This window comes from Triticum aestivum, chromosome 7B, assembly GCF_018294505.1.
Source record: "Triticum aestivum cultivar Chinese Spring chromosome 7B, IWGSC CS RefSeq v2.1, whole genome shotgun sequence".
Taxonomy (NCBI): Eukaryota; Viridiplantae; Streptophyta; class Magnoliopsida; order Poales; family Poaceae; genus Triticum; species Triticum aestivum.
This window is the reverse complement of record NC_057813.1, coordinates 708,790,565-708,859,396: the sequence shown is the minus strand read 5'-3', so window position 1 is coordinate 708,859,396 and position 68,832 is coordinate 708,790,565. Positions and strand designations below refer to the sequence as shown.

At 46.9% G+C, this 68,832-nt stretch overlaps 6 protein-coding genes and 1 long non-coding RNA gene across 12 annotated transcripts in view; 3 read left to right on the top strand and 4 right to left on the bottom strand.

Annotated features, from left to right (window-relative positions):
- LOC123161445 (uncharacterized) overlaps positions 1–454 on the bottom strand; it is a 1,245-nt gene extending 791 nt beyond the window's left edge. Inside the window, exons 1-2 of the mRNA XM_044579275.1 lie at positions 232–454; positions 1–147 (exon numbers count right to left, since the gene is read on the bottom strand). The exon at positions 1–147 is cut by the window's left edge and continues 125 nt beyond it. Coding sequence (XP_044435210.1) covers positions 1–147; positions 232–421 — 337 coding nt within the window. The 5' untranslated portion in view covers positions 422–454. The remainder of the gene's footprint in view (positions 148–231) is intronic.
- A 7-nt stretch (positions 455–461) lies between these two features.
- Positions 462–2,618, bottom strand: LOC123161443 (uncharacterized). Its single transcript, XR_006480700.1, has 4 exons — positions 2,367–2,618; positions 1,158–1,269; positions 697–793; positions 462–593 (listed from the first exon to the last, which is right to left on the bottom strand). It is a non-coding gene; the product is annotated as an uncharacterized lncRNA (long non-coding RNA).
- A 17,755-nt stretch (positions 2,619–20,373) lies between these two features.
- On the bottom strand, positions 20,374–20,955 carry LOC123158562 (hydroquinone glucosyltransferase-like). The gene has a single exon (XM_044576488.1). The coding sequence runs from the start codon at positions 20,953–20,955 to the stop codon at positions 20,374–20,376; it is 582 nt and encodes a 193-aa protein (XP_044432423.1).
- A 1,459-nt stretch (positions 20,956–22,414) lies between these two features.
- LOC123162568 (putative clathrin assembly protein At2g01600) lies at positions 22,415–30,584 on the top strand. Of its 3 annotated transcripts, XR_006481346.1 has the most exons (5): positions 22,417–22,704; positions 22,854–22,923; positions 22,999–23,163; positions 29,647–29,815; positions 30,237–30,584. XR_006481346.1 is itself a non-coding variant. In XM_044580345.1 (4 exons), the coding sequence occupies exons 1-4, from the start codon at positions 22,618–22,620 to the stop codon at positions 29,691–29,693; spliced, it is 369 nt and encodes a 122-aa protein (XP_044436280.1). In that variant the 5' UTR covers positions 22,415–22,617; the 3' UTR covers positions 29,694–30,584. The 3 variants fall into 3 exon arrangements, 2 of the variants coding, with proteins under 2 accessions (XP_044436280.1, XP_044436279.1); XM_044580345.1 differs by having other exon boundaries at positions 22,415–22,704; positions 29,647–30,584; XM_044580344.1 differs by lacking the exons at positions 29,647–29,815; positions 30,237–30,584 and adding an exon at positions 23,229–24,195 and having other exon boundaries at positions 22,415–22,704.
- Positions 30,585–32,183: 1,599 nt separating this feature from the next.
- Positions 32,184–35,205, top strand: LOC123157386 (uncharacterized methyltransferase At2g41040, chloroplastic). Its single transcript, XM_044575662.1, has 7 exons — positions 32,184–32,511; positions 33,074–33,180; positions 33,274–33,496; positions 33,719–33,912; positions 34,214–34,325; positions 34,681–34,797; positions 34,892–35,205. The coding sequence occupies exons 1-7, from the start codon at positions 32,356–32,358 to the stop codon at positions 35,027–35,029; spliced, it is 1,047 nt and encodes a 348-aa protein (XP_044431597.1). The 5' UTR covers positions 32,184–32,355; the 3' UTR covers positions 35,030–35,205.
- A 167-nt stretch (positions 35,206–35,372) lies between these two features.
- Positions 35,373–38,901, top strand: LOC123157385 (uncharacterized methyltransferase At2g41040, chloroplastic). Of its 3 annotated transcripts, none has more exons than XM_044575661.1 (7): positions 35,373–35,809; positions 36,792–36,880; positions 36,975–37,197; positions 37,418–37,611; positions 37,915–38,026; positions 38,360–38,476; positions 38,567–38,901. In XM_044575661.1, exons 1-7 carry the CDS (start codon positions 35,654–35,656, stop codon positions 38,702–38,704), a joined length of 1,029 nt encoding a protein of 342 aa, XP_044431596.1. In that variant the 5' UTR covers positions 35,373–35,653; the 3' UTR covers positions 38,705–38,901. The 3 variants fall into 3 exon arrangements, with proteins under 3 accessions (XP_044431596.1, XP_044431595.1, XP_044431594.1); XM_044575660.1 differs by having other exon boundaries at positions 36,786–36,880; XM_044575659.1 differs by having other exon boundaries at positions 35,373–35,854; positions 36,786–36,880.
- Positions 38,902–39,479: 578 nt separating this feature from the next.
- Positions 39,480–43,604, bottom strand: LOC123157387 (uncharacterized). 2 transcript variants are annotated; one of them, XM_044575663.1, is made up of 7 exons: positions 43,020–43,604; positions 41,448–41,550; positions 40,989–41,085; positions 40,524–40,885; positions 40,171–40,439; positions 39,978–40,010; positions 39,480–39,877 (listed from the first exon to the last, which is right to left on the bottom strand). In XM_044575663.1, the coding sequence occupies exons 4-7, from the start codon at positions 40,711–40,713 to the stop codon at positions 39,788–39,790; spliced, it is 582 nt and encodes a 193-aa protein (XP_044431598.1). In that variant the 5' UTR covers positions 40,714–40,885; positions 40,989–41,085; positions 41,448–41,550; positions 43,020–43,604; the 3' UTR covers positions 39,480–39,787. The 2 variants fall into 2 exon arrangements, with proteins under 2 accessions (XP_044431598.1, XP_044431599.1); XM_044575664.1 differs by having other exon boundaries at positions 41,448–41,527.
- Between the last annotated feature and the right edge of the window lie 25,228 nt (positions 43,605–68,832).

Here is a 68,832-nt window from a genome sequence, read left to right as displayed (position 1 = left end):
CATTGTTTCTTCTGCTCCCATGTTTTTGGCCTTCACTTGCAGAACACAAGTCCCGGGAGCATGGTTCAATGTTTATCGACCATGTTCCTCTCTCGCGTGCACTTCTCACACGACTTCCATGCCTCCAACCACTTTTTGGTATGTAATCTGAAGCACATAGCATATGTGTTTAACTACTTGAGACGATAACAAATGGTACATTGCAACAAATGTAGCCTTCATAATTCATACCTAGTAGATCGCAGGTCCCCTCCTCCGATGGTGTGGCGGTGGCCGCAAGCCTTCTGCTTCTCCGGTGACAAGGCGATGGGTACATGGCCCCTCCTCCCTCTCTCATCTCCTCGTCTTCTCCTCCTCCGCCATTGAGAGTCGTGGTGGCAGGGGCCTCCTCTTTCTCAGCCATAGGTGTTTGTATTGTCATGCCATGATCACTAGTTGGTGAATAAAATTTGCATTCATTCTGCAATGATGAAACAGTTTTTCAATGCCATTTGCCACGTTCATTTGTTTTGCAAGTTTGTACATTTGGATGTGCGAAAATCTTGCCTCATGAGTTAAATTCGCCTCCTTTATATAAGTAGGAATGAATGCACCTGCAAGGAATCATACAATATTTGGTTTCAAAGTTGATCCATGGATAAATTGCTTGCTTGTGTAACAAAGTTTGGAATATACCACAACAATTAAACATCATACCTTTCAGCCATCTGTCCAAATCATGGGGTCCTTCCAAGAGTGCTTGAAAGTCCATGGTGCCGTAATCCACATATGTTGAGTGAACTTTAATCTCCGCCTGTCATCAAGAACAATGAAATATATGTTGTTATTGTGTCGGGATTTCGACGATCCTGCTGCGAACTCTATATCCAAGTCAGGTTTGATAAGATCTAAAGAGTGGGGACTGTATATGAACTATGCTTGTCGACATATATTACATCCAGTTAAAATGAAGCTTGAATAAACCATGGAGTATGCTTCAATACTTTTTAGTGACCATTTTGGTTGTGCTTATACTCTTCTTTCAGATAACTTACAATTTTATAGTTTAAACATATAGGCTGGCTCCACTTTTATATTGAAATATTGAAATGAAACCAAGCATCCAACTAGTCATCGTCTCTAACATAGATATGTGAACTGATCAACAAAGTGAATACCTGTTGGCTTGGAAGAGGATCGGCCAAGATGGGCGCCCAAATGTCAACTTGTTCCATTGCGTGTCAGTGGGCAGCTAGCTAGTACCACACTTTACTTGTCCAATATAGGAAACTGAAATAATGGCTGGAGTTAATGTGTTTATTTAATACTACATACTGTAAATGGATTGATTAAAAAAGATACTTGTTCCATCAAATAATATATATTGTACATGCATGCATGATAAATCCAGATATATATACTTCATGTGTATATTTAATTTTCTATACTTACTTTTTTTGTATCGCTGACCAAAGTAATAATAGATGCATGTGCATGAACTGCACAGTCAATCATCTCACCTAGCAGGATGGTACACTGCAATGCAAACTATTCTACTTTTTTTTTGACAGCATGCAAACTATTCTAATGAATTCTCCACCACCAACATGACATGATGCATGCATGCATGCACTGGCTGAGCTTCTTGGAGGCCAAAGGGGGTTGCGACCTCTCCTTCCAAAAATGCAAATAATATTTTTACTAGAAATACTAGCGGCCACCATAGGTACCTCGACACCTTCACCAGCTATGTCTTTCTGGCCGACGCGTGGTTACAGGGAGGGTGGCCGGTCCACTAAATATGACTAAGACAAACGTAGAGCATTCCATGCATGAATGGACCTTGCAGGTTCTACCTCTGCAAAATTCGTTCTCCACAGAGCATCAGTCTTCAAATTCGTCTATTGCTAGCCCTCCTAGAATCAACATGAACTCATTTTGTCATTCACTAGCTCTGTTACCATCCATGGCTGCTAGAAGTGATGAAGAGAGAGAGCGAGGTTGTGCTACGGATCCTACGGTATGTTCGATTGTCGTGTAACTTTAGTTTTTTTCCTCTCATTCGGGTGTATTATATTTCCTTGGAGCATTAGATATTAGTCGCACATATTTTCATGCATATTTTGTTTTTAGATTTAAAAAAATTGCCCCTCATAGTTGCTCGTCACACTCCGCCACTGCACAGATTAATGTATGCGTGCAACAAATTAACTGCCCAAGCTAATTAAGCGACACTACGTAAAAGTCAGTCCAGCTAGCTAGCAATCAGATCAACTACTAGTACAACAAGGTAAATGAAGAAGTTCCTCTCATAGTAGGAGTACTAGGTAGCTAGTACTACGTACAGCACTAATTAACACTTGACAGAGGCCGGATGAATAACGTACCTGTGTGATGTGTGCAACCGCGCGCGCGCGCAGGGCCCCCGGCCCCGGTGCACCGCCGTGCCGGCGGCTGTCTCCCCGTTACGGATCAATGTCGGACTATTATGTCACCGTCCAAGATCGTAGTTGCAGATGACCGGAGCAGAGCCGGCCGGCGGCGTCTGCTTGGAGACACACTCGCGGCGACGGACCTCGATCGTTCCTCGACTTCTGCTCTCCGTGTGGTAGCTACGGGGTGAGAGAGTGGCCGGGCGGTGTCCTTTAAATTTATATGCATTGCCAAGCTAGCCCACGAAGCTCGATCGAGCTACTACGTTCCACAGAAAATAAACCTTCTTTTTATTACCTCCATGGATGAATGCCATGATGCGATGTGAGCTTGGGGTCGCAACTTCCACGAAGCTTCCTCCTCCCCAAACATGAACCGGCATGGCACAATCCCCTCTTCATTTCTAGCACTACTCTACTCTAGCTACGCGCCATTGATGCGGGTACAGGTCACAGGCTCACAGCCATGGCGCAGTCCCCTGTTCAATTCTAGTCAGGCGTGTAGTCATGATGGACCGTCCTTTTTCACTTGTTTGTGCAAACGTGTAGTGCAGGCTCATCGCTGTGCCTTTGGCTTAGAATGGTTACTGGGAAGCTTCAAAGTAATGCATCCTAGTCGATGCGTGGATCGCTTTCACCCGAACAAGGGCACAGACGTGTAGCTGGGCCTTTAGCTAGAATGGAGTATGTCCATCTATTTATGCTTCTATTTGCCATCTCAAGGAACCTAACCCATGTGATGTGAAGCAGCGCAAGACTAGCTTAGTCATGCCCACTGATTTGCAGCCAAAAATGGGCGGCAGTCCTACAGAATACGTTTCAACTTTCGGCCTGGGTCAAATGACATGATCACATATATATTCCATTTTCCAAATTTGAAAGAATAGGGTTTGAGGTTACAAAGTGCATTATTACACGTTGTAGTCGGATCAACAAATCATCTAAACCTAAATGTTTCTCATAGAAGGATTGTTATACCCATAGTGCTATTAGAGCAAGTCCAACGCACCGACCCAAACGGACGGCACTTTTATCCGCTTTTTGTCCATTTGAGTCGTCCGTCCTGTTTGAGATTTGGGTCGGCAGTGCGCCCAACGCACCGACCCATATGTACCAGCGTGGCCGACTGGCCGCCCTTTTTCATCAAATGGCACGAAATTTGCATTATTTCACACACAACTTTTGAATTATTTCACAAGCAAACATATAGTCCACAACCAAATAAATAACATAGTTTCAACCAAATAAATAGCATAGTTTTACAAGCCCAATAAAAGTGAAAATGTTTCACATAGTTTTGCAAGCCGAATAAAAAAGATACATCTATTGGTTGCCAACATGAGCCCATATATGATCAACCAAATCATTTTGCAGTTGCATGTGAGTTTCCCAATCGCGCATGTCATAATGAAATTGGGTGAACTGTTCAAACATTGCCGCTCCTCCATGCTCAGGCACAACAATCTCATCTTGAAACTGAAACCCTTGATCGTACAGACGTTCTGGACGCTCATCTTCTACAATCATATTGTGCATGATCACACAAGCAGTCATCACCTCCCACAGTTTCTGCGTGCTTCAAGTATTAGCAGGATACCGATACCGAACGATGTCCCATCGAGATTGCAAAACACCAAAGTCATGCTCGACGTTCTTCCTAGCACTCTCTTGTTCTTGGGAAAATCTTTTCCTCTTCTCTCCACAGGGTTGGGGATTGTCTTCACAATAGTGGTCCACTGAGGATAGATACCGTCACCCAGATAGTATCCTTTGTCGTAGTTGTGGCCGTTGATAGTAAAGTTCACCGGTGGGCTGTTGCCTTCGGCAAGCCTAGCAAACACCGACGAGCGTTGAAGCACGATTGATATCATTGTGTGATCCGGCCATGCCAAAGAAAATCCAGAGATCTTGAGACGCCACAACCTCAAGTATGACAGTGCAAGCCCTGACATTGAAGGAAATATGCCCTAGAGGCAATAATAAAGTTATTATTTATTTCCTTATTTCATGATAAATGTTTATTATTCATGCTAGAATTGTATTAACCGGAAACATAATACATGTGTGAATACATAGACAAACATAGTGTCACTAGTATGCCTCTACTTGACTAGCTTGTTTATCAAAGATGGTTATGTTTCCTAACCATGGACAAAAGAGTTGTCATTTGATTAACGGGATCACATCATTAGGAGAATGATGTGATTGACTTGACCCATTCCATTAGCTTAGCACTTGATCGTTTAGTATGTTGTTATTGCTTTCTTCATGACTTATACATGTTCCTGTAACTATGGATTATGCAACTCCCGTTTACCGGAGGAACACTTTGGGTGCTACCAAACGTCACAACGTAACTGGGTGATTATAAAGGAGTACTACAGGTGTCTCCAAAGGTACATGTTGGGTTGGCGTATTTCGAGATTAGGTTTTGTCACTCCGATTGTCGGAGAGGTATCTCTGGGCCCTCTCGGTAATGCACATCACTATAAGCCTTGCAAGCAATGTGACTAATGAGTTAGTTGCGGGATGATGCATTATGTAACGAGAAAAGAGACTTGCCGGTAACGAGATTGAACTAGGTATTGGATACCGACGATCGAATCTCGGGCAAGTAACATACCGATGACAAAGGGAACAACGTATGTTGTTATGCGGTTTGACCGATAAAGATCTTCGTAGAATATGTAGGAGCCAATATGGGCATCCAGGTTCCGCTATTGGTTATTGACCAAGAATAGTTCTAGGTCATGTCTACATAGTTCTCGAACCCGTAGGGTCCGCACGCTTAAGGTTTCGATGACAGTTATATTATGAGTTTATGAGTTTTGATGTACCGAAGGAGTTCGGAGTCCCGGATGAGATCGGGGACATGACGAGGAGTCTCGAAATGGTCGAGACGTAAAGATCGATATATTGGACGACTATATTCGGAGTTCGGAAAGATTCCGAGTGATTCGGGTATTTTTCGGAGTACCGGAGAGTTACGGGAATTCGCCGGGGAGTATATGGGCCTTATTGGGCCATACGGGAATAGAGGAGAGAGGCCGAAAGGAAGGAGGCGCGCAGCCCCCCTCTGGTCCGAATTGGACAAGGGGTGCGGCCCGCCTTTCCTTCCTCCTCTCCCCCTCTTTCCCCCTCTCCTACTCCAACAAGGGAGGTGGAATCCTACTAGGACTAGGGAGTCCTAGTAGGACTCCACACTTGGCGCGCCCCCTCCTAGGGCCGGCCTCCTCCCCCCTTGCTCCTTTATATACGGAGGCAAGGGGGCACCCCATGACACACAAGTTGATCTACGGATCGTTCCTTAGCCGTGTGCGGTGCCCCCCTCCACCATATTCCACCTCCATCATATCGTCGCGGAGTTTACGCGAAGCCCTGCGCTGGTAGAGCATCATCATCGTCACCACGCCGTCGTGCTGACGGAACTCATCCCCGAAGCTTTGCTGGATCGGAGCCCGGGGATCGTCATCGAGCTGAACGTGTGCTGAACTCGGAGGTGCCGTACGTTCGGTACTTGGATCGGTTGGATCGTGAAGACGTACGACTACATCAACCGCGTTGTCATAACGCTTCCGCTTACGGTCTACGAGGGTACATGGACAACACTCTCCCCTCTCGTTGCTATGCCATCACCATGATCTTGCGTGTACGTAGGAATTTTTTTGAAATTACTACGTTCCCCAACAGACATGGCCCTTATACTGCCCTTGCCAAGCAGAAGGGCAGTTCTTCCACTCCCACTGCATGTAGTCTATGCTGCCAAGCATCCCTGGGAAGCCTCTGCTGGCATTCATCGCCAACAAACGGGTTGTATCTTCAGGAGTCAGTTCTCTCAAGTACTCAGGGCCAAACACAACAATAACAGCCTTGCAGAACTTATACAAGGAGTCTAGGCATGTAGACTCACTCATACGGACGTACTCGTCAATGAGATCACTAGGCACTCCGTACGCAATCATTCGTATGGCGGCAGTGCATTTTTGATAAGAGGGGAAACCAATCTTTTCAACGGCATCCTCTTTGTACTCGAAATAGTCATCATAGCCGACCACCTCCTCTCTAATACGGTTGAAAAAATTCCTACTCATACGGAACGGCGGCGGAATTTTTGATGTTTGAACAACGGGTTTGTTGTGTCAAAGTAGTCCTTCCAAAGAAGCAAATGCCTGCTCTCTCGGTTGCGATTCAACGCCGGAAGGTGGCCCGGAATGGAGCCACGGAACACCGGGCGTTGGCTCTTGAGGTGGTGATGGACCAACACGGCAGCCAAGATCTCCTCCTCATCATCGGATGAGGAATCGTCGGAGTCGCAAAGGAAATTGTGAAAAAGAACTCGTCGGCGGAGTCCATTTTGTACCTTGGCAAACTGTCGGACAACTTGCGGGCGTCGACGAAGGGGACGGCCGGCGAAGGGAATCGCACCGCCCTCGGACCAGCTAGCTGCCCTGGTGGCGTCCGATGAGTGTGCCAGTGAGGATCTGGCCGAGGCGGCGAGGCGGCTTCTTGGTCGCGGTCACGGCTATGTCGGGGGAGCGGGGGTGGGAAGCTTTCGGTTCCCTGGTGGCGGGCGATGTGGGATGTGGCGGCATTGTAGAGGGGGTGTTGCAGTGCCAGCAACTGGCAGAGTCATCGGAAAAATGGGCGGCGGTGTCGTCGACGGAGGCGGGCGAGGGTTTGCTGTTGAAATGGAAGAGGATGGCCAATGTGCCACCGACCAGCGGGCCAGGGTGAGGAGTAGGCGGGCGCGCGCACGTCCATCTCGTGTCCGCGCCGACGCAAATCCGGCTCAAAAATGGGTCGGGAATGGGTCGGCAGGCGGACGAAAAGCGGACGCGCGTCCGTTTGGATCAGCGCATTGGGCCGATTTTTCTGTCCGACCCAAATGGAGGCCCGCGGACGAAATGGGTCGCCGCGTTGGAGTTGCTTTTATAGACCCTTCCCCGAGGTTTGGTGGGTGGGTGGGGTGTAGTTCTAGGTGAAGGTTGAGTTTATCCAAGGGGGTGAGAGTTGGGGAAGAGGTTGATGCTGGCAAAGATGCCTTATTACCTGCATGGATAAATGACATGATACGATGTGATCTTCAACCCGCAACTTCCACGAAGTTTTCTCCTCCCCACATATGAACCGGCATGGCGCAGACCCCTGTTCAATTCTAGCACTATGCAGGGCGGGCACTCTGTAGCTACGCGCCATTGATGCGGGTATAGGCCTGTCACAGCCATGGACGATCGAGTGGTATGACTGGCCTCCACTCTCCACCGCCAGCTGCGCTGGTCAGGCGTGTAGTGATGATGGACCGGCCTTTTCACTAGTTTGTGCAAACGAGTAGCACAGGCTCATGGTTGTGCCTTTGGCTAAAAATGGTTACTGGGAAGCTTCACAGTGATGCATTGTAGTCGACTTTTGCCCGAACAAGGCCACAGACTCGTAGCTGGGCCTTTAGCTTAAAATGAATATGCCCATCTGTTTATGGTTCTACTGTATTTGCTATCCCAAGGACTTTGAGCTAGCCTAACCCATGTGCCTTGAAGCAGACGCGAGACTAGCTAGTCATGTCCACTGATTTGCAGCCAAAAAATGGGCGGCAGTCGTCCAGAATTCGTTTCAACTTTCGGCCGGGGGTGTTGAGCTAGAGCATTTACTACAAGCTAGTGTAGAATAGAAAGGCTTGAGCCTCTCTCTCTTGACCGCAAGAGCGCAGAAATGTTGTTACAGAACATAACATTTCCAAGCTTGGGGCACCAAGTAGAAAGACGGGTGTGGATATGGGTCACATGACATGATCACAAAGAAATTCTTAGTACTTGCGATCATGTTTCAAACGGCCAATATACATTTCATTTTTAAAATTTGAAAGGATACAGTTCGAGGTTACAGAGTGCATTATTACACGTGGTAGTCGGATCACCAAAGTCATCTACACCTAAATCGATGGAGTATTTCCAATGGAAAGATTCGGGCACCCATAGCGCCATCACGGACCCTTGCACGAGATTTGGTGTCTCTGTGTGTGTACTTCTAGTTCTTTGACGAGGGTGGGAGTTGGGGGGAGGAGGTTGATGCTGGTGGCGATGGCGGCCAAGGGGATCATTTCCCTCCTTGGAGTCTTACCGGGAATTTCCAAATTAGTCGCTTACTTCTCATTCAAGAGGGTGGCATGTTTAATGGTGGAGGACAGTTTTTGGCTCGAAGTCAGTGTCAAAAGAGTGCTGGTACTTCTTAGCAAGCTATATCGTTGGGTTGCAGGTGTTGCACTTTTGTTCGATACACTCCTAGCACAGTTTAGCTAGATAATTCATCCCGTATAGACATATATGTTTTTTGTCCTAACTTCTGTTAAAAATGAAGCATGCCATCTAGCTTTGGTACCGGTTTGTGTTACCAACCGGGACTAAAGGTGGAGCTCCAGACAGCGGCCACGTGGAGGGCCTTTAGTCCCGGTTCGTATAAGAACCGAGACTAAAGGAGGGGCCTTTAGTGGCGACCCTTTAGTCCCGTTCCACAACCGGGACTAAATGCCCTCTAGAACCGGTTCGAATGACCCTTTTTCTACTAGTGAAATAGTGTGTACGCACTTCTTTCATGGAGAAAAGCCAGCCTCATGTTCACTCATTTCACCCTTCCAAACATGTGTATTTTCACTTTCGTCGCTCTTGATTCCTCCGCTAACTCCGCCACTGGTTTGAATAAATATTTCCTTGCAATATCATGACTACAACTAGTGTACATTGGAGACGGTGAAATTAATTTTGTACATTGCTCTTGTATGCTATTATTTGTCTTTTGCCTTTCTTAGAAACTCTTTGAATTGCTACCTCAAACTAGAGCCTTGAAATACATTATTTGCATGGATGAGTCAACTCGCGAGAACCACATTGATTGGATAATTTTGTCATTGGTTATATCCTGCCAAATGCTAGTCAGATTAAAACATGCACAATTCGAAATAACCGTGAGAGTAAACACATATGATCAAAGCTTTAGATGATGCAGGTATTGGCAGGGAGGAACGTGCGTGTGTAGATCAAGCGTGATGATGGACCGGTCAAATGTGTCCATTTCATTAGGCCTCTTCGATTCACGAGATTTCAAAAACACAAGAATAAAGAAACATAGGAATAAGATAGGATTGCACGTGCAAAACAAAGGATGGTGAAAACATATGAATTTGCAAAATTGTGTGTTTGATTTGCAAGAATAGGAGAGCACGGGGATCCTAAAAGCACGATCAAATTAAGGTTAAAACATATGCAAATTTAAGATTAAGTTTACTATGTTAGTTATGGCATTTGCCTTGGTTTGTGCATATTAGGAATGTAAAAGAGAGGTTAGAGTGGATCGTAAAATTCCTTTGTTTTTCTGAAAACCAAAGGAAAATTTCTGAGTTTCCCCTATGGTCCGTTCTTTCGAATCAAATGTATAAATAGTGTAACAATTGTAAAATTTTCTATTCGTGCATTGTTCCTCCACTTTCCCATGTGTTAAAGAGGCCCCTAATTTGTGCAAATGGGTGCAAACTCATTGGTTGTACATTTAGCTTAAAATGGTTACTATGAAACTTCAACGTAACACATTAATCAGTCGACCATCACTTTCACCCGCTTTTGTGCAAACAAGGGCAAAGACTCATGGCTAGGCCTTTAGCTTAAAATGTCCATCCAGTTATGGTTGTATTTTTTATGCCAAGAACTTGAGCTAGCGCAACCCATGTGACGTGAAGCAGCGCAAGACTAGCTAGTCCACTTGTTTTGTAGCCAAAGATAGACGCCGGTGTTCTAGAATTTGTTGCAGTTTTTTAGGAAATTTTACTGCAAGTGTGACATGATCACAGAATAATATTATTTAGGGGAACATAATAATGGTAAGGCACTGCCCACCGTCTGTGGCTGAGCAACCTCGCTTGTTTTGACTCCCCGGGCACAAGTCCACTTATCTTCACACCATGAAATACCTCCCCCAACCTTCTCATGCCAGACTTCATCCCTGCATATTCAAGATTCAAAAGACAAAAAAAACACAACTCCATTAACACAAATTACAACAAAAAGTTTAGCATTGCAAAATATTATCTACGGTAAGCCTGTCAAAGTTGTGCTACAAAACAATGGGTATATTCGATGCCTTAGAACACGGCTCAATTCCGTAAAGGTTACCATGTATTCATTTTTTCCGTGAAATCCAAGCCAATTACTAGTAGTACTTATAATCGGGTGTTGCTAGCTAGAGAACATGCAAAACAACCCCCACATCATCTCCCTTGGTGGCTCGGGAGAGCAACCCTAAGGCACGGCCACCACCTTCCCTCGACCCTTCCTTATCTTGCCGTTGCTGGAGGGTTCCCATGGGCGAAGCTTAGGCCCGAGAGAAGTGGCGGCGGGGCACTTATTCCCCGTCGACGAGGCGCTTCTCTCCACACCTACCCCCATCATGGTCCGCCGCGACTGCTGCCCTCCGGTTGTCCAACGCTACCTACCAACCACCATGTTGGGCCACAAGCGGCTCTCTCGGTGGCGACTGTTTGCGAGGGTTGGGGCTGGTCGCCCCTTTCTCCCTGGTGGTCGCATCCAATCAGATTAGTGAATTTCTCTATCAGTGTTCGATTGGGAAGGATTTCTCCTTGAGATGTAACAGTGGCGACACCAGTGGGTCACTTGGGCTGCAGATTGCAGTGGACGTCAAAGTTTTCGTGAGGGTTCTTCTCTCCAGATCCAGTGGCTGTTGTCGGTGGCTCATCTGGTGAGGTGGTGGGATGGAGTCGAAGCTTCCACTGTGACTTTTGGCGGCTCTCGTTCTGGTCAGTTTGCCTTCTCCTATGAGATGCAATCTATGGATGATGGCCTGACGCATAGGGCATGCTTATGTAGCAGCGGCGGTGGGATTTCTACCCGCGCATGTAGCTATTGGGATAATGGAGAAGTGGTGGGGACAACACATGATTGACTTCAATTAATTTTGTGGTGCTTCTCGAGTACCCGGTCTCGAGCTCCGAGGTGAAAACCTAGGTCTGACCCGAGTTGGTTACACATGGCAGTGATGATGTTCTTGTGTCGTTACCTTGCTGAAGGCATTGCTTGGATATGCTCGGACTTGCTCTTCAGGGCGAAAACCCTAGAATCTGGTATTTGGTGGTTGGATCCGGTGATGACGGTGCTTGAGCGTTGTTCCATTCCTAAAGGCATTGTCATTAAAGAAGCTTTCTCGTTTTCCTTGTGGTGCCAAGAGATAGTTGGTGAAAATTTGACTGTTGTTGTAGTTTGTCGATAGCTTTGATATTTTTTTTCTTTTTCCTCTCCAAGGCACAGCTTTGTTCTTGTATGGATTTGCCTTTTTCCAGCATGTGTTATGTGTGTGTGCGCGTTGGTGTTGGTTGTGTGCGTTCTATCTATGCAGAAGCCGGGTAAAAAATAAATAAAAGATAAAATGACAGAAACACCATTAGAGAAGATGATAACGAAAGATATTTGATAAGTTTTCTTTGCGGGGTATATGCTTTCTCAACTCATCGATCAATTTTTCATATTCATCAAGATTCGAAATAACTAACAATGGTTTTCACTTCCAATGGATGAGCATGATAGTGAGCTCGGTGGAGTGAGTGGGCAGTGGAATGTGATAATTCTACTCATGCCTGTATGTGGCAATCTCTGTTGGAAAAGGCAGTGCCTAGGAGGCGCTTAGACACGCCTAGGTGCTAGGCATTGGCTCAATGCCTCGCCTAGGGCATAAATGGAGGCTAGGCAGGGCAAGCAAGGAATTGCCTACCCAAGCAGGAAATCATGCCACATACTGCACCGGTATGCCAAATGGGTTATATTTTAATGTTTGTAGATGGTAGTTAACTTATTTATATGCCCTTAACTAATATCAACACCCATATAATAATCACAAACGCACTACGAGTAAAAACTATATTACCGCCTAGGCTGCGCCTAGGGCGCTTAGGCACCGCCTCGCTTACGCCTACCGCCTTTTCCAACCTTGGTGGCAATGCATCGATCGTCAGCCTCAGTGTCAAGATTGGTGCGGTAAGTCCAGGTAGTGAAACGTTTTGCTGAAGGTATGCATAAACAAAAGGCTTGTATTTTTGTTTGGTGGTAAAACTTTGGATTGCTGATAACTACTGAACCAAAATTTTATTTTGAAACCTTTTACAAATTTGAGTTCATAGCGATAAGACATTTAAAACAAGACTGATGTTGGATACATTTGGACAAGTTTGAACTTATTATTTCAATCATATTTTAATTCAACTTATTTAACAAACAGGTTTCACTTATTCCAAAAAGTTAATTTCCCTCATTTTAAATAACTAATTTTAGAAAGTATATTCGTTTGACCCGATTTCACTCATTTCATAAACATTACACTGTTCCACTATTTCATAATTTTTTTTACGTTGTTCTCTATTTCAGAAAAAGTGATTTTGACTGTTTCAAAAGAATCATTTCCATTATTTCACTTATATAAAAACAAATTTCACTCAATTCAAAAAAAATTGATTCACTCGTTTCAAAAAATGAATTAACTCATTGTAAAAACATATGTCACTATTTTTCCCGGAAAAACAAATTTCACTCTTTTCAAAAAGTGGATTTCACCCATTTCAAATAAACATATCAAAAAAAAAATGTAACTCTGTTGACTTCCACCCTTTCATTCTTTTATGAAATATGAAAAATTGAAATAGATGTCATAAGCCTAGCATCAAAATGTAAAATGTTATTCTTTCACTTAAGAAAGTGATGTTGCTTATTTCAAAAAGTGATTTCATGCATTTCAGAAAACCTTATTTCACTCAATTCGGGAAAACTGATTTCACTTGGTTCAGAAAATTATATTCTCTACTTTGATCCAACTTCACGGATTTTGATTGATTAAAAAAGTCTATTTGAGTTATACTCCCTCCTTTTCTAAATATAACCCTTTTTTTATAAATTTCAATATGGACTACATACAGATGTATATAGACATATTTTAGAGTGTAGATTCACTCATTTTACTCTGTATGCAGTCTGCATTGGAATCTCTAAAAGGGCTTATATTTTAGGAATGGATGAAGTATTTCAAAAATATCAATATTCACACACTGAAGTAACCAGCTTTGCAAATAAACAATTTTAAAAAGGGTGAGTGAAATAAGTAGATTGAAACGTCAAAATTTAAATATGTTTGACATGTATCCAAGATTAGTCTTGTTCTAAACGTCTTGCGCCAGGAGTTCAAATATATATAAAAAATTGAAATGATATTACAGCTTAAAAGATATGAATGACTGAAACAGTCAAAGAGAAACTAAGGCTGTGTTCGGTAGCCCTCCACTCCTCCATTCAGGAGCGGAGCGGGTGGAGTACCATATTAGCAGCTCCTCAAATTAACACTGCATGTTGCTCCGCTCCGGAGCGGAGTTGGAGAGCGGGAGGGACTCCGAACAGGCCCTAAAAATATGGATTTGTTGGGTGAACAAGCAGAGAGAGTGAATGTGTCATATTCTGTACTTGAGTTAGAAAAAAAAAAGATGGGGACCATGCATGCATCCTTTCATAAGAAAAATACCAACGTGCAAAATTAGGAAATGAATGAGTGATTAGGATACTTCATGAGGTGTCGTCCATTCATTGGCTCCTGCTGCCTCCTGGGGTGGCGCTAGAAATGTTTACAGTGAGCCGTGACCTGAATTGCTACGTGAGTGGGCCGAAATGGGGGAGTGAGACGGACGTAGTACGCACGAACCAGGCCCAGTTACTCTGGGAGAAGAAAAAAGATGTGCCGCGTTGGTTCGTTGGCTACGTGGGTAAGTTGTTGTTCCGTGCCTACTCGAACATGACAATGAAATTAACAGTTCCAATCAGTCGACAACTGTGGCTTTATATCTGCAATTCGTTTTTTTTTCTTCTCAACTATATCAGACATGACGATGGACCCAGGTAAGTTAAGTTGGCCACATGGCGAAACTGCTGTAACGGGACTGATGGTAAACCCAACCCTGCTGCAGCATGTAATTGGACTCGGTTGTTTTGCCGCGGCATGACGACTTTCACCAGTTACCTGATGGATGGATATCTTACAGATGGAAAGGCTGAAGAATCGGCAACGCTAAGCTAAGAGAGTGTGTGTGTGAGACATCTTCAGAGGGTCCTCCTGATCCTGATATTGATGCAGCTTCTTCTCTCATGAGTGACTGATGCCTCAAGCACACAAACACAATAGATGAACGTCACATATTAAATCTTCAATTTCAGAGCGGCCACGCCACACAGTACTCTATGTCTCTCACTAACAGTTGCTCCCATTGCCACACCGAGCGCGCACACTTAGGGCCAGTTCGGCTCTCCACCGGCTCTGCGGAATTACGGGATCTTCGGAGCACCTACCTTCCAACTCCGCTATTTTTGCCTGTAACTCCGTCAGCTCCGCGGAGCTGACTCCGGAGCGGAGGGACTCCCAACACCCCCTTAATTTGCCAGTACAAATGCTGCTCCCGTTATTTCCAACATATTTTGAGATAAGATGGTAGACTATGCCCGGGCTTGAAAACTGGCCCTGTTATTACTAGCTAAGGCCCAAGGTCCATCTCAGCAGCCCATATTAGGGTGCAAAATTTGAGGCTAAACATGAAAAATTAAAGCCCCACTCACTGTTCGAAATCAAATTTAAACGGCTCTCCCCATAGAATCAGTTGAGAAGTCAAGGGGAACATGATGTGAGGATGGGGACTGGAGTAGGACAATAGTATAACAACCCTAATATCTGGAACGTTCCCCTGGGGAAGGGGTGCAACGAACGATTTGATCGTTAAGTATGGTAGGAACCGGCAAATGAAAAGGTCTTTTTTTTTCAAGTGAAAAGGTTCACTGCAGGATCCTCCCCAGCACGACCCCCCTAGATGCACACCCAACGTAATCTGTCGCTAATGAACCGTCACGTGCAGGAGGAAAACAAAGGCGAAAATGGCCCAGGTTATATAGCCCTTATAAAAAGTAGCAGGCCTATCGTCCCAGAATAGAACAAAAAAAAAATCAAAGAAACTGCCATGATACAAATATAAAAAAATGCCATCCTCTGTTTTTTATTTGTCTAAAAAACGAATAAAAAAGATATGTGTTTTCCCTGATATATATAAAAAACTTCTAGTTTGCAAAAGTGAAGACAAAACAGTATTTTAGCTAAAAATGCCATTGTGTGGGAATTATGCATGGAAATTTAAAAAATTAAAAAAATTATGAAATTGCCATGATCGATATAAGGAAAATTCTATGACATTAAAAATAAAAATGCCATGATGCAAAAAATATTTTTAAAAGCCATGTTTGTATTTTCAAAAATAAAAATGTCATGCCAATAAATAATTATCATGCTATAGATGAAAATTTTCACATGCTCTTAATAAAAAATTCCATGCTCTTAAACAATATAAAAATGTCACGATCTTAATAATAAACATGCCATGGCATAAACATGAATGGAAAATTACATGACATCATAAAACAATTGCTATGTTTGAGGGAACAATGCCATGTTTGTAAGTACACAAAGATTTATGAAAAATGCCATCTTATTTTTACAGAAATGCCATGGTTTAAAAATGTACTCTTACATGGTATATGCATATTAAACTTGCTGTGGAAAATCAAATGAACAATGAAAATACAAAATCTGGCAAAAAAAGGCCATGTTGGATGCATATTAAAAATGTCGTGGTTTGTGAAATGAAAATGTCGATGTATACAAACATTTTTCACGACTGATACAAAATTGCCATGGAAAAATAGTATTAAAATTACCATGGTATGTTATAATAAACTGCCATGGTCTATATAAAATAATTTGCCATGAATGGAAAAAAATGCCATAGTAAGCTCAACAAAGAGAAGTGCTATGCAATGTAAAATGCCAAATTACCATGGAAAAGTTATAGAAAAGTGCCATGATGCTTCTGCAGGAGCTAGCACATCCTTGAGGGGCCGAGCTCCTGCTTGTGAAGTAGCGTGTCGGGATTAGCGGAGAGCCACAGACGCAGATGCGGCCGCGATGGCGTGGCTCGTTGATCCATGCGTCCGCAAGGAGGTCGAGCGCTGGGGAAGGGGATGCAGATATGGTCACCACGGTGTGGCATGTGTCGATAAGCACACTGCGCACAGAAGACTCCTCAGGCCGCATAAAACAGGGCAAAGTGGATCGCCGGGCGCAAAAGACTAGAAGTCGCTAGAAATGAGGTCAATGGGGGCGCAGGGCCGGCGGCCCTGTCAACCCGGGGCACAATAGAAAGGTGCACTCACCAGGTGAAGTCGCCGGCGGGACAGCGACCAGATCGCTGGGGTCCTCTCTCTCTCCTATCTGCCATCTTTGACTCTCTTGGTGTGAATGAAAAACAAAATGGGGGAAGAGGAGAGCGAGTAGGAGAGTAGCGTCGCGTCGTTCACTGGTTTTTGTCTAGAGCGAATGACTGTTGGACGCTTAGGTGGCAGGCACTGTGCGTTAAGATGTGTGCCTCCGAATCCAACGGTTCTCAGGTAGTTCGCTGGGAAAACATTCGTAGTGAATGTCAGCCAGATAGCATTTCCTAATTTTTTAGCTCGCAATAAAACCCAGACAAGATAGAACCAACTAAAGAAAAATGGTAAGAAAGCAAGATGATAACTCATACTTTTTGTCAAATAATGTATATGATTATTCTATAATAATTGAATATAATGTGTTACGCCTGATGTTATTCAGAAAGAATGATTTAAAGTGCACTTTTAGTAAGTTTGTGTCGGTTGCATGTTTCTGGTAAGTTAGAGAGAAAAAAGTATAGACCCCAACAATAAAATGCAGTTGAGAGACAAAACAATAAAGTGCATTCATGGGAGATGCATAGACCCCAACTTGTATTTGAAGATGTATTTCTTATATACATAGATACACACGCGCGCGCGCAAAGAGATATATTGGTCCTAATAAGTTTTGTTGGGTAGCCTTTAACCATTGATAGAATTATTAGCATATGGGATGTATGATATAAATAATATATCATTAGAGGCTCCTTTCACATACAAATTTGATGATATGCTTTATATAACATGCACGTCATACATTATTGTTCTAGAGCATAGTCAGAGGTTACCTCGAAAAATGTCTTATGCTCTATATATTTGAACAGAGGGAGTACGTCAAATGCCAATTGCTACTGGGCATGTGACTTGGCAATTGACAAGGGCTCCACCAACATGCATGTCAATAACTTCATGTATGTGAGTAATAATTGAAAATTCCAAAAATTCGATTAAACTTGTGTACATGCATATCAATAGACAAGGATCTCATTATCATGAATTGATGCATATCAATAATACCCATTTTGCCGATGAGATCATGGGATATATGGTACATTGTGTTAGTACAAATGAAAAATCCAGGAATTTGAGTGTGTATTTCTTTCATTTTTAACGAGTACTATTTTCCTTGGAATTAGTACAATGAATTTCTTTGGAATTGCTACTTATCCAACAAAATTTTGAATTTCAGAATCACTAATTTTTCTTTAAATATTCTTTGGAATTGAGATATGAAAACCTAAGTTTTCTTAAGATAAATGATACTAGGGACTTGCACAATTAAAAATACATGAATTTTTATATGGAATTCTCAAATATCCATGCCAAGTGTTAAGTTCAAAAATTTATGAATTGTCATGGAAATCAATTATCTCAAAAGGTAGCATTGTAACAATTACCCTGAGAGTTTCTCTCATACAAAATTACACTAAGAGAGAACATTCTCATTATAATAGTATAACGATTGTATTTGCATCGTAGTTGAGTCAACAAATGGCACTCCTATAACCCAAAAACAAAGTTCACAAATTCAAAAGGACTGTAGAAAATAACATTGTGTAATGTAACTAGTGCGTGTAAAAGCGCATTAACTAGCTGCATGTATCATTCATTCCAGGCGCATTAACTAGCTGCATGTGCATGTATTGTGCAATAATGCAATGTATTATCGCCGAAGTAGTTACATGTCCGCACTACAGAAATGGACTTGATTGTTGCCATCTCATAGTAATCAATAGCGGTACCAATTTCGATTGATGGCTCACCCAGAGCGAAACATCCTCATCCGTTCATGGGGCTATTAAATTGATACTGTCGATTGCCACGTGCCTTCAATGCATAATATTTTGATTACTATATTTGTGGCTATTCTAGGTTGAAATTGTGGCGTACTATCTTCATTTCTATCAAGGTAAGGATAAAATTTGAAATTCGGATAACAAGGTTTTATTCACATTTTCATGGTTAAATAATTGGCAATAAGCAAATAATTTGCAATTAAAATGAGAGCATGTTGGATGTCCGTATGATAATTAGAGAAGTTGGTGATACTATGACAAAAATTTACTATGTTTTTTTCCTATATATTCAATAAAGTGAGTGTAGATTTTGACCATACATGGATAGTTGAAGTACCATCACCTCCACTTTATACTTTGACTACATTGTTGATCTATGCAGACGTAGTTGGAAAGGGTTGCGGTCAATAACCCTTGGTTTCTCTCCTTTTGTGCCACACTAGTTGGGGGTGAGTTTCTACTTTCTTTTTTTCCAATAATTGTGAAGAGTTCAAATCCCCTATTTATATTATTTTTCTAGAATAAATGGTTTTTTCAATTCATCTGCCATTGTGTTAGCCTATTTCACCTATGGTCTCGCATGTAGTCTGAACATCTAGAGCGTAATCAGATTTGTTATTTCTGCATTTTGTTTTTGCTGATTTATTAAGGGCACATGAAAAATATTAAAATATGTAGGTCGATAATATAAAAAGGTCTATCTAAAAAACCCTGTCATTTGTGATCTCAAATCCTCTCCCTTTGCCATTCTTGGCTTAGATTTGATTACTCACCTGATCATTGCCCTTAATCATTTCAATTATGAGTTTATGACACAAGTAATTTTGGATCCTCCTACTTCTTTTACCTTAGAATAATTGTAAAATTGCTTCCATCTTTTTTTTTTGAAATTCAGCCTCGTGGCGCTTTATTACAATGTCAACCGAGTTACATCATGAATTACATAAGGCTAGAGGAAATCGGGTGGGTCCCATCCCAACTAAATTCAGTATGAGACTCGTAAGAATATTTTGCTAAATGATGCGCCACTTGATTTGCTTCTCTCAAGCAGTGATGAAACGAAATACCATTAATCATAGATGCGCCATTATCCATAGGGGGCTAGCACCTCGAACTCGCCTCTGCATGCACTAATAACTTCCAAAGAGTCTGATTCTATAGCCAAATTCATGCATTCCAAGTGCTCAATGAGATCAATACTTTTATGAACCGACAGGGCCTCAGCAGACGCCGCATTGAGGACATCAGATAAAGGAGCGCTGCAGCACATGCAATCATTTCACTAATACTATTACGGAGGGCAACCCCTACAGCTCCAGTCCCATCATCATGGAAAGCAGCATCAACGTTGAGTTTATAACATCCCTATTTTGTTTTATCCCATAATATTTGGCATGTGACCGGGTAGAAGAAGACACAGAACCGTAGTTTGCAGTTAGGGCTTGGATTGCAAAAGCAGTCCGAGGGGGTGCCGCAATAGTTCCCCCCTTTATGAATTCACATCTTTGGCACCAAATATACCAACAAGAGACAGCAATTGACTCTTGCAAACCAAACATCCTAAGAACTGGAGACTTCCGACTAGAGCTGCATAAGGTACCTTCCAACAACTGATCCCAATCTATCCGCACACAAAGCATGTTGAATCGCCTCAGATAGACCCAAAGTTTTCCACACATGTAAAATTGCTTTCATATCTACAATATGCAATGATAATAATATCTTCTGTGGAAAATGTATTATTCTATATTTAAATGTAAAATACACATAGTAATCGATACAAACATAAATCAAGAAAAAACTTCAGCCACCATGCCTCTTATTCAGTTCTTTTAGGGAGGCTCCTCTTTACTCACCGTGGCTCTTCCGATGCAAGGAAATCATGCGAGCCACTACCGTGAGAGCTCGATCCTGCGGCCCGCCCGGCGCCGAAGCAATCTTGGCCTCAGCCCGGAGGTGGCCGGCCTTTTTCCGCGCCGCGGCGCCCTTCTCCACTTCCATAAGCGCCCTGACCAGCGCCGCCACGTCGTCCCGTGGGACAACCGCACCGTCCTTACCGAGCGGAGGCCTTACATACAACGCCAGGCCCACCCGCTCCGACGACAACATCACTGCGTTCAACCTCTGCTCGGCGTACAACGGCCACGCCACCATCGGCACGCCCGCCGACACGCTCTCCAGCGTGGAGTTCCATCCGCAATGAGACATGAACCCTCCCACGGCGGCGTGGTTAAGGATCTCCACCTGCGGTGCCCATAGTGGCACAAGGAGCCCTGTGCCGCTCATCCTCTCGACGAACCCTTCGGGCAGGTAGCTCAGCGGGTCGGCATCGGTAGCGGCAGTGCCGAGGTAGGCCGCGCTGCTGTCCTTTTCGTTGGGGTGGTGCACCACCCAGAGAAACCTCTGCCCGCTTCTTGACAGAACACTCATTTGCACTGGATGGCACCCGCCGGGTTTGGGTACGTGTGGAGCCACCCCATACCCTTACCCATCACTCCAAACTTTACCCATCACCCGTACCCATACCTGCCGACGGGTACAACTTTTTTCCATACCCATCACCCGACAGGGTAAATGGGTACCCGTGGCCGTGGGTAAAATTACCCAAATTTGCAACACATCAATTGGAGCACTACGTAATCATAAACAACAACTTGCAGTAACAACACGGTCTTCATCTTCATACATTGGGGCAGATGTATCATCGACCAATTCAAAATGAACATCTACTTGATGTTGGTTCTTGTATCACTGCAAAAATCAATGTTCACGTACATGAATAGATCACATCATCTATATACGAAAAACATATTTCTGTGAAAATAAAATTTTTGTACTCAATCATCACACACAAAATTTCATATTTACATGTATATCATGCATCTCTATGCAGAAATCAAGGGTAATGTGTACTGACGTACATGAATATATCACAGAACATACATACAAAAATAATTGCTGTTGGAAAAAAATATTTCATACTTAATCGGTCGCTTGCGCGCCGAGCTAGGCGTGCCTGCAGTTTCAACAAATATATTCAAATTGTAAAATCCGTGCTCGTTATCGTAAAATCATAAACAAAATCGAAACTCACCTAGCCAAAATAGCCTTGCTCGTGTTCTTGTGCTTGGCGGCATCGGCAGATCAACCATTGCTAAGCAGGCTAAGACGTCGCTGCTTCACGGATGTCTCAGACATAGTGCTGTGACCGTGCTACTCCTTGGACCCCGGAGCACGAGGTGGCGGACCCTGACGTCGTCCGGGGAGTTGATTCTTTCCTAGCGCGCGGAGGTGGAAGGCACCATCTGACAATAGGGTTGGGCTTGCGTTCGAGGTAGGCGTGCCATGCTCTTGGTCGTGGTGGTCGCCGAGTTGCAGCTCCACCTCGCGGTTCCCGTCCACGCGCGAGCTCTGGAGGACATGAACGGGGTGGTGGTGCGAGGCAACAAGCGGCCGGAGCCCGGAGGCGCTAGCGGTGGTAGGCGGCGGCGAGAAGATGTGATCTGGCTGATGCGAGCCTACGAGGTAATTCTGGATGTCAATCTGGCAGATATAGCCATATAAGAAAGGAGGCAATTCTGGACATCAATCAATCACCTAGATACGTCTTTTTAGAATCAATCACCTGGATACGTATCACCTATGGGATTCTGATTGTGGGCTTGTGGCTTCGTTGTGGCCTGTGGGCTACCTGAGGTATTTATGTAAAAATCGTTTAATATGTTGATAAATCTCTACTATCTCTACTATTAAATCTTTACTATTAAAGGAGGATCGAACGTCGTGATAGTTCGACCTCGCTGGATCTCCCTCCCATCGCACGCACGCAGATCTTTTTCCTTCCAAAAATATGAGGAAAGCTGCGACGCCTCGCCGCTCGATAAAAAAAAAGGGAAACAGCCCACGACCGCACACCTCATCTCCCACTAACCCCACAATCCCTCGTCTCCAATCCTCTCGCGAGAGAAATCGCCGCCGGCGGCTAAGTACCATCGTCCGTCGTGCGCGCGAGCGCGGCTGCCGAAGCTGGACCGCGGGCGCGGCGGGGCGGGGTCCGGAGCCGGGGCGAGGGCGAGGGCAACGACGGCGGTCATGGGGTCCGGCACCTGGCGCAAGGCCTACGGCGCCCTCAAGGACTCCACCAAGGTTGGCCTCGCCAACTTCAACATCGAGTACAAGGTCAGCCCCGCCCATCCTGCCATCAACACCTCGCCTTGTATCTCCTGCCGCATATGACCTGCATCCCGCTCCTCTCTGTATCTGTCTGATTATCCTGCATTGTGCCACATCAATTGCTAATGCGCCCCAAGAATTTCTGATCTCTGCAGGATTTGGATATCGCCATCGTGAAGACGACGAACCACGTGGAGTGCCCGCCCAAGGAGCGGCACTTCAGGAGTGAGTGATTCCCCCTTCCTGACCATGCAATGCGGCATCTATGCGGCCCTGGTGAAATCTTTTTGCTGGATGCAGGGATAGTGTTTGCGAACTCGGCAAATCGCCCGCGAGCCAGGATGTCCAAGACCAAGAGTTGGATAGTGGGTTCCTTGTTTGTGTATCTTGGTAGTAGTTCCTTGTCTGTTTATCTATGCCGATTGATAATCCTTGATTCAATCATCTCCACAAGGTACAACACAGGTAATTTCACCCCATCTCGCTTATTGAATCCTGAAGCAATTAACTTATAGCTTAATTACCTGCAGACTACAGTTCTTTATTGGGAACGAAGGATTCGTCTATATTTCTTCCACTCTGTTTGGATTTCTAGGAAGTCTTTTGCCTATTGTGCAGCACATGAGTTCAAATATTTCTTATTTGATGTAGAATCAAATAAAAAGGTTGATGTTTCATGGCTCAACCAAACTGAAACCAACCTTAGGAATACAACAATTCTTGCTCCGTTGTATGTGCTCCCAACCATTCACATTGAAGGAATATGTACAGAGGCTGGGCTCGTTAAACAACACCGTAAGCCAGAACATAGCTTCAACCATGAACTGCGGTTAATTAGAAGAAAAAAAACCCAATTTGTTATTCTGTGTTTGTGAGCAGTCTATCATGGATTCGGTTCAGTTGGAGGGTCTTCTATGGCTGCAGCATACGAAATAGTACACATCTAGCCATCCAAGATCCAACATTCAAGAAAAGTCTAAGATTTGCTTAACTACTTTTTTGATTTACTTGGGCAGTTAATTAACTGTTTTTCGTAGCTGGAGCTATACTATGTCATGATATACGAATTGAGGAAGAAATTGTAATAGATAGTCATGATATACGACACTTTTCATAAGGTGACTAAAAGATAACCGTGTGTTTCTTGCCGATTTTTTTTGAACCGTCCATGATATTAGAGTTAGAGCATCTCCAACAGCCGCGCTATAGCGCCGCACGCAAAAAACCTTTTAGTGCGCGCGCTGCGGCTGGTTTTGCGCGCCCGCCTGCGCTGGCTCCAGCCGCCGCGCCATAATGCAGCGCGCGCGCGCCGTTCCAGCAGAGCGCAAAAATACAGCGCGCGCGACTCGCCGGGCATTTTGCATATATGGATATTTTGGACAAAAATAAACATGTAAAATTTGACACAAACAAGTTGATGAATAAAAGTTCATGCCCACAAGTTCATCAAAATCATGCCCACACGTTCATCCAACCAAGTTCAAATGCAAACTAAAAGTTCAAGACATGAAAGACACATCAAGCTTCAACTTCATCTTCCTCTTCTTCGTCTTCATCCTCATCTTCCGAAGACGACTCTTCCGCCTCCGAAGATGAACCTTCCTCCCTATCCTCATCACGCACCGCATCACGCACCGCATCATGTGAAGCTCCGACGGTGTTGGCAAGATCTTCAACGGCATCTTCATGGGAATGTGTGTGAGAAGCCATGGCGGCGGAGGTGCACCCATGGCGGCCGGAGGTGCACCCATGCCTCCCATGAGAGAAGCAAAACTCATGCCTCCCATGGCGGCCATAGCGTCGGAGGGTGCTCCAAAGCCACCCATGCCTCCCATGGCGGCCGGAGGTGCACCCATGCCTCCCATGGCGGCCATAGCGTCGGAGGGTGCTCCAAAGCCACCCATGCCTCCCATGGCGGCCGGAGGTGCACCATGCCTCCCATGCCTCCAAAGCCACCAATGCCTCCCATGGCGCCGAGGCCACCGCCTCCCATGGCGCCGAGGCCACCCATGCCTCCCATGGCGCCGAGGCCACCGCCTCCCATGGCGCCGAAGCCACCCATGCCTCCCATGGCGCCGAGGCCATCGCCACCCATTGCACGAACCAAGGCTCTTTTTCGGATCAAGACTTCTTGTTGGGCAAGATTGACATACTCCTTTTGCGCCGCATTGAGGTTAGATGTGTCCATGAAGAACAAGTGCTTCTCCCATTCCAACAACTTAGCTCGCTCCTCGTTGCTCACTTTCCTCTCCTCCAAAGTCACCTTTCTCTCCTCGGCCGCCACCCTTCTCTCCTCGGCCGCCAACCTCCTCTCCTCGGCCACGGCATCTTGGTTCCTTGCCATTTTCCTCACCTCATTCGCTTCGACCCTTGCCTTCACAATAGTTTCCATAGCATTTTTGAGCTCATCATCTCCTTTCTTCTTCTTCTTTTCGGTTTTGTCTTTCTTGCACCCATCCGGTCATTTTGGCTTCGAGTATGAAACCGAGTTGGGTGTGGGGCTTCTCTTGCCGTCATCACTTGATGCATCCTCCTCCTCCTCCTCATCATTCATCTCAATTGCTCGCTTCCGTTTGTTGCTCAAATGCAAATCCTCCAAACCATCACGCTTCTTCCATTTCTCATCATCCTTTAACACTTCATAGCAATGAGGCAAGGTAAAGATCCTGCCTTTCTTGATCTTCCCCTTCTTGGTTGTCCTTGTCTCTTGTTTGAACAAGTTTTGTGCAATGTTGTACTACAAGAAAAACAAAACAAGTTAGCACTTCGGTCACCAAAAACAAGTATGATGAACATATATGAGATGCCACTTACTCGATCATCCTCATTTGTGCCACTTGGGTTAATCTTGTCCACCGACTTTTGCGCGGCCGCCCACTTTTGACAATCCGAGTTGATTGTCGACCATCGGGACCAAAGTGATCTCTCGGAGCGGTAAATTCCACTCTTGTTGTGAGCATTAAAGTGTTCTGTCATTCGCCCCCAATACGCGTCTCTACTTTGATCACCTCCAATGGATGGATCCTTCGACACATGCAAATAAGTGTAGCATAGTAACTTGTCATCGGTGGTGGAGTAATTGCCCGCTCTTCCTCTCGGCGCCTCGACAATTCCCTCACCCTCCTCGTCCACCTCAAACTCATGGTCTTCGAAATGGATGTCATTGGTTTGAGACCAATGCGAATTGTTGGACCCAACACCCATAGTGGACATGTATGCATCATGGTTGAGACTACAATTTTTTTGAACAATGCAAATAAGCTATCTATATGTAAAATGATGATGCATTGAACAAATAAGAAGAAAAAAATACTTGGAAATTTTTTCACCTTGGGGGCATTTCGTCGAACACGTGGTGCGCGTCGGCGGCCGGCTCAACGAGTGAGCTCGCCGACGCTTCGGTAGCAGCCACGGCCGTCGAACGCCCTGCAAGCTTTTTCCCCCTCGCCATGCCGGAGCCGTCCGCCGCCTTGTTCTTCTTCGCGGATGTTTTGCCCTTCTTCGCCCGCGCCGCATTGGGTACCTTCTTCGACGGTGCGGCGGCGGCACGGGATGGCGCCGGCGCGACGCCACCCGGCGCCGGCGGCGTAGTCATCCGCGGCGGCAAGAAGAGGCTATGCGCGAGGCCGACGCTCGGCGGAGCTCCGGCGGTGGCGACGCCAGCGCTCGCCGCGCTAGGGTTTCCGGCGGCGGCGGCGGCGGGGGGGGGGGGGGGTCGCGGATGTACAGCGGGGTGAGCGGGGCGCCGGTGTGCGCGTCCATGGCGGGGGGCAGGGCGCCGGCGCCGGCGCGCGCGGGGCGTAGGACGAGGAGAGGGAGAGAGTGCGGGCGCGAGCGCTCGAGTGTGCCGCGCGCTGTAGCTGGCGCTCCAAATACACCACGCGGATAAGTGTTTTTGACCGCGCGCCCAACCCGTTATCGCGCGCGCGTCGTTTTTGCGCGCCCGCTGGAGCGAGCCGCCGCGTTGCGCGCGCGCTAAAAAGGCCTATTTTGCGGCGCGGCGCTAGTTTAGCGCGGCTGTTGGAGATGCTCTCTTAGAGCATCTCCAACAGGCGCGGCAAAACGCGCGCCCGCGCGGTAAAATCAGTTTTTCGCGCGCGCCGGTTGGTTCCGCGCGCTCCAGTGGTGGCAGGAAGTTAGCGTGTGCGGGAAGCGTTTGCGCGCGCGCGGTAGAAAGCGGCACGCGGCGCGCTAGATTTGGCGTGCCGCTTCGAGCGCGCCTATAAAGTCCCGCGCTTCGCCACGCGCACAGAACAGCCACACGCCCTTCTCCTCGCAATCTCGCCGCTTCGCACTCCACCGCTTCGCCGCGTCGCCGCTTTCTGCGCCACCACCGCGCCACCATGCCGCCGCGCCACCGGGGTGCTTCGGGCTTTCGCGGCGTCCGCGAGCGCCCCGACGGCTGGTACTCCGCCGAGATACGGGCCGACGACGTCCGGCTCGGCCTCGGGACGTTTCAAAGCACGCGCGAGGCGGCCCGCGTGTACGATGCTGCGGCGTGGCGCTTGGACAGGCCCCGATCCCAGATGAATTCCCGGGACGTCTTCACGCGCGAGGAGGCGCAGCGCCTCGCCCCTCCGCCGCGGCTGATCACGGACATGGACCGTGCCGACCACGCTCGGCGGCAGCGCTGTCTCCTCGTCGCCGAGGAGGACGAGCGAGCCATGGCGGAGTGGCGCCGTCGCCACCCAGAGGACGTCGACGCCGAGCATGCCTACTGGGCGGAGAGGACGGCAAGGCGCCGCTCGGAGCGGGCGGACCGGCATCAGCGGAAGGCAGTGGCGAACGAGCAGTGCGACATCGTCTCCGCAGGTGGGAGGTCGTTCTTCACCTCGGACGATGAACATTGGGACGACGTCTGGCTCTCAACCTCGGACGACACCGACGAGGATGACGATGGTGATGGCAGCGACTTAGAGTAGTTTTCTATCTATGTATGCCGTAGTAATTTCTATCTATCTATCTATGTATGTTGAACTATCTATCATCTATGCCGTAGTAGTTGCACCGATGTAAAATATCTATGTATCGCTTTTTTTATCTATGCAATTTTAATTAAAAAAATATTATAGAATGAGCGCAGGCGCTGCATTTTACTGCGCCTGCTGGAGCTGCGCGCGCGCGGCTTTTCAGCGCGGCTGCTGGAGCAAACGCTGCGCGCCGCGCCAAACCAGGCGATGGGCGCGCGCCAAATCTGTTTTTACAGCGCGGCACGTTGGGCGCCTGTTGGAGATGCTCTTAGACACAAGATGTTGGCTGGAAATATCACATGTCATTATTAGGCATCTTTAGGGATGGAGGTTAGGCATTGTCAGCCAATGGCGAGGGGGGGGGGGGGTTGTGAAGTAGATCTTTTCTGAAATTACCAGCAGTTGCACACAAGTTTCATTGTTATCTCTACTATTAAAGGGGGGTCGAACGTTGTGATGGTTCGACCACCTCGTTCGATCCCCCGCCTCGTACGATAGCCATCCCGCAGTGTCCCACACGCCCGCACAAAATCCAGCCTGCAAGCCGGCAACTCATCCGATATTCGGCCCATGGACCTCCTCCCGTCCCCGCTCGAAACAGAAAAAAAACCGCCACGCCCTCCCGTCCCCGCTCGGAACAGAAAAAAACATCGCCACAGATGCACACACGTTCCACGTCCCACTCTCCCCACCCCTCGCCCCAGATCACATCTCTCTCCCTGACTCCCGAGTACATTACGTTGCTCTCCCCGAACCCTCACCCCCGATCCCATCTCTCTCCCGCCGCCGGTTGTGCTCGACGTCCCGTACCCACGCACGACACCTTGCGATCTGCCCACAGAGAGAGAGGAGAGAGGAGAGAGAGAGAGAGAGAGAGAGAGAGAGGAGAGCAGCGGCGGTGATGGGTCCCTTTCGCCCGCAGAAGAGAGAGGGCGGAGGGAGGAAGGAGGAGCAGGAGCGCAGTGGCGGTGTTGGAGGCCTTTTGCCTGCAGAGAGAGAGAGAGGGGGAGGGAGGGAGGGAGGAGGAGCGCAGCGGCGGTGCTGGTCGATCCCGTTCCACTGGATCCGGATCGTCAGGAAAAGCGGACGCGGCCACTGTCGATGTATGCAGTTCAGCGCCCCTGTCAAACGGAGATTGGTAGGGATGACATAGAGAGGGACTTCGCTGGCAGGCCCCGACTCGCACCATCTTCATGGGCAGAGCCTCCTCCGAGGGACACCAAGTGGGGATGAGGTGAGGCCAAGGAAGAACACATCGGGATGGCCAAAGAGGTAAATGGTTTAGTACTGCCTGTGATTTTTGTGTGGAAATCAGTGTCTGCAGTTTCTTTAGTCCATGGGATTGGTGAGTGTGTTGTGCTCAGTTTGTTATCTTAGGAATTAGTTACTTTGGGCAAATAGGGAAAGCATCAGACTTAAATCTTTTACTGCTACGACGATGAAAATCAGAGAAATATAGCAGGTCGTGTTTGTGCTCCATGCGATTTGTGACTGAGTTGTGTTTAGAATCCTGACTTGATGAAACCGTGGCTACTTTACTTGCATTGGGGCCATAAGGACAGCATCTGCCGTGACAGAACTCCTTTGGCTGTCGGAGGAAATTTCAATAAATATGGTCATAGGTAGATTGACTGTAATAGATGATTCCAGTGATTAGTGGCTTGTGCTGGATTAGAAGGTATTATCTTAATATCCAACATCTCCAGTTTACTATTATGGTTCAGTACATGATTACTTACAATAGCTTTACAGGGGACTATCAGTCCCTAGAACTTTGTTCCTTAAAAGTTATGTGCAATTCTTTTCTACCAATATTTTGTCCAGATAATTTCCTATAAATCAGTAAATTGTTTCATTTTGATTCAAATTGTTTCATATTGACCTGTTACCATATTAAGTAGTCATCCATACTGGCCGTGCATTTTCTACATGAGTAGCTCGTGATTATTTGTGCTCCATGGTCATGCTAATTGTGTAGATGAAGGATTGCTTGGCTGTTCGTGGCGGCCGTCACCGGCTGGTTGATCGTCCTCACAGCTGGTGTCCATCGAGGTCGTTGACTCCTCTGTCCGCCTTTGTTGCTCCCGCTGGTCTGATCGGCCTCACAACATGTATCATATTGCAGTTTAGAAACGTAACTACATAAGGTACTCCATGAACATTGGTACACCTTTATTTTTCTGCTAAATTGTTCCGGATCACATAATGCACACCATGAGCACTCAGGCGAAGTTATTGTGTGCCAGGTTCACCTATTTGTTATTGTTTCCATACTGACATGCATCCAGAGTCTCCATCCACAAAGTTATAGTTTTATTGTGCAATTAAATGTGTTTGATCGTGGATGGCATTTCTATGTACTTCATAATGTTTAGTATGTTTGAACGAACCCGATCACATTTAATTTGTCTTAGCATATTGCTTTACTCATAAGATTATCTCTCCTTCCTAATGAGCTAATGGTGAAAGGGAGAATCTTTTTCTGAAATGAAGCATTATTCAGGGTAGAGAATGTACGGAGGTGCATCCTTTTGAATTTGAGAATATTTACAATTCACCCACTTGCAGCTATGGCCTTGACCTAGCAGTGAAAAGGGTTTGATGCCCTCGCCAGCAGAGGTGGTCGCGACGGTGTGCCTGAGTGTACACATCACCATCCTGGTGGATGAGAAGCAGGCGTACAACAGCAGGAGGATAATTCACTCAGGACAAGATCGGTTACTTAAATTGTTCATCAACATGGTCTTGCAAGTCGTTGAATCATGTTCCGTCACCTCTGCTTACTGTCACTCTTAAGGCAAGAGGACCTTTTCTAAATGTATTCCAGTATTGTTGAGCCTCTTCTATTTTTTACTTTTGGCATGAACAGGGATTCGTTTTGAATACTATTACGTAAGTACATGTTTGTAGTTAGCATGGAGCCATAGACTCATTTGCCATCTGCGCTTGCTGTTTCATATGGTTTTATCAATAGTAAAGCTTTTGGAATTACAATCATAGTGGTTTACTTGGTGGCCAGTGTTCCTCAAGCTATACGAGATTTGGTTAAGACATGGGATCCTTTTTTTTCACTCATGACGATAAGTATTTATATCTGGAATTCAAGTTTGAGCCACATGTATATGGTTTGGTAGTACTTTGTAAGAAAGAGGTCATACTATTTTGTGGGATGAGCGCTTTAAGGAGGGTTTACTAGGACCACAAGAAGGCTTATCGTGGGTTCGTCGATAACAATGAAACAACTAGCAAGGCTGGGTCAACATTGGCGGCGAATAACGATGGTGAGAGACGTGTAAAGTTATATTCCGTGGCAACGCACGGGCACTCAGCTAGTAATAGTAATTGCCTATTAATCAAATTATATGCGGGTCCATGGGTACACGGGTATGGGTTATACTAAATCATACCCGTACCCGCTATACCCAATGGGTTTTAAATTTTTCCTATTTGTGTACCCATGGGTATTTTTCTAACCTATACCCTTGCCCTAATAGGGTTTTTACCCACCGGGTATGCGGGTAATGGGTACCCATTGCCATCCCTATTTGCACATCGATCCATCGGCAAGGTCACTAAACCGATCAATTCCTTCACCATCCTCCACACTTGCAATGTTAAACGACATTTGTAGAAAAGGTGGGGTGTTGTCTTGTTGGCTCTCTTCATAGTGTGCATTAGACCACCCCAATCTTTGCAACCGGTCCACCGTTCAATGCCTATTTTGCAACGCCAGCCAAACGAGTCAAGGATGTTGAACCGACCACAATAGATGTATGAGTGGTGACGCCATGAGCTACAGTATCGACCGAGCATGCTGAAACCGACGACTACGATACTGGGACCGTCGAGCGGAGTTGCGGCCGTCGGGCCGAGATGCTGGAACTGACAAGTCATGGTGATGGGACTAGCGGCGCCGGATGCTGCGACCAACGACATTTGGGCACTGTCAGAATTCCTAGAGCAGATATCGACGTGTGCCACAACCGTGGTCGGCGGTTGTTGCGACCGGCTACAGCACCATCCCGGTGGCAAATAGATGACACCCTCATCGTATCGGCGGTCATCTAGGGGTGCCGATGATGTTGGGCCCAGCCACATCGGATGCTACGACTACCAGGGCGGATATGCTGTGGTCGGTTGCAATGGTGATGACCTATCGCTTGATCGCTGCAAGTACGAGTGGGCTCCGCGACGAGCATCTGGTGGTGATGCAAGTGGTGGGCGGGTTTTGTGTGCTGTGTCCCGACCTCCCGGGGCAGACGACCTTACCAATGATCTGTTGCGATGCGGGCCGGCGATCCCATTTTTTTCCTAGTGTAGAAGTAGAACGCGAGTGTGGCAGAGAGGACGAGTCGTGCATGAGAAGGGGTTGACTTGATCCAACGACTGTAATTATACCTGAACCCAAGGGCTCGGGAGGTGACCGATCTGCAATATAGCCGGTCGACCGACGTCGAGTGCTGCCCATCTAAAAAGAGAAAATCTGGACCCAACGGGCAAGGCGCGAACGGACGGGGCTGGCGCCACGCCTGCTGAGCCCACCACCACCACCACACCCCTGCTCCTCCACTTCCGGAGCTTGCCAAACACCATTTCTTTCCTTCACTTCTCTTCCACGGCGCGTCTCCACACTCCAGGCTGCACCGTACCACTGCAATTGCTTTGCAGCTCCGCGTAGGCGTCGCCCATGGAGCTCGCGGTGAGAGCCGCGGCGGCTTCCTGCTCCTCCTCCCCGTCGCTCCATCCCCCGCGCGTCCCCTGCCGCCTTGGCCGCGGCCCAGGCCTGCCGCTGCCGGCTCGCCGGGTGGCCGTCGCCGCAGCGGCGGCCATCGTCCTCGACCCGGTATGTGTTGATTCACCTACCTACGCCACTAGCTGATTCACATCTCAGGAGAAGCAAGATAACGCGTTGTGTGTGCTAGAAAAAGCGGGGACGATTGTCGCACCACAAGTGTTCGGTGTTATGTCTAGGCGGGGCTTTGGCAGGAACCAGGCTCTGTAGTTGGTCGAAAAGTAATCAATCGAGTCGAGATAGATGTAAGTTTAGCAGAGCTTTTCAGTTTGGGGAGATGATGTGTGAGTCATGGCCTGCACTGCACCAGATGCAAAGATTGAACCTCGCATGGTAGATTAGTGACTCAGCTAAATGGTTATATGGCTGCTGCTGATATCCGTATTTCTGTTGCCTTACATGCATAGGATGATTGGCCTCTGCAATCTAGCTTCCACTATTTAACTCTGAAGAGCTAATCTTGCTAGCAAGCGGTCGCGTATGCTTCAGAAAGAAGCAGCCTGTTTAATACTCCTAGCATAGTTTACAGTCGCGTTAAGTGTAAGCATTTGATGTTATGCCAAGGTTGGACTTTATTTCTACCATGTGAAACTGATGATCACTATGCAAACAGTTACAGGAGATGAAAACCGAGCAGAATGATGTTTCGAAAACTGAGGTCTTTGCGTGCCCTGTTTGCTATGAACCGCTGATAAGGAAAGGGCCGCCAGGCATGAACTTGTACGTCTAAAGTCCATGAATTATCTTCATCTCTCATGCATATCTGTTGGCTGGATTAGGATTTATGTTGTTTGGCTTCTACACATGTCCCAGGCCGGCGATATATAGGTCCGGATTCAAGTGTTCAAAATGCAACAAGTCATTCACCAGCAAAGATGTCTTCTTGGATCTCACTGTCACCTCAGGAATGAAAGAATACAGTGAACTCAAGCCTGCTAGAACCGAACTGTTCAGGAGCCCGCTCGTCTCCTTTCTTTACGAGAGGGGGTGGCGTCAGAACTTCAATCGGAGTGGCTTCCCTGGCCGCGATGAAGAGGTACATTTCTAGGACGCCTCACTTCTTCTATTGCATAGACTTAAGTTGTTGCTGCTCGCTAAGTTCTTACATACCTGGCTTGTAAATGCATACATCCGTCGCAGGTAAGATTTGGTGCTTCATGTTTTGTTGTTGCAACAAAAAATGATCACCACTCTTTCATGTCTACATAATATTCATGTTTTTATGCATATAATTCTGATGTACCGTTGGTTTTATCAGTTCCAAATGGCTCAAGACTATTTCCAATCAGTCGCTGGTGGTATACTCGTTGATGTCAGCTGTGGCAGTGGCTTGTTTTCAAGGAAGTTTGCAAGCTCTGGGGCATACTCATCTGTGATTGCTTTGGACTTTTCTGAGAATATGCTCCGCCAATGTTATGACTACATCAAACAAGAAGAAACCCCTATGAACACGTGAGCTTTCCTTCATGCTTATTTTGAGCGTTTCCTGTGAGGCTTGAAAATATGTCTTGCAACATCCAACTCTAACAAACCGTCAAGTAGACAACTTGGGCCATCACAAATTTTTGTGTGGGAACTAGTGCTTTATTTTAGTTTAACAACATAAAAGATTACGATCTATGTGTTCAGCATGTAATTGAACGATATGTGATAATCTGCTCCCTCACTTCAATCTGTTACTACCTCAGAATGTTCTTTTTGTTCTAAGTACAGTACAGCAAATACTTACTGTTTTCTTCTTTTGGTTCTGCAGGAACCTCGCACTTGTAAGGGCTGATATTTCGAGGCTCCCTTTTGCTTCATGTTCAATTGATGCCATTCATGCTGGAGCCGCTATCCACTGTTGGCCATCCCCTTCAAATGCGGTACAGTACCTGTCTCGTTTTCACTTTTGATTCAATGTTGTTCGTGGTTCATAACTTAACATATTAAAGCTAGTGTCTTCTGAATTGCTATTTTATCCGCCAGAGTCCACTGAACAATTAGCCAATCCAGAAATCTTAAACCACTTTCGGCATTACATGAGAAATAATGTTCTGTATTTCTGTTAATTATTGACCACTGAATGCATCTATAAAGTCAACCACGATAGTTTAGTGCTTAGTTAGTTTGCTTTGAACAGCTTTGCGCAGGAACAGGGCATCTGACCTGCTTACCTATCTTTTTGTCATATAAACTTATTCATCACCATGACATCCCCCACTGCTGTTTGAAAACCAGATAGCTGAAATCAGCCGTGTGCTGAAGCCCGGTGGTGTATTTGTAGCGACAACCTTCTTATCCACCCCCACGAACAGCGGCCCGTTCTCTATTGACGCACTAAGGCCACTGAGACAGGTAAAAGAAGTCGTCGATCGTCTAGCACTAGTACTTATGTTCTGCGTGGCAGAGGTTACCTAGCCTGATGCACCTTCTCTGCTATGTGCTGCAGATTGTTGGGCCAGTGAACAGCAGCTACAACTTCTTCACCGAAGGAGAGCTGGAAGACCTGTGCACATCCTGTGGCCTGATCAACTACAGCAGCAAGGTGCAGAGGTCATTCATCATGTTCTCCGGGCAAAAGCCATAGCTGAGTACCATATCCAGAATTTCTCTGTATAGCCAGCCACGGTATATATATATATAGCTGTGCTTTTTTTTTTACGGGTATATGTATAGCTGTTATGGTTAAATCAGGTGGTGAGAATGTAACTTAAACCGCATTAGGCAATTGAACCAAAATGCATGGTCTCTGACTCTGATGAACAATAGTAGCATTTCTTCAGGTTCAGGCATCGAGCAAAAGTTTTACACCTGAACAATTGTGTTGTTTCTGCACCATAAATAAACTTTAAGATAACTGCTGAACTATAAACCTTTTATGGTATCCATTTCTAATTAAGCTTGATAACGACCTGAACATCTATTAAAATCTTCAAGGGTAAAGACTGAATTCCTTTCTAGAGAAGATCAAGAGGGACGTATCCTGAATGGATGAAACCCAAGAGAGTATCGGTGCAAACAATCACACCGGCTGAGTGTTTGACAGGATCTCGTCATCAACCAATATGATTCCCAGGATGCACAACAAACCTCACCATACAGCAGCAAGAAAGACTTCAGTTTCCAAACACCATTTCTTTCCTTCCCTTCCCTTCGCTTCCCCGGCGCGTCTCCACACCACACTCCAGGCTGCAATTGCTTTGCAGCTCCCATGGAGCTCGCGGTCAGAGCAGCGGCGGCTTCCTGCTCCTCCTCCTCGTCGCTCCATCCCCCACGCCTCCCCTGCCGCCTTGGCCGCAGCCCGGGCCTGCCGCTGCCGGCTCGCCGGGTGGCTGTCGCCGCCGCGGGGGCCATCGCCCTCGACCCGGTACGTACCTACCTACCCCACGAGCTGATTCTCATCCCAGGGAAGGCAAGGGAACGCGTTATGTTTGCTAGTCTGCTAGAAAAAAGGGGGAACGGTTGTCGCCCGCCAAATGTTTGGTGTTATGCCTAGGCGGGGCTTTGGCAGCAGGAACCAAGCTTTGTACTGTATTTAGTAGAGTAACCGATCGAGACCTAGGCGTAAGTTTAGCAGACCTTTTCAGTTTGGGGAGGTGGTATGTGTTGTCATGGCGTGCACTGCTGGTATTTGGCAACGAGAGGAAAGACTGAGCCTCTCGCTCAATGGTCATATACCGGCTGACATCTGGATTTGGAGGCAGCTATCGCCCTCGACTTGGTACGGATGCGCCCAAGACTAGCTGGTTCTATCTTAGGAAAGAAGGGAGCTGGCTGTGCTTACTGTTTACTAGGAAATGGAGAATGGGTTGTCGCACACCACATGTTTGGTGTTATGCCGAGGCGGGGCTTTGGCACTAACCTCAGTACAGTAATCAGTGGGCTCAAGCTGGTCCAAGTTTAGCAGAGGTTTTCAGTTTGGGGAGATGATGTCCTGAGTCATGCATGACCTTCGCTGCTGATACTTGGCCATGATGTCCCAAGATTGGACCTCACATGGTAGATTAGTTACCGAGCTTAATGGTTATGCAGCTGCTGATATCTGCATTTCTGTTTCCTTACATGTACAGGATGCCTGGTCTCTGCAATCTAGCTTGTACTCCCTCTGTCCCTTATATTAAGGGACAGAAGTAGTACTACTATTTAACACTCTAGATCTGATCTTGCTAACAAATTGCTCATGTGTGCTTCCGGAAAGAAGCCTCTTGTTTAATACTGTATTGTATTTACTGAACAGGTTGTGTTAAGCATAAATGAATGTTTTGCACACCAGGTGTTTGATGTTATGCTGAGCTGCGACATTATTCATACTGTGTAAAACTGATGCTCGTTTATGTCAAAAGCTTCAGGACATAAAAAATGAGCAGAAAGCTGAGGTGTTTGCATGCCCTGTTTGTTATGAACCGCTGATAAGGAAAGGGCCACCAGGCATGAACCTGTATGTCCAAAGTCCATGAGTTTCCTTCATCTCTCATGCATATCAATTGGTTGGATTAGGATTTATGCTTTTTCGGCTTCTACGCATGTCCCAGGCCAGCGATTTATAGGTCCGGATTCAAGTGTTCAAAATGCAACAAGTCATTCACCAGCAAAGATGTCTTCTTGGATCTCACTGTCACCTCAGGAATGAAAGAATACAGTGAACTCAAGCCTGCTAGAACCGAGCTGTTCAGGAGCCCGCTCGTCTCCTTTCTTTATGAGAGGGGGTGGCGTCAGAACTTCAATCGCAGTGGCTTCCCTGGCCGCGATGAAGAGGTACATTTCTAGGCTGCCTCACTCTTCTGTTCCATAGCCTTAAGCTGCTACTTCTCATTAAGTTCCACTTCTTACATATATGGTCTGTAAATTCATACACCCATCGCAGGTAAGATTTCGTGCTTCATGTTTTGGTGTTGCAACAAAAAATGATCATCACTCTTTCATGTCAATTCATGTTTTTATTCATATAATTCTGATGTACCGTTGGCTTTATCAGTTCCAAATGGCTCAAGACTATTTCCAATCAGTCGCTGGTGGTATACTCGTTGATGTCAGCTGCGGCAGTGGCTTGTTTTCAAGGAAGTTTGCAAGCTCTGGGGCATACTCATCTGTGATTGCTTTGGACTTTTCGGAGAATATGCTCCGACAATGCTATGACTACATCAAACAAGAAGAAACCCCTATGAACACGTGAGCTTTCCTTCGTGCTTATTTTGAGCGTTTCCTGTGAGGCTTGAAAATATGCCTTGGAACATCCAACTCTAACAAACCGTCAAGTAGACAACTTGGGCCATCACAAATTTTTGTGTGGAAACTAGTGCTTTATTTTAGTTTAATAACACAAAAGAGTACGATCTACGTGTTCAGCACGTAATTGAACGATATGTGACAATCTGCTCCCTTACTTCAATCTGTTACTACCTCAGAATGTTCCTTTTGTTCTGAGTACAATACAGCAATTACTTACTGTTTTTTTTTCTTTTGGTCCTGCAGGAACCTTGCACTTGTAAGGGCTGATATTTCGAGGCTCCCTTTTGCTTCAAGTTCAATTGATGCCATTCATGCTGGAGCCGCTATCCACTGTTGGCCATCCCCTTCAAATGCGGTATAGTCCCTGTCTTCTTTGCACTTTTTTGATTCAATATTCTACTATTAAAACTGGTGTCTTCGGAATTACTATTTTATTCGCCAGAGTCCACTGAACAATTAGCCAAAAGCTTAAACCACTTTGGGCATTACATGAGAAATAATGTTCTCTATTTCTGTTAATTATTGATTGCTGAGTGCGTCTATAAAGTCAACCACGACAGTTTAGTGCTTAGTTAGTTTGCTTTCAACAGCTTTGTGCAGGAACAGGGCATCTGACCTGTGTACCTATCTTTTTGTCATATGAACTTATTCATCACCATGATATTTCCCACTGCTGTTTGAAAACCAGATAGCTGAAATCAGCCGTGTGCTGAAGCCCGGCGGTGTCTTTGTGGCGACAACCTTCTTATCCACCCCCACGAACAGCGGCCCGCTCTCTATTGACGCACTAAGGCCACTGAGGCAGGTAAAGTCGTTGATCGTCTAGTGCTACTGCTTATTTTCTGCATGGCAGAGGCTACCTAGCGTGATGCACCGTCTCTGCTATGTGCTGCAGATTGTTGGGCCAGTGAACAGCAGCTACAACTTCTTCACGGAAGGAGAGCTGGAAGACCTGTGCAGATCCTGTGGCCTGATCAACTACAGCAGCAAGGTGCAGAGGTCATTCATCATGTTCTCCGGGCAAAAGCCATAGCTGAGTACCATATCCAGACTTTCTCTGTATAGCCAGCCACAGTGTATATATAGCTGTGCTTTTCTTTTTACGGGTATATGTATAGCTGTTATGGTTAAATCAGGTGGTGAGAATGTAACTTAAACCACATTAGGCAATTGAACCAAAATGCATGGTCTCTGACTCTGATGAACAATAGTAGCATTTCTTCAGGTTCAGGCATCGAGCAAAAGTTTTACACCTGAACAATTGTGTTGTTTCTGCACCATAAATAAACTTTAAGGTAACTGCTGAACTATACATCTTTTATGGTATCCATTTCTAATTAAGCTCGGTAATGACCTGAACGCCTATTGAAATCTTCAAGGGTACAGACTGAATTCCTTTCTAGAGAAGATCAAGAGGGACGTATCCTGGCTCCAATTTTTACAGAATGGATGAAACCCAAGAGAGTATCGGTGCAAACAATCAGACCAGCTGAGTGAGTGACAGGATATCGTCATCAACCAAAATTATTCCCAGGATCCACAACAAACCACAGCATACAGCAGCAAGAAAGAAACTATCCTATCTAGTACTCAGCCTGCTGGCTGGTCTCAAGGTACAAGCAGCCATTCCGGCACCTCACGACCGCTCAAGGTACAAGCAGAGTGGTGAAGAAACCTGCTGCTTGGAGGCAGCGGCACCAAGCTTTAGGTCGAGGCGTGTCACAGGTGCTCGATTCGAGCCATCAACTGCATTATTCCTCGAGCGGATTGAGTGATACTACTTAATAAAGCAGTGTGTGTAAATGTGCATATCCATTCACCATTCATATCATAAGACCATAAGCTTCCAGCAAAATGTGCCATGGTGTTAAATGAAAGGTCAAGCTAATTACAGCACTGTAGCAAAACCGGCAAGCCAACAGGTCGGAGGAGCGAGCGCTATTCCCATTCACGGGGCAGTTAGGCAGAAGATAGAAGCTGCTCCATCCAAATGGTTCAATCTACTCTACTCTCGACGCACTTAATATGACCGCCTATGCTTCGCAGTTCTGGAAAAATTACAGAACTCTTGTTGCGGGGTCACTGCTACACCGAAAGTACTGTATGATGTTTCACTTCATTCTCGAGGGTAATCAGCTGCTAGCCTCTTGATCTTTTCGACGCAATCCTTATCTAGACGAGGCGTGATCCTTCTTTTCTCATTTCCCTGGAATTCAAGAAATGCAAGAGATGAAAGATCAGTGGTGCTCCATGATGACTTTGATAAAATTATGATATAAAATCTTATTTTTAGATATGGGCCCGACCGTGACGGCTTTCACTAGGTTTCTCCACTTATCCTGAAAGATTAAACAAAACATAAAATTAACATCTTTTACAATAAAATATATATAGATAAATAAAAGATTGAAAGACAAAGTGTGAAATACAAAAAAACACTTAGCAGAGAGAGCATGTAATGCTTGTGCTTTAGTGCAATTAATCACCAATTGACTATACCTTAAGATGCACCGCTGTTCGAACTGATATTGGAAACCTTTCATTCTTCAACTTAGTCCATGGTCCAACCCCATATACAGATACGCCATCCACTAGTTCTTTCACCTCTTCAGATGTCCAATGGTCATTGTTTCTTTTGCTTCGATGTGTTTGGCCTTCACTTGCATGCAAGTCCCGGGAGCATGGTGCTATGTTTATCCACCATGTTCCTCTTTCACGCCCACTTCTCACACGACGTCCATGCCTCCAACCACTATTTGGTATGTAATCTGAAGCACATAGCATATGTGTTTAACTACTTGAGACAATGACAAATGGTACATTGAAGCAAATGGAGCCTTCATAATTCATACCTAGTAGATCACAGGTCCCCTTCTCTGGTGGTGTGGCGGTGGCCGCAAGCCTTCTGCTTCTCCGGTGACAAGGCGGCGGGTACAATATGGCCCCTCTTCCCTCTCTCATCTCCTCCTCTTCTCCTCCGGTGTTGAGAGTTGTGGTGGCAGGGGCCTCCTCTTTCTCGGGCATAGGTGTTTGTATTGTCATGCCATGATCACTAGTTGGTGAATAAAATTTGCGTTCATTCTGCAATGATGAAACATATTTTCAATGCCATTTGCCACGTTCATTTGTTTTGCAAGTTTGTACTTTTGGATGTGCGAAAATCTTGCCTCATGTGTTAGATTCGCTTCCTTTATGTAAGTAGGAATGAATTCACCTGCATGGAATCATACATTATTTGTTTTCAATGTCGAACCATGGATAAATTGCTTGCTTGTGTAACAAAGTTTGGAATAGACCACAACAATTAAACATCATACCTTTCAGCCATCTGTCCAAATCATGGGGTCCTTCCAAGAGTGCTTGAAAGTCCATGGTGCCATAATCCACATATGTTAAGTGAACTTTAATCTCCGCCTACCATCAAGAACAATGAAATATATGTTGTTATTGTCTCGGGATTTCGACGAGCCTGTTGAGAACTCTATATCCAAGTCAGATTTGATAAGATCTAAAGAGTGGGGATCGTATATGAACTATGCTTGTTGGCATATATTACATCCAGTTAAAATGAAGCTTGAATAAACCATGGAGTATGCTTCAATACTTTTTATTGACCATTTTGGTTGTGCTTATACTCTTCTTTCAGATAACTTGCGATTTATAGTTTAGATATATAGGCAGGCTCCACTTTTATATTGAAATATTGAAATGAAACCAAGCATCCAACTAGTCTCGTCTCTGACATAGATATGTGAACTGATGAACAAAGTGAATACCTGTTGGCTTGGAAGTGGATCGGCCAAGATGGGCGCCCAAATGTCAACTTGTTCCATTGTGTCTGTGAGCAGCTACCACACTTCACTTGTCCAATGTAGGAAACTAAAATCACGGCTAGAGTCAATGTGTTTATTAATCTACATACTGTAAATGGATTGATGAAAAAAAATACTTGTTACATCAAGTAATATATACTCCCTCTGTCTGGAAATGCTTGTTGGAGAAATGGATGTATCTAAAAGTATTTTAGTTCTATATACATCCATTTTTATCCATTTCTCTGACAAGTATTTTTGGATGAAAGGAGTACTTTACATGCATGCACGATAAATCCAGGTACATACTTCATTTTTATATTTAATTATTTATATTTATTTGTTTTTTTTGTATCGCTGATAAAAAAATATAATAGATGCATGTGTATGCACTGCACAGTCAATCATCTCACCTAGCAGGATGGTACACTGCAGTGCAAACTATTCTACTCTTTTTTGTAGCATGCAAACAATTCTACTACCTCCATAGTAGCCGGCGTTTTGAATCTCCATCACCAGTATGATGCACTGGCTGAGCTTCTTGGAGGCCAAAGGGGATTGCGACCTCCGCTTCTAAAAATGCAAATGCTAAAACTAGTATAAAATTAAGTCACTTATTTTGAAACGGATGGAGTAGTATTTTTACTAGAGCTACCTCGAAAAAAAAACCAGAGCTACCTCGACGCCTCGCGTGAGACCAAGCAGTCCAGCTTCAGGCGCAGTGCACTATCACCAGCTGTACACCATCACCTCGTGTCATTCTGGCCGACGCGTGGTTACAGGGAGGTCCACTAAAATATACTCCCTCCGTCCGAAAATATTTGTCATGAAAATGGATAAAAAAGGATGTATTTAAAATTAAAATACGTCTAGATATTTCCGGATGGAGGGAGTATGACTAAGACAAATGTAGAGCATTCCATGAATGGATCTTGCAAGTTCTACATCTGAAAATTTCGTTCTCCACAGAGCATCGGTCTTCAAATTCCTCTATTGCTAGCCCTCCTAGAATCACCCATTCTGTCATTCACTAGCTCTGTTACCATCCATGGCTGCTAGAGGTGAGGAAGAGAGAGAGTGAGGTTGTGCTTGGGAGGGGAACGTGTGTGTGAGAAAAGGTTAGCCGTATGATTTTACGGTATGTTCGATTGTCGTGTAACTTTAGTTTCTTTTCTCTCATTCGGGTGTGTATTTAGTCGCACGTATTTTCATGCACATTTTATCTTCAGATTTTTAAAAATTGCCACTCCTAGTCCTAGTTGCTCGTCACGCTCTGCCACTGCACAGATGTATGCGTGCAACAAATTAACTGCCCAAGCTAACTAAGCGACACTACATAAGCCAGTCCAGCTAGCTAGCTAGCAATCAGATCAACTACTATAGTACTACAACTACAAGGTAAATGAAGAAGTTGGTCTCTGATCTGCAGCTACATATATCCATACTAACTGTTTTTTTAACTCTATATATCCATACTAAGTAGCTAGTACGTATGGTACTAATGAACTCTGGACATAGGCCGGATGAATAACGTACCTGTGTGCTGTGTGCAACCGCGCGCGCAGGGGCCGCCGTGCCGGCGGCTGTCTCCGCGCGACGGATGTCGGACTAGTATGCCGCCGTCCAAGATCGTAGTTGCAGACGACCGGAGCAGAGCCGGCCGGCGGCCCCTGCTTGGAGACACGCGGCTATGGACCCCGTTCCTCGACCTCTGCTCGGTGTCCTTTAAATTTATATGCATTGCCAAGCTAGCAACTTCGGGGAAGCTGCCCGGCCCCCGATTAGCTCACACCGAGCTCGATCGAGCTACTACGTTCCACGAAAACTAAACCTTCTTTTTATTACCTCCGATCCATGGATAAATGACATGATGCGATGTGAGTTTGGACTCGCAACTTCCACGAAGCTTCCTCCTCCCAAACATGAACCGGCATGGCACAATCCCCTCTTCATTTCTAGCACTACTCTAGCTACACGCCATTGATGCGGGTGCAGGCGGGTCACAGGCTAACAGGCTCACAGCCAGCCATTGATGTGGGCAGTTTCCTCCTCCCCGAATATGAACCGGCATGGCACAGCCCACTGTTCATTTCTAGCTAGCACTATATATGCAGGGCTGGCACACTCTAGCTACGCGCCATTGATGCGGGTGCAGGCCGGTCACAGCCATGGATCGGGTCGTATGGCTGGCCTCCACTCTCCACCACCAACGGCTCCAGTCAGGCTCAGGCGTGAAGTGATGATGGACCGTCCTTTTTCACTAGTTTGTGCAAACCGGTAGTGCAGGCTCATGGCTGTGCCTTTGGCTTAAAATGGTGACTGGGAAGCTTCACAGTGATACATCCTAGTCGACCGTTGCATCGCTTTTTGCCTGAACAAGGGCACAGACTCGAAGCTGGGCCTTTAGCTTAAAATGAGTATGTCCATCTATTTATCCTTCTATTTGCTATCCCAAGGAACCTAACCCATGTGATGTGAAGCAGACGCAAGGCTAGCTTAGTCATGCCCACTGGCTTGCAGCGAAATTAAACTGGGCGGCAGTGTTCTAGAGTTCATTTCAACTTTTGGCCGGTGTGGTAGCTAGAGAACTTACCGCAAGAGTGCAGTAATGTTGTTACAAAGCATAACAATTTTCAGGTTTCAGCACGAAGTAGAAAGGCAGGTGCATATATGGGTCACATGACATGATCACAAACAAATTCTTAGTAGTGGGGCATGCTACTGTTCCCAACGGCGAATTAATATATGTTCCATTTTCCAAATTTGAAAGAATATGGTTCGAGGTTACAAAGTGCATTATTACACGTTGTAGTCGGATCGTCAGATGCATCTAAACCTAAATCGATTGTGTGTTTCTCATCAAAAGATTGGGATACCCATAGTGCTATCACACACCCTTCCTCAAGGTTTGGTGGGTGGGTCGGTGTAGTTCTTGGTGAAAGCTTGAGTTTGTCCACGGGGGTGGAAGTTGGGGAAGGCGGTTGATGCTCGCGAAGATGGCGCCCAAGCGGTTCCTTTCCCTCCTTGCGACCTTACATGCGTTTTCGAATTAGTCACTTCTCACTCCAGACCGCGGGCATGTTTAGTGGTGGAGGTCAGCTTTTATCGACGTCGGTGTTGGAGCTTCTCAGCAAGTTGCAGTGTTGGGTTGCCAGTGTTGCCCTTTCCCCCCTTCTCACAGGAGGGGTTTTTCAAGTTAAAATCCATTTGCCCCATGTGTTGATTTGACCTTCTTCATTTTCTTGCTTGTCGCATCTCTGCATCATTGTGATGCACAGAACCTTTTTTTATTATAGTTGATGTAAGGCAACAAGTCGAAAGACATCAACAAGTACACTACAAAGCATAAATAATCATGATCGAACCATTACATGATATGAAATTAACATCTACAACTAAATTGACTTCTTCCACAACAACGCCTCCAAGAAAGAATAAACGCCCTCGTGCCGCTGTTGCCACGTCTGGTCGGAGATGTTCTGGACAAGGATTTTTACAATGATTGCCGAGACCAGTGGCGGAGCTAGGATCAAGCCACGACCCGGGCAAGCCCCTGGCCAATCACTTGGTATAGTGCTAAACAGTGTAAAATCCACTACAGTAAACGAAGGAGCCAAGCCTCAGGACCCAGGCCACCGCCCGAGCAGCCTGGGGCTTGTCTCCGCCACTGGCCGAGACCAACCAATGGAGGCCAGTATACAACAACAAGGAGACAACACCTTCAACAAGGTAACACCTACGCCTTGAGCAAGGAGATAACACCCTCAACAGCAAGAAGTACATCACTGTTGAGCCTGACCAGTAAAGGGCAGGACAAGGTTTTCACCCCAGACATGAAGCGGTGCTCCCGTCACCATCTTGATGTTGGATCTTCCGATAGTCGCACCAGTTAGTACTAAACGTCATACCAAAAAAGCGCTAGCGTATTGATGGGACTTCTTCCCACCTTCGAACATCGCCATGACCATCGGGAAGTCGTCCATGTCGTGGCGGGGATGCGGCCGCTGCCACTCTGCACCACTGCGCGTCGACCTGCATCATCCACCATGCCACTGCCATGGTGCTAGATAATGAGAGGGAATCGTCGGTGTGTGACCCTGCGTTGACTAAAATCTTCCTTCTAGGACACAGGCCTGCACGGTCCTAGATCCGGCCTGACGACAGCTGGAAAATTCCTTTTGCACCATCAGTGGGCGTCCACATCGCCGCATCTGACCGCCCCTTGCACCGCTGCGACTAGCCCCATGACCCTTAACCTCCTTGTTGCGGTTGTCTAGAGCCACCACCCTTGTCGTAAAGACCAGCAGAGTCCGTCGATCTGAACACTGCTGCCAGTGTCGGTACGTCCAACAGAGGCCGCATGTACCTGGGAGAGACTTGTATTCCCCCTTTTTGTTTTTGGAGAACACGTCTGGTTCGTGATCTCCCCCATATTACAAGACCTTGTTACTCTGGTTTCATTCTGATAAGCCCCCCTTTTAGTCTAAAAAAACTAGAGCGGTGGACCACATTATTTGCATGGATGAGCCAATTCACGAGAGCCTGCCTTTTAATTGGAAACCTTTTACCGACCAACCACATCAATTGGATAATGTTATTATCACTTATATCCAGCCAAATGACAGTCTGATTAAAACATGCACCGGTATTGGCAGGAAGGAACGTGCGTGTGTTGGTCAGGCGTTATGAGGGACCGGTCGAACGTGCAAAACAGAGGATGGTGAAAACACATGAATTTGCATAATTGCGTGTTTGATTTGCAAGAATAGGAAAACACGGGAATCCTAAAAGGCATAGTCAAATTAAGGTTAAAATATATGCAAATTTAATATTAAGTTAATACTATGTTAGTTACAACATTTTAGGAATGTCAACGAGAGGTTAGAGTGGATCATAAAATTCCTTTGTTGTTCTTTAAACCAAAGGAAAATTTCCGCTTTCTCTCTGTGGTCCTTTCTTTTGCATCAAATATATGAATAGCGTAATCATTGTAAATTTTTCTATTCATGCATTCTTCCTCCATTTCCCTATGTATTAAAGAGGTCCCAAATTTGTGAAAACGGGTGCGGAATCATTGGTTGTACCTTTACCTTAAAATGGTTACTTGGAAACTTCAACACGTAACGCCCCATCACTTTCACCCGCTTTTGTTCAAAGAAGGGCAAAGACTCATGGCTAGGACTTTAGCTTAAAATGTCCATCCACATGGTTGTGTTTTTCATTCCAAGGACTCTTGCTAGCGCAACCCATGTGACGTGAATCAACGCAATACTAGCTAGTACACTTATTTTGCAGCCAAAGATGGACGGCAGTGTTCTAGAATTTGTTGCATATTTTGGGGAAATTTCACTACAAGTGTGACATGATCACAAAGTAATAATTTTTAGGGGAACATAGTAATGGTAATGCACCGAGCAACCTCGCTTGTTTTGACTCCCCGGGCACAAGTCAACGTATCTTCACGCCATGAAATACCTCCCCCAACCTTCTCAAACCACACTTCGTCCCTGCACATTCAAGTTTCAAAAGACAAAAAAAAAACAGCTCTATTAACCCAAATTACAAAAAACAATTGGCATGAAAAAAATTTATTATGTACGGTGAGTTTGTTAAAGTTGTGCTACAAAATAATGGATACATTTGATGCATTAGCACTCGGCTCAATTCCGTAAAGGTTAGAAGGTAATGAGGAAATCCAAGCCAATTACTAGTAGTACCTATTTTCGGGTGTTGCTACCTGAGGGAGCAAAATCCGGTAGATCTCGAGGTAGGGATCAAGCTAAGTGTCTTGAAGCGATGGTAATAAGAACACCCAATTTTACCTAGGTTTGAGCTCTCCAAGGAGATAACACCCTATGTCCTGCTTGTGTTTATTGTATTGGGGTATAATACAAAATACAGGTATCTAATACGAGATTGTTTTGTGTAGAGTATGATCAATCGACTAACCTAGCCCTGGTTTATATAAGTTACCAGAGACCTAGGATAACATGAGTTCTAGCCGGCTACGTCATTGGAGAGGAGTCCTCCACGACTTAGAGTCCTTGTCTTGAAGGCTAAGGCTTATTGATTGTCCTTGTATATCGCAATAGGCCTTCTTAGTATGGCCCCTTGATGAACCGCCAAGGGGGGCTCGCCGGCCCGGCCCACCTGGCTGAGAGACAACCTGATGAGTGAACCCTAATCCTGGACACCATTGGTAGCTCCTGAATCGGTCTTCAAGTCGGGCACGCTCTTCGGTTCTTCCTAAGTGTTGTACGTCTTCGGTCGTCGGTCTTGAAAGCTGGTTCGACAATTGTTCCCATCTCTGATCTCGAGGATCGCTGAGGTGTATCTGAAGAGTTCACACGTCGGGCATCCCAGGAGTCCCTTCTAGCTAGGTTCCCTTAGCCTTTATCAGACATCTGGCAATTTTCACGCCACACCTCGGGTTAAAGTTTTTCCTGCGCGGTAGTGTCTTTTAGCAGCCGAGCACCAATGTCGGACCGCATCCGAGCTGTCATAGACCACCTCTGTCTTGAAAATTTTGAAGGAGCTTCGTGGAGCTATACGCCGGAAAATTACAGCCAACTGGTCTTCAGGCCGGGCTGGTTCCGAAGTGCCGCATACCACCTCGGTCTTGAGTTGTCGATGTAGATGGTTAGCCTCCTGGCGAGATTTTTTTTCCGCCAAACTGGTTTCCGCTTGGAAGCATGTGGCTCTCTCAGTGGCAATTGCTTGCGAGGGTTGGTGTTGGTCGCTCCCTTTGTTGCTAGTGGTCGCATCTGATCAGATTAGCGAATGTCTCTATCAGTGTTTGATTTGGAAGGATTTCTCCTTTAGATCTAACCGTGGCGACACCGGCGGGTCACTTGAGCTGCGGATTGCGGTGGACTTCAAAGTCTTCGTGATGGTGAGGGTTCTTCTATTCAGATCCAGTGGCTAATGTCGGGAACTCATCTAACAAGGTTGTGGGTAGAGTCGAAGGTTCCACTGTGAGTTTTGGCGGCTCTCGCTCCGGTCAATTTGCCTTCGACTATGAGATGCAATCTATGGAGGAAAGCTTGAAGTAGAGGGTATGGTTATATAACGGCGGCGGTGGGATTTCTAGTAATGCATGTAGTTGTTGGGATCATGAATAAGTGGTGGTGACTACACATGATTAACTTTAGTTTTGTGGTGCTTCTCGAGTACTGGTCTGAAGCTCCGAGGGGAAGACCCTAGGCCTGACCCGAGTTGGTTACACGTGACAATGACGATGTTCTTGCATTGTTACATTATTGAAGACATTGCTCGGATATGGCCAGAATTGTTCTTCAGGGAGAAAATCTAGAGTCTGGCATTAGGTGGTTGGATCCTATGATGATGGTGTTTGCGCGGTGTTCCTAGAGGCGTTGTCATTAAAGAACCTTCCGTGTTGTCCTTGTGGTGTGAAGAGATAGTTGGTGCGAATATGATAGTTGTTGCAATTTGTCGATTGCTTCGAGATTTTTTCATTTTTCCTCTCCAAGGTATACCTTTGGTCCGGCTTTGCTTTATTGCTGGTGTGTTTATCTCTCTCTCTCTCTCTCTCTCTCTCTCTCTCTCTTTGTGTGTGTGTGTTGTGGTGTTGAATGTGTGTATTTTATCTATGCAGAAGCCGGTTGTGTGCTCATTGCAGTTGTATCCTCTTAATGCTTCATTTTAAGTCAAATAAAATTCAACCTTTGCTCAAAAAAATAAAAATAAATCAGAGCATGCGGTACAATGACTGAAACACCACTAGAGAAGATGGTAACGAGAGAAAGTTAATAAGTTTTCTTTGAGCGTATATGCTTTTGCTCACTGGTCAATTTTTATATTCATCTAGATTCGAAATAACTAACAATGGTTTTTCACTTCTGATTGATGAGCACAAAAGTGAGCTCGGTGGAGTGCTGAGCCGTGGAAAGTGATAATTATACCCTAAAACCTAAAAAGTACGCACGCGCTATCTGGAGAGAATGAGCGGCTGCTTCCTGGCCATTCGATTGCGTCATGATCGAGCCGTGCGAGCGCCAGGTGTCGCCTGGTCGGGAGGCCTCCCACCGCGCGGTTGTGTCGTTATCCAGACGATGGGGACCCACATGTAAGCGTGTAGAGGAGATCATGAGCGGCGATTTCGAAACGCGAGCCGTTTTCTCCCCCATTTCTTCCGCTCTCCATGGCATTCCAGTTCCTCTCCCCCTTTTCGCTCTCGCTCTCGCCCCGCAACTGCGGCGGAATCGCGCCGCGGCTCTCAAATCGCCGGCGGATTCGTTGCTGGACCGCAGGGTGGATTCGCTGCTGGTCCTCGCCGGTGTTGCAGGTACCTACTATTGTCCTCCCTTTCTCTGTCTCGTCGCCGGGGGTCTAGGTCGTCTCGAGGTCATTGGTGGCGGTGGGGATTCATGGTGGGAGGGTGCGTTGGTGTCGGTGGAGTGGTTGTTGGGATTTGCAGTCGATGCAGTCGTCCGCGAAGGCCTTCTGTTGTCCTCCCCCTCTCTGTCTCATCACCGGGGATGAGGCCGTGGCTAGGTTGACAGTGGCGGATCTGGCGGGCTGCATAGGGTCCCTTTTCTCGCCCCTTTCTGTGCTTGCTTCGATTTTATGCGGTTGTAAGGGGTAGTGATGGTGGGGATTCATTACTGAGTGTTTTGTTGGTCATGGCCGAGTGGTGCTTGGGATTTTTGCGGTTTGAGGTACGTGTGCGCCCAATATACCATGTGTCTGGTCCTTGCTGCGGTTTGTTTTTGGTAGATAATGTCCTAGATGTGTTCAATGCAATGGCTGGTTGAACTAGTTTTTGGTTTAGTTGCACAAAATTCTACCCAGTTGGTTGCATCCCTTTTTTAGTTGGTTGTTCACATGTTCTGCACTTTGCATTAGTTGTCATGCTTAGTTGGCTTCCTATTTGTACTAGGTTGGTTGTCTATATGTTGTTCAGTTGCACAAGTTGGTAGAGATTTAGGTAGAAATTTTCTATTAGTTACACAAAATTCTATCTAGTTGGCTTCATTCATATGGCAGTTGGCTGTCCTTATGTTCTGCAGTTGCACCAGTTTGTGCTAGTTGGGTGTCTACACACTGTTCACTTGCACAAGTTGCCTGCTCAGTTGGCCGCATCAGTTTTACTAGTGGTTGTCCATATGGTCTACACTTGCACTACTTGTCCTGCTTAGTTGGTTTGCTGTTTTGCACTAGGTTGACTGTCTATATGTTGTTCATCCGCACAATTTGTCTGCTTAGTTAGCTGCATCCATATATTAGTTGGCTTTCCACATGTTTTGCATTGTACTAGGTTGGCTGCTAGGTTGTCATGCTTAGGTTTGCTTCCTGATTTGTACTAGGTTGTCTATATGCTGTTTGAGTTGCACAAGTTGCTCTGCTTCCGTGTTCGAGTTGCCCCTGTAGGTACCCTGCTGGTGCACCTAATTGTCCATATTCCAGTTGGCTTTACTAGTTGGCTTTTTGTTTGTCCCAGTTGCACAAATTATCATACTCAGCTGGCTGCCTTTAGTTAACTATTTTTCTGCCTAGTTAGTTCTTGCCTTAGTGAAACTTGTTGGCTTATAATCTGTCCACAAGGTTGACTACCAAGTTGGCTGCATCACTGTAGTAGTTGGTTGTCCACATGTTTTACAGTTTTTTGCACTAGGTGTCCTGCTTATGTATAGAGGTCTTCAGATCAAAGCAAGCTTTTATGTTTTCTCTAGTTCGTTTGCGCATCTTCTAACTATGTTTTCTTTTCTTGTATTTCCCCCATAGGCTAAAAATGGTTATAATAGGAGGAGATGTGGATGGCAATGAAGAATATGTATTTTCTCTTTTTTTTCTGTGTCTTTGAGTTATTTTCAACTTATCCATGTATGCTTATGTCCTTTTTTGATGTTTTTTGGTTGCTTAATTAGGGTTCTGGAAGTCAGTCCCTTCCCCGGAACTCGAAGCGTGCTGCTAATCGCCAGCCATGCCCTGCACGTAGTGTTCAACGGGGAGAGGAAGTTGAGGTAAGGGCATGTTGATGACACAAGCACCTTATTTTTGTTTTGTTTGGGTCATATAATAACTTTTTGGCCCATGCCCATGTTTTTTTATTTTCTTAGGATGTTGATCAGTTCCGGGTTGTAAATGTTGAAAATATGCCCTAGAGGCAATAATAAAATGGTTAGTATTATATTTCCTTGTTCATGATGATTGTCTATTGTTCATGCTATAATTGTATTGATCGGAAACAGTAATACATGTGTGAATACATAGACCACAACAAGTCCCTAGTGAGCCTCTAGTTGACTAGCTCGTTTATCAACAGATGGTCATGGTTTCCTGACCATGGACATTGGATGTCATTGATAACAGGATAACATCATTGGGAGAATGATGTGATGGACAAGACCCAATCCTAAGCATAGCACAAGATTGTGTAGTTCGTTTGCTAGAGCTTTTCTAATGTCAAGTATCATTTCCTTAGACCATGAGATTGTGTAACTCCCGGATACCGTAGGAGTGCTTTGGGTGTACCAAACGTCACAACGTAACTGGGTGACTATAAAAGTGCACTACAGGTATATCCGAAAGTGTCTGTTGGGTTGGCACGAATCGAGACTGGGATTTGTCACTCCGTATGACAGAGAGGTATCTCTGGGCCCACTCGGTAATGCATCATCATAATGAGCTCAATATGACTAAGTGGTTAGTCACGAGATCATGCATTATGTAACGAGTAAAGTGATTTGCTGGTAACGAGATTGAACGAGGTATTGGGATACCGACGATCTGATCTCGGGCAAGTAACGTACCGATTGACAAAGGGAATTGTGTACATGATTACTTGAATCCTCGACATCGTGGTTCATCCGATGAGATCATCATGGAACATGTGGGAGACAACATGGGTATCCAGATCCCGCTATTGGTTATTGGCCGGAGAGCTGTCTCGGTCATGTCTGCGTGATTCCCGAACCCGTAGGGTATACACACTTAAGCTTCGTTGACGCTAGGGTTATTAGGAAGACTTGTAAGTGATTACCGAATGTTGTTCGGAGTCCCGGATGAGATCCCAGACATCACGAGGAGTTCCGGAATGGTCCGGAGGTGAAGATTTATATATGGGAAGTTGTCATACGGTCACCGGAAAAGTTCGGGGGCATACCGGTATTGTATCGGGGCCAACAGAGGGGTTCCGGGGGTCCACCGGGAGGGGCCACCTCTCTCGGAGGGCCTCATGGGCCATAGTGGGAAGGGAACCAGCCCTTGGAGGGCTGGGCACATTCCCCCCCTTGGGCCCATGCGCCTAGGGTTTGGGGGGGACCCTAAAGGGGGCGCCCCCTTGCTTGGGGGGCAAGCACCCTCCCCTTGGCCGCCGCCCCCCCTCTAGATCTCATCTAAAGGGGGCCGGCCCCCTTCCCCCTCCTCCTATAAATAGAGGGCGAGGGGAGGGCTGCACCACCACATCCAAGGCGCAGCCCCTCCCCTCCCCAACACCTCTCCTCCTCCGTAAGAGCTTGGCGAAGCCCTGCCGGAGTACTGCCTCTCCATCACCACCACGCTGTCGTGCTGCTGTTGGAGCCCTCTTCGTCAACCTCTCCTTCCCCCTTGCTGGATCAAGAAGGAGGAGATGTCTCCGCTCCGTACGTGTGTTGAACGCCGAGGTGCCGTCCGTTCGGCGCTAGGATCATCGGTGATTTGGATCACCACGAGTACGACTCCATCAACCCCGTTCGCTTGAACGCTTCCGCTCGCAATCTACAAGGGTATGTAGATGAACTCCTCTCTCTCTCGTTGCTAGATGACTCCATAGATTGATCTTGGTGATGCATAGAAAATTTTAAATTTCTGCTACGATCCCCAACAGTGGCATCATGAGCTAGGTCTATGCATAGTTTCTATGCACGAGTAGAACACAATTTTGTTGTGGGCGTAGATTTTGTCAATTTACTTGCCACTACTAGTCTTATCTTGTTTCGGCGGCATTGTGGGATGAAGCGGCCCGGACCGACCTTACACGTACGCTTACGTGAGACAGGTTCCACCGACTGACATGCACTAGTTGCATAAGGTGGCTAGCGGGTGTCTGTCTCTCCCACCTTAGTCGGATCGGATTCGATGAGAAGGGTCCTTATGAAGGGTAAATAGAAATTGGCATATCACATTGTGGTTTTGACGTAGGTAAGAAACGTTCTTGCTAGAACCCTTTGCAACCACGTAAAAAATATGCAACAACAATTAGAGGACGTCTAACTTGTTTTTGCAGCATATGCCTTGTGATGTGATATGGCCAAAAGGATGTGATGAATGATATATATGTGATGTATGAGATTGATCATGTTCTTGTAATAGAAATCACGACTTGCATGTCGATGAGTATGACAACCGGCATGAGCCATAGGAGTTGTCTTAATTATTGTATGACCTGCGTGTCATTGAATAACGCCATGCAATTTCTTTACTTTATTGCTAAACCGTTAGCCATAGTAGTAGAAGTAATCGTTGGCGTGACAACTTCATGAAGACACGATGATGGAGATCATGATGATGGAGATCATGGTGTCATGCCGGTGACGATGATGATCATGGCGCCCCGAAGATGGAGATCAAAAGGAGCAAAATGATATTGGCCATATCATGTCACTATTTGATTGCATGCGATGTTTATCATGTTTTTGCATCTTTTGCTTAGAACGACAATAGTAAATAAGATGATCCCTCATAATAATTTCAAGAAAGTGTTCCCCCTAATTGTGCGCCGTTGCGAAAGTTCGTTGTTTCGAAGCACCACGTGATGCGGGTGTGATAGATTCTAACGTTCACATACAACGGGTGTAAGATAGATTTACACATGCAAAAACACTTAGGTTGACTTGACGAGCCTGACATGTACAGACATGGCCTCGGAACACAAGAGACCGAAAGGTCGAACATGAGTCGTATAGAAGATACGATCAACATGAAGATGTTCACCGATGATGACTAGTCCGTCTCACGTGATGATCGGACACGGCCTAGTTGACTCGGATCATGGATCACTTAGATGACTAGAGGGATGTCTATCTGAGTGGGAGTTCATTAAATAATTTGATTAGATGAACTTAATTATCATGAACTTAGTCTAAAACTTTTGCAATATGTCTTGTAGATCAAATGGGCCACGCTAATGTTGCCCTCAACTTCAACGCGTTCCTAGAGAAAACCAAGCTGAAAGACGATGGCAGCAACTATACGGACTGGGTCTGGAACTTGAGGATCATCCTCATAGGTGCCAAAAGAGCATATGTCCTAGATGCACCGCTAGGTGAAGTACCGCTAGGTGCTTCATAATGGAAGTGTTTCACCCCAAGTGGCTGGCCAATCCAGTCCTCGTCCTGAAGAAGAACAAGACCTGGCGCATGTGTATCGACTACACGAGCCTCAACAAGGCCTGTCCCAAGGACCCGTTCGCTATCCCGCGGATCCACCAAGTCATCAACTCGACCACCGGGTGCGAGCTCCTATCCTTCCTGGACGCTTACTCCGGCTACCAGCAGATCAAGCTGGACCTGACCGACGCCCTGAAGACATCCTTCATCACGCCCTTTGGGGCGTATTGCTACATCACCATGTCATTTGGCTTGAAGAACACCGGCTCCACCTTCCAACACTGCATGCAGAAATGCCTGCTGCCGCAACTCGGCCGCAATATCCACGTTTACGTGGATGACATCGTGGTGAAGACCAAGCAGCACCTCACACTCCTCGACGACTTGAGTGAAACATTTGCCAACCTCCGCGAATACAAGGTCAAGCTTAACCCGGAAAAATGCGTTTTCGGCGTCCTGGCCGGAAAGCTACTCGGCTTCCTCGTCTCGGAACGTGGCATTGAGGCGAACTCGGAGAAGATCAAGGCCATCGAGTGCATGCGCAAGCCGGCTCGGCTGCGCGATGTCCAGAAGTTCATCAACTGCTTGGCCTCGGTCAACCGGTTTCTAAGCCGGCTGGGCGAGAGGGCGCTACCCCTGTACCAGTTGATGAAGAAGACGAAGTCGTTCGAGTGGAACGACCAGGCAGAAAAGGCCTTCCAAGACCTCAAGCGTATGCTCTCCATCGTACCAGTCCTGGACGCGCTGACCGACAAGGAGCCGTTGTTACTCTACATAGCCGCGACCTCATGGGCGGTCAGCACGGTGCTGGTGGTCGAGTGACCAGAGAAGGGCAAGATCCAAGCCGTCCAGCGTCCGGTCTACTACCCGAGAGAAGTGCTCTCCAACTCCAAGAAGAACTACCCGCACTACCAGAAGATGTGTTACAGCGTGTACTTTACTGCCAAGAAGCTGAAGTAGTACTTCCAAGAGCACGTCATCACCATGGTCAGCATGGCCCCTATCGGAGAAATCATCGGGTGCCGGGATGCCTCTGGCCGGGTCGCCAAGTGGGCGCTCCAGCTGGACGGCCACACCATCCTCTACGAGCCCCGCACCACAATCAAGTCTCAGGCTCTGGCCAACTTTCTCGTCGACTGGACCGAGACCCAGTACTTACGGCCGCCGCTAGACTCGATGCATTGGCGCATGCATTTCGACGGGTCCAAGACACGACTCGACCTAGGGGCCGGCATCGTGCTGTCGTCCCCAAAGGGCGATCGACTCCGCTACGCACTCCAGATCCACTTCGCCGCCTCCAACAACATCACCTAGTATGAAGCCCTTGTGCACGGCCTCCGGCTTGCCAAGGAACTTGGCATCCGGCGCATCCTATGCTACAGCGACTCGGACCTAGTGGGGCAGCGGTGATATGGTGAGTGGGACGCCCGCAACTCCAACATGGCAAGCTACCGCTTCCTCGTCCAGAAGCTGTACGGGTCCTTTGAGGGCTGCGAGTTTCTCCACGTCCCTCATGCGGAGAACGAAGCGGTCGACACACTCGCCAAGATCGCCTCATCCCAGCAGTCCATCCCGTCCGGCGTCTCCCTCGAGCACCTACGCAAGCCGTACGTCAAGCTGTCGCCGGACTCTGAGTCCATTCACATCCCAGAAGACCCGACCGCATCTCAACCTGGCCCAGGGGCCACTGAACCCAGCCCGGGGACTTCCGAACCCGTCTCGGGGGCTGCTCACACTACAAAAAAAAGACACATCTATGACATTTTGGGCCGAACGAATTTTTTTCCTGTCATACATATGACACTTCTATGACGATAATTGTGACAGAACCCGGTATCATCATAGATGTGGTGGGCTCCTACTTCTATGACAAAAAATCATGACAGAAAATGGGCTTTTCGTCCTGGGCGGGCCGGAGACACAGCTGCATGACATTCTTTGGGCCGTCCATGACGGAAAAAACCATGGTAGAAGCGAGGGGGAGGAAAATTTCGGGGAGTTGCCGGTTACGGTGGGAGGTCGGGGGCCGAGCGATGCGCGTTTATCTCGTACACGTACGCGCGTGTGTGCGAGGCGTTGGCTCTAACTGAACCCGAGCGAGGCATTGGGCTCTAACTGAACCCGAGCGATTGCACTGTAGGCTGCGCGTTACTGAACCCGAGCGATCGATCGATGGCTATTAACTGAACCCGATGGAGCAATTCCTTCACTACTGCTGCTAACTGAAGCCGATCGATTGGATGAATAGTGAGCGTTGCCGGGGGGGGGGGGTGGATGAACAGTGAGCGGTGGCGTTGCCTCTGGATGAACAGGACCCCGTGGTGTGGAGGGCTGGATGAACAGTAGACGGTGGAGGGGTGGCCGTGGAGGGGTGGTTGAACATGATGTTGGGATCTATGGTAGGGTGCGTCGACTGCAAATTTAAATTTCCTACACGTAGAACAACCAAGAACATGCTACGGGAGATGGATCACAGTTCATTACCACTAGACGCGCAGTGCCGTGCAGCGGAAGAAGAGTTGGGGTAGCGCGTCCGCGTGGATCGTCTCCTCCTCGTCCGATCTCCCTCGAACAGCCGGTCGTCCGATCCCACGTACAAGTTCCCCGGAGCGGCGCAAGTGCACCGCCTCTAACGGTATCCGCGCGTGCAGGAGGAACACCGTGTGGCGAACTGCTAGGTCCGATCACACAGTCGGCGATGAGTGGAGGTGTATTCGCAACACATGCAAACCCTAGTCGCAGCGCCGAAGCGATCAACCAAATAAGTGCGCTGCACCTCCACCTTATATAGGCGTCCGTCGCGGGCTAAACACTTGGGCCTCGCATGGACCCTTAAGCCCACAAGTCGACTCGGCCACAATCCGAATACAGCTCGGATCACATCCGACCAGTGTCTTCGGATCCGACCTCGTAGGTTCCTTCCCTTAAGCGCGCGACCCCTTAGGCTCAAGTCAGCTTGGTCACAGTTCGGATCACCTCCGACCTGCACGGTTGGTAGCGGCCTCTAGCAAGGCGTGCCAACCACCAAGCAGACTATGAAGCTGGTTAGGCGAACCTGTACAATGTGTCACACTTCTGTTCCCTTTGCCTCACGGTATATGTTGTCGGGCTCAAGGCGAGACTATCATCCTTGTGCTAGCCCGACCTCTTTCTCGTTCCAGTGATACCGACCACTACCTGGATTATCTCATAATCCTTGTCGCATGGCCATGCTTATCCTGGTCGGATCACACGAGGGGCCCAGAGTATATCTCTCCTGATCGGAGGGGCAAATCCCATCTTGCTCGACCATGTCTCGCAGCATGGGACTGGACATACCCAAAACCTACCTTTGTAACTACCCAGTCACGGAGTAGCGTTTGGTCGGCCCAAAGCAAGTCTGTCACCATCCCGAGTACATGCGTCAGCTCAGGTCTTAGGACATAGAACGTATGTTGTACTAGAGACTCACAGATGACATATCGCTGCGTCTCATAGTTGGGTCTGTCCGACTCGGACCTTATCTCGACTCGGATCCGACTACGTCGAATCCGACCAGACCTTTCCAAGTCCATATTATCCGGTTAGCATCCAATGCTCCATGGCTAGTGAGACCAAGCCATCGACCGTGTCATATGCTAGTCTAGTCGGCTGCGCGTCCACACAGCCCTTTCGACTAGGGACCTTTTAGGACAGTCATCATACAATGCATAGTCCCACAAACAAGTCACATACTTGCTGATACACATCATTCATAATGTCCAAGGACTATCTTTATTCATAAACACATAGGAAATATCATCATACATGATTGCCTCTAGGGCATATCTCCAACAGTCTCCCACTTGCACTAGAGTCAATCAAATAGACATCGAATGCCCATAGCTCTAACATGCCCCTCATGCTTGGGTTGTGGAAGCGGCTTAGTCAACGGATCTGCAACATTTGCATCCGTGTGAATCTTGCATAACTCAACATCACCATTCTTTATGATCTTTCGTATCAGGTGATATTTCCGGTCTATATGTCTGACCTTGTGGTGATTCCTCGGCTCCTTGGCTTGTGCGATGGCACCAGAATTATCACAATAAAGGTCCAACGGTTTCACCGAGGCTGGGAAAATACCAAGATCATCCAGAAAATGTCGGATTCAAACACCTTCCTTTGCAGCTTCACAAGCCGCAATGTATTCGGCTTCTGTGGTAGAATCGGCCACCGTATCCTGCTTGGAACTCATCCAATGCACTGCTCCTCCGTTCAGGACGTACACGAATCCAGACTGTGATCGACAATCATCTCTGTCGGTTTGGAAACTAGTATCGGCGTAACCCCTTACGACGAGCTCTTCCTCACCTCCATAAACTAGGAACATCTCTTTAGTCCTTTTCAGGTACTTCAAAATAGTCTTTACCGCTGCCCAGTGACTCTTACCTGGGTTTGCTTGGTATCTACTTGTTAGGCTTATTGCAAAAGCAACATCAGGCCTTGTACATATCATGGCATACATGATGGATCCGATTGCCGAGGCATACGGAATCCTACTCATCCTGCTTCGCTCATCAGATGTCGAAGGACTTTGAGTCTCGCTTAGCCTTATACCATGTGGGAGTGGCAAGAACCCTTTCTTCTCCTCACTCATGTTGAACCACTTCAACACTTTATCTATGTACGTGCTTTGGCTTAAGCCAAGCAGCCTTCTCGATCTATCTCTATAGATCTTAATGCCTAAAATATACACTGCCTCACTAAGGTCTATCATCGAAAATGTGCTATTCAATGATTCCTTGACCGAGTTTAGCATCGAAACATTGTTCCCGATCAACAATATGTCATCCACATACAAGATCAAAAACACTATCGAGCTCCCACTTAACTTCTTGTATAAACAAGAGTCCTCTTTGCTTTTGATGAAACCGAGACCAGTGAAGACCTCATCAAAACGAATGTTCCAACTCCGAGATGCTTGCTTCAACCCATAAATGGATCTCTTGAGCTTGCATACCTTACTAGTGCTAGTCGGATCGACAAAACCGTCGGGTTGTATCATATACACGTCCTGGGTTAAATTTCCGTGAAGGAAAGCCATTTTGACATCCATCTGCCATATCTCGTAATCAAAATATGCAACTATAGCTAGTATGATCCTCACCGATTTCAGCATCGCTACCAGCGAGTAAGTCTCGTCGTAGTCAATTCCTTGAACTTGTCCGTAACCTTTAGCAACAAGCTGAGCTTTGTGGATCTGAACATTTCCATCCACATCGGTTTTCTTCTTAAAGACCCATTTGCAACCAATGGCTGTTACGCCAGGCGGCGGATCAACCAAGTCCCAGACTTGATTCTCATCCATGGACTTTAACCCGGATCTCATGGCCTCCAGCCATGCCTCGGAATCTGGGCTCACCATCGCTTCCGCATATGTGGCCGGCTCGTCGCTTTCTAGCAACAATACATCATGCACTCTGTGCAATCTTTCCGACCTCCATGGTTCCGGTGCCGCTTCCACTATGGGTTCCCTGACTGACTCCGGTATGATCTCATCACCAGCCGAGCCGTCCCTGAGTGGTCCTCGAATTTCTTCGAATCGGACCGTCCTCCCACTAGCCTCCCGACTGAGAAACTCTTTCTCAAGGAAAACCCTGTTCCGAGCAACAAACACTTTGTTCTCTTCCCGGTTGTAGAAGCTATATCCCAAGGTTTCCCTCGGATATCCCATGAATATGTATTTATCCGATTTAGGTGTAAGCTTGTCTGACATAAGTCGCTTGACAAATGCTTCACAACCCCAAATCTTTAGAAAAGACAAACTGGGACTATTCCCGGTCCACATCTCATGTGGTGTCTTGTCTACGGATTTTGATGGTACCCTATTAAGTGTGAAAGCTGCAGTTTCTAGAGCGTATCCCCAAAATGACAAGGGTAAATCCGATTTGCTCATCATAGACCGGACCATGTCCAACAAGGTCCTATTCCTCCATTCTGACACGCCATTTCTCTGTGGCGTACCCGAAGGTGTGAGCTGAGGTACTATACCTCGACTTTTCAGATGATCATCAAACTCATGGCTCATGTACTCATCTCCACGATCAGATCGCAGAAGCTTTATAGTCTTGCTGAGCTAATTCTCAACCTCGTTCTGAAACTCTTTGAACTTTTCAAAATTTTCCGACTTGTGCCTCATCAAATAGTTATATCCATATCTACTCAAGTCATCGGTAAAAGTCACGAAGTACTGATAGCCACCTCTGGCAGTTGTGCTCATTGGACCACACACATCACTGTGTATAAGTTCCAACAGCTCGGACGCCCTCTCGCAACTCTTTGCGAAGGAGACTTAGTCATCTTGCCGAGCAAGCATGATTCACATGTCTCGAACGACCCGAAGTCAGACGAAGTTAGGAGCCCATCATCATGGAGCTTCTTCATGCGTTTCAGACTAATGTGTCCAAGCCGGCAATGCCAGAAGTATGTCGGATTTATCATTAGGCTTATGACTATTGACATTCACGTTATAGACCGGTTCCTGTTCTAGATTCAATATAAATAGCCCATCAATAATGGGTGCATAGCCGTGGAACATACCATTCAAAAATATCGAACAACCATTGTCCTTTAAATTGAATTCATAACCTTGACTCATCAAACATGAGGCAGAAATAATGTTCTGACTAAGTGCAGGAATGTAATAACAATTATTCAATTCCATAATGAATCCGGAAGGAAGCTGGAGCTGCATCGTGCCGACCTCCAACGTAGCAACTCTTGCTTTGTTCCTGACCCTGATGTCAATCTCCCCTTGTGCCACACGCCTAGTTCTTACTAGCCCCTGCATCGAGTTGCAAATATGAACAACCGATCCGGTATCAAATACCCAAGAGCTACTAGGCATGTCAGCAAGGTAAATGTCTATAACATATGCAACAAGTGTACCTTTGCCTGAAGCAGCATTCCTGGCCTTCTTGCCATGCTCTGCAAGCCACTTGCTACAGTTCCTCTTCCAGTGACCGGTCTCCTTGCAGTGAAAGCAAACGGTCTTCGAGTCCAGTCTAAACTTTGGCGCAGCGGCGGAGGTTACCGTCTCCGTGCCCTTTGCCTTAGCCTTTTTCTTGGACCAACTCTTCTCGAACTTAGCCGATTTCTGCACCATCAACACTTGATGCGTGCGTTTCTTAATATCCTGCTCTGCCACTTTGAGCATCCCATGCAATTCAGTGAGCTTCTTATCCATGCCATGCATATGATAGTTCGAGATGAACGTCCCATAGCTGGGCGGAAGAGAACCCAGAACAGCATTAGTAGCCAGCTCATCCAAGAGCGGGAATCCCAAACAATCCAAAGCTTGCACATATCCGATCATCTTGATCACATGTGGGCTCAGTGGATCACCTTCCTTCAGCTTGCAATCCATCAAGGATCGCCAAACGTTGAACCTTTCGGTCCTAGCCTGTGTCTGAAACATGCTCTTGAGACTCTCGATCATATCGTTAGCCTCAACATTTTCGAAATGCTGTTGCAAATCGGGATCCATACAAGCCAGCATCAGACAGCTGATCTCCGTTGATTCATCAACGAGTTTCTGGTAGGCATTCTTAGTTGTGGCATTAGCATTATCGGCAGGTTCCTCTGGAAGTGGATCCTCTAGAACATGTTCCTTTTTATCATGCTTGAGAACAATTCTCAGATTTCTATACCAGGTGGTAAAGTTTGTTCCATTCAGTTTATCCTTTTGCAGAATTGATTTCAATGCAAAGTTGGGTTGAGTAGGTGGTGCCATTGATCTACAACAGAAAATATGCAATCACTAAGCAATGTGTTTATGTAGAGTAATTCGCCTAAACAGAAATACTCCCACTGAAGTTAGCATCCCTCCACAAACTCTCAGTGTTTCAGGATCCGACTAGCGCATGCGACTAGTGAGCTTTAGCATCACTGCCAGCCAACATACCTATCCAGTAAGCAACTCTTTGCTAATCGTATCTCTATACGACTCCTGTCGGTCGGGAAGGTATCTCATACCCCGGCTCCCAACCTTCTTTGCCACAAGGCCAAAAACCGTTTTGATAGCCTTGTCAAGTTAACCTGATGCAGTGCATGCCCGTGTCTGACATGAACCCTTCAGTTCAAGGACACCCAGCAGCACCCCAATTTTATGAGCCCACTACTAGACGTACTTGACGTGCGAAGGTGCAACATCGGGAATGGCAATTTACTTGATATTCATGAGGGATCTTTCTACCATTCTAACATGCATAGAAACAAAGAAGCATAACAATCACATATAAACATATATTGTGAAATAGTATGGCTCCTTCATGGATGTTCTTCCAGGTCGGCTCCGACTCTATGACCATCTAGGAACTCCATCTTGTTTGTCACGCCGGGACGCCAAGCCACCAACCCGATCTCTATTATCCAACTACTATAACTAGTAATGAATTTACATAGAGTCACAAGTCGACACGCAGGTCGTTATACAATATAATGACATCACTTTGGCTCCTGCCGGCTGACAATCATGACACGCATGCCACGTATAAATTACACACATGCATCACATACACATGAGCCATACTATTCACATCAAACCTGCAAAACAAAGTTGTGCATAGAATCGCATTCTACCGGTTTGTGTGTCGAGTATGAAATACACGTTTTCAGAAATCACAGATCACATCTGAACTCCGATCACGCCGAATTTTCTAATCTGACCAATCTTATCGATCATTGCGAGTCCGATTCGGGTTTATGTTTCACTGTTAACCCCGATGGCAGATACCGACCGGTAGGGGTAGGTTGTGTCACGACCTCATCGACTCCGATCATCAGAAAACATAGCCACATCAATCCCCATGTGCAGTTGATCTCATCAACCGTGCACACAGCCGATCTCATCAACGACAACATATCTCATATGCTGCCTCCACATATCTAATATGCATACGATCTAAATCCAAATCCTATAGCAGAGGCTCTGATACCACTGCAGGGATCTATGGTAGGGTGCGTCGACTACAAATTTAAATTTCCTACGCGTAGAACAACCAAGAACATGCTACGGGAGATGGATCACAGTTCGTTACCACCAGACGCGCAGTGCCGTGCGGCGGAAGAAGAGTTGGGGCAGCGCGTCCGCGTGGATCGTCTCCTCCTTGTCCGATCTCCCTCGAACAGCCGGTCGTCCGATCCCACGTACAAGTTCGCCGGAGCGGCGCAAGTGCACCACCTCTAACGGTATCCGCGCGTGCAGGAGGAACACCGTGTGGCGGACTGCTAGGTCCAAAAAACAGTCGGCGGCGAGTGGAGGTGTATTCGCAACACATGCAAACCCTAGTCACAGCGCCGAAGCGATCAACCAAATAAATGCGCTGCACCTCCACCTTATATAGGCGTCCGTCACGGGCTCAACACTTGGGCCTCGCACGGACCCAAAAGCCCACAAGTCTACTCGGCCACAATCCGAATACAACTCGGATCACATCCAACCAGTGTCTTCGGATCCGACCTCGTAGGTTCCTTCCCTTAAGCGCGCGACCCCTTAGGTTCAAGTCAGCTTGGTCACATTTCGGATCACCTCCGACCTGCATGGTTGGTAGCGGCCTCTAGCAAGGCGTGCCAACTACCAAGCAGACTATGAAGCTGGTTAGGCGAACCTGTACAACGTGTCACACTTCTGTTCCCTTTGCCTCACGATATATGTTTTCGGGCTCAAGGCGAGACTGTCATCCTTGTGCTAGCCCGACCTCTTTCTCGTTCCAGTGATACCGACCACTACCTGGATTATCTCATAATCCTTGTCGCATGGCCATGCTTATCCTGGTCGGATCACATGAGGGGCCTAGAGTATATCTCTCCTGATCAGAGGGGCAAATCCCATCTTGCTCGACCATGTCTCGCAGCATGGGACTGGACATACCCGAAACCTACCTTTGTAACTACCCAGTCACGGAGTAGCGTTTGGTCGGCCCAAAGAAAGTCTGTCACCATCCCGAGTATATGCGCCAGCTCAGGTCTTAGGACATAGAACGTATGTTGTACTAGAGACTCACAGATGACATATCGCTGCGTCTCATAGTTGGGTCTGTCCGACTCGGACCTTATCTCGACTCGGATCCGACTACTCGAATCTGACCAGACCTTTCCAAGTCCATATTATCCGGTTAGCATCAAATGCTCCATGTCCAGTGAGACCAAGCCATCGACCGTGTCATATGCTAGTCTAGTCGGCTGCGCGTCCACACAACCCTTTCGACTAGGGACCTTTTAGGACAGTCATCATACAATGCATAGTCCCACAAACAAGTCACTTACTTGCTGATACACATTATTGATAATGTCCAAGGACTATCTTTATTCATAAACACATAGGAAATATCATCATACATGATTGCCTCTAGGGCATATCTCCAACACAGGACCCCGTGGTGTAGAGGGCTGGATGAATAGTAGATGGTGGAGGGCTGGATGAACAGTAGACGGTGGAGGGGTGGTTGAACAGTAGCCGGTGGAGTAGCGCGCGGTGGAGGCTGGATGAACAGGAGCCCGTGGAGACTGGAGGAGGTCGACGGTAGCCCGTGGAGGCTGGAGGAGGTCGACGGTGGAGATGAACAGTATCTCGTGGAGTCCTGTTTTGTGGTACGCCACACCCGTCCCGATGAACAGGACCCCTTTTTCGACCGTAGCGCTCCAACACAAGTCTGTTTTGTCCGTTTTGCGGTACGCCACACCCCTCCCGATGAACAAGACCCCCGTTTCAACCGTAGGAGGTCCATTTCGTCTGTTTTGCGGTACGCCACACCCCTCCCGATCAACAGGACCCCCGTTTCGACCGTAGGAGGTTCGTTTCCTCCGTTTTGTGGTACGCCACACCCCTCTCGATCAACAGGACCCCCGTTTTGACCGTAGGAGGTCCGTTTCCTCCGTTTTGCGGTATGCCACACCCCTCCCAATCAACAGGACCCCTGTTTCGACCGTAGAAGGTCCGTTTCCTCCGTTTTGCGGTACGCCACACCCCTCCTGATCAACAAGACCCTGTTCCGAACGTAGGAGGTCCGTTTCCTCCGTTCGGCGGTACGCCAGGCCTTGTTTCCATCGCCTGTTCCGTCCAAGCCCTCCCGATGAACATGACCACGCATTCTGTTCCAACCCAGCCGGTTGGCTCCCATGCGTTCCGTTGCCTCCCAATGAACACGACGCATTCCGTTGCCTCCCCATGAACACGACGCATTCCGTTGCCTCCCCATTAATACGACGACGATGCTGTTTCTCCGTTCCGACCCAGCCATGTACACGAGCCCTCGCCGTACGTATGCGCGAGTAGGCGTTCGAGACCCTGCCCGTATGTACACATACATGGCCGTATTTTCTTTCTTGTACTCTGGCCTCTGTACGTACGTGTACATGCTACGTGCGCGCCTCTACTACGACACATGCGCGCCTCTACATCCACCAGTATATATGTACATACACGTTCGTGACCAGAATGACAACGCTACGTACGCTTCGACCAGGTGGGTCCCGACTGTCAGGAACTTCCTTGCCTGCGAAGATGTAGCTGGTGGGTCCCAGCAATCAGTGGGGCAAATCGTTTTTTTTGCCCGGATGCACTTCCTTGCGTACGAAGATGTAGCTAGTGGGTCCCAGTAGTCAGGGGGGCGAATCGTTTTTTTGCCCGGACGCACCTCCTTGCGTGCGAAGGTGTAGCTGGTGGGTCCCAACAGTCAGGGGAGAAACATTTTTTTCATGAAATACGGTGTCCCATCCGGTGGGTCCCTGCTGTCAGGTGGAGGAATATTTATTTGCGCGTAATAAGGAGGCACTTCCTTGCTGCGGCCATGGACCCAGCTGTCAGCCACTCCACGCACAGTACTCTTCCGATGGAAGTCGGTCATTAACCACATTGACCACGCCGCACCGAGAGCATCACGGCGGTGGACGACGATGAGGCCTAGGAAGGGGACGACACGGAGGCAGGGAATACTCGGCAGTTGTTTCCCACGCGGAGGGGAGTATGACTGTACGAGGGTTTACTAGTTCGTCTGTCGTCGCCGGAGAATAACAGCAGGTGTGGGTGAGTAGAGGGATGGCTAGGCCAGCGATGGGAGTACGGTGGGGCGGTGAGGCCTGTGCAGCAGCACAGCCGGCCGCGGGAAGGAGGGAGCAGGCAGTCCCGCCGGCAGTTGTTTGAGCGGCTGGAGCAGGAAGATCAGAGATTGAAGAAGCACGACGGCCGTTGGATGGACATCCAACCGTCACTGTTTGTGCGTCAACCATTTTTTTAGGAAAGCCTCAAATCTGTGGAAAACAGCATACAACCCATCTGCCCTTATTTCTAATAATTTACAGCCCATTTATTAATTCTTAAGGTTTTTTTGGAGCCCATATTCTTTTTGTTAGCATTACAACCCATATTGTGGCCACGGTTAAAAAATTATACGAAATTTTGTATATTTCGGTGCGGTCCGAACTGTTTTTAATCCCGAAATTTCGACTCACATTCAAACTAATTTTAAAAATAAATGTATATCAATATAAAATCCAACAAATTCTCCACGCATAAAAATTAATGTAATTTAAAATCTTGAAATGAAAAAAATATATTTGAAACTAATTGCCGGTTTGATGTGTTTTAAAAATGTACATCCCATTTCTCATTACTGATGGGCCATTTTCTCGGCCAGCCGAATGAAAGCTCTCCTCGTCTTGAAAGATTTACAGCCCAACAGGCCTGACAAAGCGACTTACTTGGCAAATCACAAAAAAACTGGGCTGTGGCCGTGGACCCAGCTGTCAGCCTTTCCACGTACAGTACTCTTTCGATGGAAGTCGTTCCTTGACCTCGTTGACCACGCCGCGCGGAGAGCACCACGGCGGTGGACGATGACGAGGCCTAGGAAGGGGACGACGCGGAGCCGGGGAAGATGCGGCAGTGGAAGCCCGCGCGGGGAGGAGTACGAGGGTTCACTGGTTCGGCTGCGGTGTGAGGTTGCCATCGCCGGAGGGCCTGGCCAGCGGTGGGAATAGTAGGGGGCGGTGAGGCCTCCGCGGCAACATAGCCGGCCACGAGAGGCAGGAGCATGCGGCACGACTGGCACTGCTTTGGGCGGCTGGAGCAAGAAGACTAGAGGTCGAAGAAGCACTACGGCCGTTGGATGGACATCGTACGGTCACTGGAGCTAGAGTCATTCATATTGACTAAGTTGAGAAAGCCCTTCGTCCCCGTCAACTTAGTAGGCCCACAAGACAGCCTCCCACCAAGGTGGGTTCCAGCTAGCCGGGGGAGTATTCATTTTTTTGAGTGTAATAAGGAGGCACTTCCGGTGGGTCAGAGCTGACAGCGGGGGGGGGGGAACATTTTTTTCGCGAAATACGGTGGCCCGTCCGTCCCAGAAGTCAGGGGGAAACGATTTTTTTCGCAAAATACTGGTGGCCCGTCCGGTGAGTCCCCGCTGTCAGGTGGAGGAATAATTATTTTCCACGTAATAAGGAGGCACTTCCTTGCGACTGCCGTGGACCCAGCTGTCAGCCTCTCCACGTACAGTACTCTTCCGATGGAAGTCGGTCGTTGACCACATTGACCACGCTGCGCCGAGAGCACCACGGCGGTGGACGACGGCGAGGCCTAGGAAGGGGATGACACGGAGCCGGGCCACGGGAGGCAGGAGCAGGCGGTACTACAACCGGCCATGGGAGGCAGGAGCAGACGACACGAGTGGCGCTGCTTTGGGCGGCTGGAGCAAGAAGACCAGAGGTTGAAGAAGCACTATGGCCGTTGGATGGACATCATACGGTCACTGGAGTATTGACTAAGTTGACAAAGCCCTCCGTCCCCGTCAACTTAGTAGGCCCACAAGTCAGCCCAACAATATGGTGGGTCCCAGCTAGCAGGGGGGTATTCATTTTTTTTGGGCGTAATAAGTAGGCACTTCCTTGCATGCGAAGATATAGCTGGTGGGTCCGACCTGTCAGCAGGGGGAACATTTTTTTCGTGAAATACAGAGGACCTTCCTGTGGGTCCTAGCTGTTAGGTGGAGGAATCATTATTT

What these genes read in the sequence shown, in the direction of transcription:
- LOC123158562 (XM_044576488.1), bottom strand. Translation starts at nt 20,955, where the DNA reads ATGAGTGTTCTGTCAAGAAGCGGGCAGAGGTTTCTCTGGGTGGTGCAC.
- LOC123162568 (XM_044580344.1), top strand. Translation starts at nt 22,618, where the DNA reads ATGGGGTCCGGCACCTGGCGCAAGGCCTACGGCGCCCTCAAGGACTCC. An exon ending in ACTTCAACATCGAGTACAAG is followed by an intron (nt 22,705 to 22,853) that starts GTCAGCCCCGCC and finishes TGATCTCTGCAG; the next exon opens with GATTTGGATATCGCCATCGT. An exon ending in CTCCACAAGGTACAACACAG is followed by an intron (nt 23,164 to 23,228) that starts GTAATTTCACCC and finishes AATTACCTGCAG; the next exon opens with ACTACAGTTCTTTATTGGGA.
- LOC123157386 (XM_044575662.1), top strand. Translation starts at nt 32,356, where the DNA reads ATGGAGCTCGCGGTGAGAGCCGCGGCGGCTTCCTGCTCCTCCTCCCCG. An exon ending in CGGCCATCGTCCTCGACCCG is followed by an intron (nt 32,512 to 33,073) that starts GTATGTGTTGAT and finishes CTATGCAAACAG; the next exon opens with TTACAGGAGATGAAAACCGA. An exon ending in GAAGAAACCCCTATGAACAC is followed by an intron (nt 33,913 to 34,213) that starts GTGAGCTTTCCT and finishes TTGGTTCTGCAG; the next exon opens with GAACCTCGCACTTGTAAGGG.
- LOC123157385 (XM_044575659.1), top strand. Translation starts at nt 35,654, where the DNA reads ATGGAGCTCGCGGTCAGAGCAGCGGCGGCTTCCTGCTCCTCCTCCTCG. An exon ending in GGGCCACCAGGCATGAACCT is followed by an intron (nt 36,881 to 36,974) that starts GTATGTCCAAAG and finishes CGCATGTCCCAG; the next exon opens with GCCAGCGATTTATAGGTCCG. An exon ending in GAAGAAACCCCTATGAACAC is followed by an intron (nt 37,612 to 37,914) that starts GTGAGCTTTCCT and finishes TTGGTCCTGCAG; the next exon opens with GAACCTTGCACTTGTAAGGG.
- LOC123157387 (XM_044575663.1), bottom strand. Translation starts at nt 40,713, where the DNA reads ATGACAATACAAACACCTATGCCCGAGAAAGAGGAGGCCCCTGCCACC. An exon ending in GAACAGCGGTGCATCTTAAG is followed by an intron (nt 40,011 to 40,170) that starts GTATAGTCAATT and finishes TTAATCTTTCAG; the next exon opens with GATAAGTGGAGAAACCTAGT. An exon ending in ACCTAGTGAAAGCCGTCACG is followed by an intron (nt 39,878 to 39,977) that starts GTCGGGCCCATA and finishes CTTGAATTCCAG; the next exon opens with GGAAATGAGAAAAGAAGGAT.